Here is a 72,089-nt window from a genome sequence, read left to right as displayed (position 1 = left end):
TGCAATGGGCACACTGGCTCCTGGAAAGAGCCCCCGCTACATTGGCACATCAACTGCCTAGAGTTGCTGGCTGTATTTCTTGCCCTACAGAGGTTTCTCCCACTAACTCAGGGGAAGCACGTCTTTATCCATTCAGACAGCACCGTGACGGTAGCGTACATAAATCACCAAGGCGGCGTGCACTCCCATCACATGTCAAAACTCACTCGCCATCTCCTCCTTTGGAGCCAGCAGCTTTCTCAAGAAACCTCCCACTGCTCACTCTGGTACTCCCTAATGGGGGCGCCCCTCGGGACACACAGCTGGCCCTGGGGCTGCGCAAGTATGCATTTCCCCACTGAGCCTAATTGCACGGGTGCTGTGCAAGGTCAGGGAGGTCTAGGAACAAGTCATTCTGGTGGCCCCCTACTGACTTGGTTCTCAGATCTCATGCTCCTCATGACAGCCCCTCCCTGGGGAATTCCCCTGAGGAAGGAACTTCTTTCTCAGGGACGGGGAACCCTCTGGTATCCACACCCAGACCTCTAGAAACTCCACGTCTAGCCCCTGGACAAGACATGGAAGATCTGAGTGACCTACCACCTGCGGTCATAGACACAATCAACCAAGGCAGAGCTCCCTCTACCAGGCAACTTTACACCCTGAAGTGGCACATGTTCATGAATTGGTTTTCTTCCCGGTCCGAAGACCCGCAGTTCGGTCAGTGCTCTCATCCCTGCAAGAGAGGATGGAGGGGAGGCTGTCCCCCTCCACCTTGAAGGTGTATGTAGCCTCCATCGTAGCCCATCACGAAGCAGTGGCCGTCAAGTCCTTGGGTAAGCACGACTTGATTATCAGGATTCCTTAGAGGCCCTTGGAGGTTTGAATCCTCCCCTGGCCAAGCCTGTTCCCCTCTTGGGATCTCTCAGTGGACCCCTTGGGCCTTCAGAGACCCCCCTGTGCTTTTGCGTACTTATATGGACTGCACGCAGAGCTTTAAACGTTCTGAGCAGCTCTTTGTCTGCTTTGGTGGACATCAGAAAGGGAGCGCTGTCTCCAAACAGAGGCTTTCCCTCTGGGTTGTTGACACACCCAGGTCATGCCCGCCCCCTTGCGGGTTCGAGCACACTATGACAAGTGTGGCATCATCGTGGGCACTGGCCAATGGCACCTCCTTAGCAGAACATATGCAGACTGGACAACACCCAATACACTGTTATGAGATTTTACAATCTCAGAGTCGGTATCGTCCCGTGATTTCTCAGGTCCGAGCCGGTAGAACTCGGTAACACGGAACCACTGACCGTGTGTACCACTTGCACATAGTGCCTTTCCCCTCCACTGAGGCGATCATGTGCGCTCTTATCCCAGGAGATCCAATTAACTCGGCTCCCTGGATGACTCCTCCCTAGCCTTCTGGTCCGCAAATTCAGCGGAGGAATTTCCCGACCAGACCCACTACGAGTACTGAAACTACTCTGTACTGGAATAGGTGCTCCACAGGACGGGCCCCCGTGTGGATTAATCCCCCTGTGTGTATTTTCCGCGGTACAGTCCCCTTGCAAGTGTCTCTCAGCTCCCACCTTCCCCAATGCTTGTGATAGCGTTAAGATGGCCCAAGTCGCTTTGACTCTATGCAAGAAACATAGAGGGAGAAAAGGTGCGGCTTGCGCGGCCTGCTCCCATGCTTGGCACATCACCTTGTTTCCCCCCTTCGGGATGCCGGGAACCTATAAGGTTTATGACGATTTTATGGGTGTTGGGGAAGGGTATGTGCAGTCTGACGCAGCCTGTCGCTTTGGCATGCAACTGCCTACCCGCACCTGCATCAACAGCGCACATACACGGTTCAGCGCATGACGTGATTAAATATGCAACCCTAATGTCGCTTCTTCGACACAACGTCGAAGTGAGCGACAGACTGGGAACGTCTAGGTTACTATTGTCTAGGTTACTATTGCGTCCTCCTGGCCACAATGTTGAACTGAGCCACTGTTATGGCCGAACCTCATTCTCGGCTCCTCAGGGCAAAATCCTGAATGGACAGACGCATCTCCCTCCCTTTATACCCGTATGTCCGGGGGTGGGACATGCCAATTCTGTCTGCAAATTACTCATTGGCCTTTTCTCAAGTTCAGAGATGCACGAGGCTCTCAAGAGAGACCCTCTAGTGTCGCTTCTTCGACACAACGTCTCATTCCCTCCATCAGGGAACAGAGCTAACAATAGTAACCTAGACGTTTTGTGTATACATGTGCTCGTTGAACATCGAATATATTATGCATGGCCCGAGACCCTTGGTAATGGAGACAGAGGCTGAATTTGGGATGCAATCTCTCAATGTTCACTCCTGTGAAAGCTGCAGGGAGAAACTGAACCATATTCTGGTTTTCGGGCGTGTACAACGGCAAACTAATATGTCTAATATGGGCCATACTTAAGAGGTCACGTTAACAATCTTCCAAAATTGTTTTGATTTTAGCAGAAAATTGCACACTTTGGCTTGCAGTGTGAATGCAGCTAAACTGTATATAATACATAGGGTGAGTATGCATGGACAGTACCACTGCATTTATGACATAGCTTAAGTCTTTAGACACAGATTTCCCACTGACCCCAGCCAAGAGAGTAATAAGCCTCGGGTGTATGCATCCTAATAGTCACTGTGTCTCAAAAACCTTTGCGTGCCATGAATGGGACGCTTCCAACCAACCAGGTAATGGCTATAATTCACGCTAATGCTCTGACCCCATTTAACCTTCCTTACTTTAAATAAATAAGGCACATTTGGTTTTTAAGCTGCCTTGAACATTAGCTGACTGAATGAGGGTGAGGAAAGTGGAAATTGTAGAACAATCCACACCCTCAGTAGTGGCACGACCTTCTGCGGATAGTGAACTCTCAGTACTCAGAAACACCCTCCGCCTACTTGCTCTAATGAATCTGCTATAATTCACAGGCACACTGGCAGATGTTCCAAAGGTCTGGCAGTCTCTCATTTGTGCCGCCCACCACAAAGCTTGCATTTCTCATTTTACTTTCATAATCATCCTCAGATTGCTGAGTCCTCTCATCTTTTCTAAACCACTGCACATAACTAAAAAACTTCTCATGGAAAAAGATCCTACGTGTTACCTTTTGGTTAATTTGACTGTGCAAAGGCAAAACACATCGACTTCAAGTTTTGTAAAACTTGAGTTATGACCAAAATCAGTGCTCTTAGACTTAAATACTCAGATTTAAAGAAAACAATGTGTGAAAATTTGTTAATCCACTTGCTGGACAGTCCAAAAGCTTTAAAGCCATTTTTCTCAGTTTCAGTGTTGGCATAGTTAATGTGTATTACGTTTTTAAACTATGCATTGCCTTTATTGCTTTTAACTGCCAGTTTCAATGGCAGCAAGTACAGTTTAGTGTCTCTTCCACCATGTGAAATGTTCTCTGTGACTTTGTCTCCTGTAGTCCCACAGGCATTATTCAATCCTTTCTGAACCATGTGGAACTGCTTAAACACACACACACACACACACACACACACACACACACACACACAGAGTGAAGCCAATCTCTGACTGTCACAGGACATTTACCTTCATCCTCATGTGCAATATACAGCAATTGCTTTCACAGATGTGCACTGCACTAACAAAGCCTACAGCAACTCTGTGTTTAACTCAAATTCTCTCTTTCTCACATATCATCTTCCAGATTAAACCTGCATGCATTAGAAATGGTCAGACATGAAAGAAAACAACAAACTAAAAACTTAAAAATAGCATGAAATTGCTCAGTTACATCAACATCATAATAAATAAATAAAAGGATTTACCATTCCTGAAGGAAATACCAGTGCTTGCAAGGCAGCAATATTAATGCTTGAATAAATAAATAAAAGTTAAAGTTTATGTTTATGTTTTAGGGTTTGGCTCTATGAAACCCTGCATCAGAGATTACATGGAAGAAAAGACCAAATGTAAGTCAGTTTACAAATAAATGCAAGGAAGATCAATCTTGCAATTCAGTACCCAAATAGTCAAATACAATGTTCCCGACAGATTTTGAATGATGACCATTCTATCAATGTAAGTCAATGGGAGAATTTCAAAGTTTAATCTTAAAGGGGATCTATTATGCAAAATTAACTTTTACATGGTGTTTGAACATAAATGTGTTTGGTAGTGTGTGTACACAACCACCCTATAATGATAAAAATCCACCCAGTCCTTGTTTTTCTCGGAACAAGCCATTTGCAGATTCTGTACAAAGTGATGACACTTTGTACAAGCCCTGCCCATGAATGTTGACGGACACTGCCGCACCTGTACACCAATTAATAAGTGAACATTGCAACATGTTCAACATGTTTTTTGTGTGTGTTGTTTCGTTATAGCGAATATTGAACATTGTGAAGTATTTGTTTGTTTGTGCGCGTGTGTGTGTTTGTTGCTCATCCAACGTTGCAAAACTGATGAAAAAACTCTACAACAAATAAATAAATTTATCAAATAACCATTCGGAAACTTCCTTGTTCATTCTCAAAGTTATTACTTCTGATGGAGTCTCTCCCTCATCAGTGTCTGGCTCCAGTTCAAACATATTGGGCTGAACACCACTATTTTCGTTGTCAGACATATTGCTTATGATGTCTAGTTATCCAAAGCAGAGATGTCAAAACTTCGCCTTATTCTGGATACATGGTGGGCAGCACCAGCTCATTTGCATTTAAAGACACACACAAAAACAGTTTGTTTCTATTCCCACCCAAAAAAAATCATTTTCATAAAGGTATAAAAAATGATCTGTAGGGTATTTTGAGCTGAAACTTCACAGGCACATTCTGGGGACACCAAAGATTTAAATTACATCTTGTGAAAAGGGGTATAATAGGTGCCCTTTAAATGTTCTTAAAACCTAAAGTAAAATAATTAACAATAATAATAAAAAAAAAAACATAGCATACCCTATACTTAAATCATGTAAAAAAAATTATGTGGGGGAGAATAAATATAAAATGGTTGAGGAATATCAATGTAGTGTTGTAATACATACAAAGTATAAAAAAATATATTCAGTTCATAATACATTGCCCTCAGAATTCATAAAAGGAAAAAAGGGACAACAGAAAAATAGGATTTTAAGAGGAAAGTACAGTTGATGTCATAAGTTTGCAAAACCTTTTTGTCTTATAAGTTTACATGGTACTTGCAGAATTTATACAAATATAAGATATTATATAAGAATGTAACACACACACACATACATACATATACATACACAAACACAGATCAGCCACAACATTAAACCACCTGCCTAATATTGTGTAAGTCCCACTAATGCCACCAAAACAGTGCCAACCCGCATCTCAGAAAAGCATTCTGACATGATATTCGTTTCACCACAATTATACAGAGCGGTTATCTGAGTTACTGTAGACTTTGTCAGTTCTAACCGGTCTGGCCATTCTCTGTTGACCTCTCTCATCAACAAGGTGTTTTCATCTGCAGAACTGCCCCTCACTGGATGTTTTTTGTTATTGGCACCATTCTGAGTAAATTCTAGAGACTTTGTTTGTTGGTGCCAGACGGGCTGGTTTGAATATATCTGTAACTGCTGATCTCCTGGGATTTTCACATACAGCAGTCTCTAGAATTTTTCCCAAATGGAGCCAAAAACATAAAACATCCAGTGAGGGGCAGTTCTGTGGACGGAAATGCTTTGTTGATGAGAGAGGTCAACAGAGAATGGCCAGACTGTTTCGAACGGACAAAGTCTACAGTAACTCAGATAACCATGTTGTGGCTGATGGGTGTATATACAGTACTGTATATATTGGTTGTGAATGAGTCCCTCAAAGGTATTTTTGCATTTCATTTTTTATGATAAACACTCTTGTATATTCTGCAAGGGGGTGCAAAATTATGACCTGAGCTGTAATGTGTAAGGAAAAGGGTGCGAGTGAGGAGAGGCAATGGGGGAAATTATGAGAAGTTTATACTGGGCAGAACAAGGAAGCTTGGGTGTCTTGTGCTAGTCTGAACCATAACAAGATTTCTGATGAGAAAGACAGAGAGGAGATGGAAGAGAAGAGTGTGCTTATAGTACAGTACAGAAACATCTGTGTTACATTTGCATAGGCTGTGAAGAGAGCATTAGGTTCACTGTGCTCCTTATGTGCTGGAGAGCAAATCACAACTGCAATGCTATAATACTATTGTTGTTCTCTTTTCCTTTGTACTTCTTTATCTGTCCTTGCACACAGGCCTTGCAAGTATACAAACAAACATTTGTCTGGAAAATGCGATAAGTGCGAAATACTCACCAATGTGACATCATGAGATCTGCTCTGATAGATTTCAAAGTAGTGTTGGGTTCGAGTCCACCTTAGTCGAGTCTGTGTCAAGTCAGAGTCTTTAAACTATCGCGTCCGAGTCGAGTCTGAGTACAAAAGAGGCTGAGTCAGACTCAAGACCGAGTCATCACAGGCAGAGTCCGAGTGGACTCTGAATTAATCAGTTAAAGTTGTATCCATAAACTCAACATCAATATTTTAAGCTTAATTTAAACTTCACAACTAAGAAAACACAATTGTCAATATAAATGTAACAAAAACACCTCTATATTTTATGATTAGTTTCCTGCTGAACAAACTTCAAAGTGGTTTGAGAATGAAGGCATATGCTTTAGGTGTATGAAGACAAAACTTTCCTTCAATACAATTCTTATTGTGTTCTGTTGACATTTCAATAATTTGTTGCTTTTACCCTCCACTCAAACATAGACTAAAGAAAGTGAAAGCTGCATTCAATCGTTTCGAATTTTAATTTCGTTTTTATTTTTAATTTTATTTAGTTTCATTTAAAATAATCCATATCTAAAGAAATAATAGTCTATACTGAGATGTCTTTCTGAATCTTTACTCTCTCTGTTGACTGATTTGGGAAGATACTGCATACAAATTAGACAACACAGTAGTAATTAGCACTCGCTGAGAAGTTACGTCTCACGATTTGACCCCAAATGCCACATCCAAAAACACAGAAAAAGCCCACTGCTAATATTAGAGCCATGTCATCGCGGACATGATTTTCTAGTTAATTAGCAGGAAACCGCACCATGCAGGACATGCATTGGTCTGAAATCAGTCTGAAATCTTTAAATACCAACCAAATAAAATGTAATTGAGCTCTTCTTTAACTGTAAAAACATGGAGAATAATAATTTTGAGTCAAAAGTTTTACAGAATTGTCCTTCAAGTGTGTCAGTGATGTAGGCTAAAAAAGACGTGCATAAGTTACCCAGTTGTTTACAATAAAAATAAATATTTAAAATAAAAACATCATAACCATCTAAATTAATCTCGTAACATGAAGTTTAGCTTCATACCCAAACTCGAATAATACATTTATTTTATAGTCTTTAATTAAATTATAAACAAAAGCTTTCACTGCCAAACATATGCTAATATTTTATTGTGCATGGTTGAATGTTGTGAATGGTGGACAAATGCTGTAAAAGAATGTATTTTAAGCACCTCGTCAATGCTTTGAAAATAGTCAGTTATTAATAAATAGGTGCTGTTGCTTTAGCAATAACGATTTTAACCCCTCGACTATTTAAAAAGTTACAGTTAGTTCATCAAGCTATTACGGACCAGATCAAGCTGACAACAATGCATAGACCACAAGAGACTACAGAAGACTACATGTGTAGATACATTATGCCTAAAAATAATTAATATCCTATATTAATACTATTTTTGTGTTTTTATTTAAATATGCTGTTTTTAGTAAGCTGTGAGAGACATGATGTGGGTGACTTGACTCAATTAAGTTCTTGATTTTAAGTTTTTAACCACGTTGAAACTGCAATGCGAGCACTGTCTTGGCTGCATAAATGCCACACGCAATTTTACCAGTTGTCAGGTCCCGTGTCATGTGAAACTGCATTGTTTAGTATCTATTATACTGGAACATACCCGTCTTTATGTTTTCATCATGCCAACCACCTCAGTAGTCTACGTTATACAGTAGTCTCTCTAGTAACATTCAAGCATTTTGGTTGACTGATGAGTGTGCCTGTGCATGTGCGTATATGTGCGTGCGTGTTCGCTTAAACACGGCAAAACAACTCTGGCTACATCTATGACATCAGGGGGTACTACAGCTGCATGCAGACAGAGCTGTGTTCATTAATTTGTGTTTTGTTGTTATAATTTTTTTTTTCCATTGCATCACAAATGTCATGGACTCGGCTGGACTCCAAAGGCTCGAGTCCCAAGTCAAGTCTGAGAAAAAATGTATCCGAGTCTGTATACTAGAACATACATACATATACTAGTGTCTCCCAGTCATAAACAGACAGCTTGTCACATGAGTGTGGAAGAGGCGCTCTGAAGTGGTACGGCTGCTGGGCAGAGCCTGCGGAGCCATGCTGGAAGTCCTATTTCTTTGAGTGCCTGCCTGATCACTATGGTTTAGCACTGTCAGCAAATTCACACTCCGTTTCGGGACAGTAAAACTTCAAGCTTTCTTTTCAGCATGGAGAGAGAGAGAGGCAGGGAGAACGTAAATCAAAGCATACGCTGACAGAAAATCATTCTAATTTCAAAGGACTCTGCAAAGATCTTGACAAGGCCCTAAGACACTAAACCATTAAAAACATAAGGGGGTGCCAAAACAACTGCTGTGATTCTGGGAAGAAAATTAATGCTGCGAATGATGCCTGATGTCATGGCACGGTTGGAGTGCCTTTATTCTGTTGATGTGGAAAGAAACCTTGGAAATCTGAAATTAATTTCAGAAATAAAGAGCCTTGTGCAGAACAGATGCACAACACCACTAGAAACAGTGGGGGACAATGCAGTTAGTAGACATGGAAGTGTTTTCAGTTCATCTTGCTCCTTCGTGAAGTACGTCTCAAGAGCTTGAAGGTGTCTATTTACCTTTCTAGCAAGGAGACAGTGGTGGGCTCATGAGTTCAAGACAATAGATCTGCCAACACCAGCATTCACTCCTCCAGCACTACCTATGATTTATGGGTAGTAATTACTTCAGTGCCGGTGACATCATCTCACCACGCTTCCTGCACAAAAGTGACTAATTAGCTATGCTGTCTTATAATGCCTGCAATATCTTTTTCTAGTTTAGTTTTTTTTTTTGTGTGGATCTCAAGCATGTCAAAACAAGACATTTCAACATCCTAAGGCAACACTGCTATCTCTCTAGCAACCTTTTCTACGCAGGCATACATTAATACAACATCTCGGTCTCTTCCTCTCTCAGACACATAAACACAAACACTCCATGGTGTCTCAGAGAAGAACACTAAATCCCTGCAGACTGCTTTTAAACAGTTAGCTCTAGGAGTAAGTACGGTGTATGGTATGCAGAGGTTGCCCTCTTGAACTAATGATCGTGCAATTTTTCGGCTAAAACTCTGAACTAGGGATGCAACGATACCGTTTTTTCAAAACCGATCCGATCCGATACCAAAATTCTGAGTATCGGCCGATACCGATACCAATCCGATATCAGTGGTGTTTTTTTTTACCTTCAAAACTAAAGAATGTACACAATTCACTTGGTCATTAAGATTTATTTATATTAGGTAAAGAAATGTATACCAAATCTGACTGCACATTACTTGATGAAAAAGGGGACAAAATGTATGGCTGAAAATTTATTAAGAAAACTGAATGATGCAGTAGCAAAATTAACAGTAATTTCAACACTTACTAGTTGCATCTGCAGAATATGGAAAGCATTCCTAGCCGTTATTTTAGCATAAAAGTTTAATGACAGAGTTAATGACTAAAACTTTTAATTAATTAAACGAAACTGATAGAAACTTGAAAATGTTTTTTAATAATAGTTATAATAGCCTAATAATATGAATCTTATTTACAATAAATGAAGAACGTTGTCATCGTCAAAACTGTATAATGGAAAATATATTTTATCGTGCAAGTGACATTTTATGTGTGTGCATAGACTTTTAGCTTACCTGTCTTTGTATCGTGGGTCAAGTAAAGTGGCAACGGAGTAAAGTCGTTCATTCTCGATGTTACCAAATCGTGTGTTGACTGCTTGTAGTAGTGTACTTTTCATTGTTTTAATCCCTGTGTCTGTGTCTCTCTCCTGAGACAGCAAACGCTTCAGAACTGAAATTGTTGGAATGACATCCGCTGTGGTTGAACTGGATGAGCTTATGGTTCAGCGTCAGTTCTTCAAATGGTGACAGTACGATCATTGTTTTTTCCAGTAATGCCCAGTGGTTTACAGTCAGCACTGCAGGCAGCTCGTGGTCGGCAGCAAAGGCGCATAAGGTTCGCTTCTGTTCAAGGATGCTCTGAATCATATAATATGTACTGTTCCATCTAGTTTTAACGTCTTGCTGAAGACGTTTCAGGGGCATTTGAAATTCACGCTGAATGTCCCCCAATCGCGAGTATGCTAATGGAGAATGTTTGAAGTGCCCCACAATTTTTCTGGCACTTGCAATTGCGTCAATCAAGCTTCGCTGGGACAAAAGTCCCTCGTTAACAGCAAGCTGTAATGAGTGCGCGACACAGCCCAAACTAGGGACTCCCAAATCATCCATCGCTTTCTTCATATTGCTGGCATTGTCCCTCAAAATCACATGCACTTTGGATATAGGGATTTTCCACCCATCAAGCATTTCTTTGATTGAATCTGAAATCACCCTGCTGGTGTGTGACCCTCTCATTTCCTTTACTTGTAGCACAGCGCTGTGCAAATCATAACTATCATTCAACCAATGTGCCGTTAAACTAAGAAGGGACATGGGGCACACGTCGGAGCTCCAAATATCTGTAGTGAAGCTGAAGGCCTGCACATCTTTTAATTGGTCTGCAACGTGCGAGGAAACTCTGGAATACAGCTCAGGCAAAGCGGTCTCAGAAATGTATGTTCTAGATGGCAAACTATATTGTGGTTCCAGATGTTCCATGAGGCGACGGAAACCCGTGTTTTCGACAACAGAGAGGGGCTGATCATCTAGAACAATGAATTCAAGTACCTTTTCTGTTATTTTTACAGCTTTACGATTCTGATGTGGAAGTTTTTCTTGCCTCTGAAACGCATCTGTCAAGGTCAGCTGCTTTGACTCATTCTTTTTCCGTTTGATTTGCGCGAACTCCTCGTGTTCTTTTGCGTGATGCTTCTGAAGATGCTTGATTAAATTTGTCGTATTGTAATTCGAAACACTACTTCCACCTCTTGAAACGTTGACTTTGCAAATATTACAATTTGCAGCGCTACTCGTTGATGTATCAAGGGTAAAATAATTCCAAATCAGGGACATGTTTAACGCGCTGAGGTACTTTGAATGTAAAAGGTTCCGCCTCAACTTGCCTGTCACACTCACGCGCAAGCAGCACAACGTATTTTAAATGTATTTAATTTAAGGCAATGTTTAAAAATAAATAATTTAGTTCTTATAAGAATTATTATACAGTAGGCCATCGTTTATTGCCATTCATTCATCAATCACTGGTAACACGGTATCGAATTTGGATCGGTCTTGCATCACCGATATCCGATCCATTAAAAAAGCTTGGATCGGCGCCGATACCGATCCAGAGTATCGGATCGATGCATCTCTACTCTGAACCTAATTCAATACAAGCACTCATGCACACAATCTTAAATATATGCATGCGCACATGGAAATATGACAGCCACGCTTCACTTTATTGTCTGCCACAACATTAAAACCACCTGCCTAATATTGTGTAGGTCCCCCTAGTGCCGCCAAAACAGTGCCAACTCGCATCTCGGAATAACATTCTGAGATGATATTCTTCTCACCACAATTATACAGAGCGGTTATCTGAGTTACTGTAGACTTTGTCAGTTCAAACCAGTCTGTTCATTCTCTGTTGACCTCTCTCATCAACAAGGTGTTTCCATCTGCAGAACTGCCCCTCACTGGATGTTTTTTTGTTTTTGGCACCATTCGGAGTAAATTCTAGAGACTGTTGTGTGTGAAAATCCCAGGAGATCAGCAGTTACAGAAATACTCAAACCAGCCCGTCTGGCACCAACAATCATGTCACAGCCCAAATCACTGAGATCACATTTATTCCTCATTCTAATGGTTGATGTGAACATTAACTGAAGACCCATATCTGCATGATTTTATGCACTGCTGCCACATGACTGGCTGATTAGATAATTGCATGAATGATTGTTGGTGCCAGACTGGCTGGTTTGAGTATTTCTCCTCTATGTACTGGTATTGCAAAACCACGCGTTTTTTATTTTACTTGGTTTAACCATGGTAGCCAACAAACTTTGGTTATACAGAGGTTCCAGAAACCTCAATATCTCAGCTCAGGATGGTCCTTGCTCTTTGGAACAAAAATTGATCTCTGCAGCACATTACAAGGTACATTTTCAAATAAAAACATTTTGCACATTCTTGTTCCTTAGACATAGAACTCCTTAGAAGTCCTAATGTAATGGTCAAGATCGCAAAAGTTCCACTTTAATGGTTAATTTATAAAAGGGTTCGAGTCTCAATCCTAAAGTTTTTTAGGGGGTACTTAAGGATAGTGTGCATGCAGAATATTTCAGGTTTGAGACATTTTTATTTTTTTTACGAGGGCAAGAAAGCACAATTTCCCCTCTCTTTCAGGTTGATTATCTCTGGTGGGGGACCAGATGGGAACCTGAAATTTTCACAGATATTAGTCCTCTATGGTTGCATTCTGCTGTAAGACACAACTTGTTGCAAAACAAGGGTTAGTAGAAATATGAGGAAAAGCCTATTTTATTCATGCATTTTGAGAAATGAACTGATGTAATATAAGCATAAACAGTCCGGTGACAGTAGTCACTTCAGCTGGAGTCAGATTTCCTAGAACATTGTTCATGGGATCCCACGCTATACTCAGTACCCTCTAAACATTTAGGACGATTCAGTGGAATTAATTTTGTGAAAAAAGACTTCATAAGTACCACCTGTTTTCAGCAGGGTGCAGTAAGCGGAACTCCAGCTGTGTAAGTAGGTTCTGAAAATTAACCAAGGTGACTGGTAGATGAAAAAATGTACCAGCCAGTCAGATTTCTAACCTGCCATTTTGTATTTTATTTTAATTAAATTTTACAAGTGGATTTTACAGACAAATGAGACAAATAAACTCTGTATGCATGTTTAAATATTAAATGCATTTTTAAAGAATTGTATTGTTCTATTTTTTATGAAATATTTAATTGCCAGATTATTTTTCTTATTACAACAAAACTAAATTTGCATTTTAAAGTACATGTTGTCAATAAACGACCATAAGTAAATCTCATGAGCCTAAAGTCCAAAACAAAGTAGCAATTATTGGTTTACTTGGAGTGAGTCAATTAATTCAGCTCCAATGGATTCATAAGTCTTTTTGATTCACTAAAAAGAGCCGGCTCATAGGGTCGTACATTTGGGAAAAGGAGAACAGTTGTAGATACACTAAAAAGAACCAGTTCAAAAGAGTAATTTGTTTGTGAATCAGATTACAGTGACACTTGTTATGTCTCACGCTTTAGATTCAAAAGACGAATTTCTTTGGGAATCGTTCTACTGGCAGGGAATTTTTTCTCATCTCACGCTGTAAATTCAGTAGTGTTGCTGTGGCGCTTAATAGTAATACGGGAAACACTGTCTTAGTATTTTAGTCTGGTTTTTGGCGGAATAAAGCACGTTTAAGATCCGTTAACTAAGTATTTTGGTGCACAAGAAATCTGCTCAGACCCACTCACCAACAGAGAACTGCCGCTTCAGGCAGAGTTTGTAATATATAAAGCCTATGTGTATTTTCTACTATTAGCTTTCGGTTCACGAGCAATGATGTCAATTTTAATATGCACGATTACAGTTGGAAAAATGTCAACATTTCCATATGCTCAAAGTATACAAACAGTGTTGATTATTTGTTTGCTTACCCAGCATGCAATCACTGTTTGAAGTCTGGTTTAAAGCAAAGTATTTCTAACAAAAAAAAAAAAAAGTCTACTGTCAGCCATCTTTGGAACACTATCGTGAGATTATTTCCAGTCATGCCTGTGCAGCTCCAATCTACTTGAATGGAGAAAGACCAAAATCTCAAATACAGTTGGTCAAGATTATGATTAAAGAAAATATATCAAATCAGCAATCAAATCTGACAATACTGGTATCATAAATTTTGATTTTATATCTCATACTACGCTAAAAAAAATGCAATTTCCCTGCTTTTAGCAAATGCACATTCTACAGTTGATTGACAGGTGATGTCTGTATCTAAAAGGTGATTGGCTCTTTTACCTGTAGGTGGGACTGCCTTCCCTTCCTACATCCATTACCATAGGGTGCTTACAGGTTCTTGGTTGGACGTTCCAATTTTTCCCATTCATTTTAATTTCTGACCCTGTTTGTAAGCCACACGCAGCTTTACAGACAAGAAAACCAAACTCAGGCTTGCTTGACACCAGAACAAGATGAGGACGCATTGCGTTCAAACACAGATTTGACAGTGTTCAATTCCAAATGCAGGAATCTCAAGATGTTTTTGTTTTTTTTAAGTTTCAAACTACGTTTAAATTGACACAGCAATCTAAAATGCTGTGTTTATGACACAAGGCAACTAAAGCTAGATGCTCCAAAAGCATTAGTTTTTGCATGTGTACATTGAGGTGTCATTAGAAAAGGCCTTATAATATATCTGTTTTGGAGAGATTGACGAATTCAATTGTAAAATGGATTTCTGAGGACTGTATGCCAGTGATAGGATAAATAATATGCAAATAAATAACACACTTCTTTCTAAAGCCACTTTTTGTATTGTCTTACCAATGCTTTACTTGTCTGCCTCAATAATGTTATTTAATTATTTTAATTATATGTATATTATATTTAGAATTGTTTAAATAAAATTATTGAATCATTATACATATTGAATTATTATTTTTGGGAGGCAATATTTAAATATGTGTTTAATTGTAATTAATTAGATCGATTAAGCAGCATATTAATTAATTCTAATTTAAAAATATTATCAGCTCTATATTTAAAGTTTTATGAGAATAGTTTAAAATAATGCAAAAAAATAAATAAAAATGAAATAAAAAACAGCCTACAGCATATCTGACACATACATTCCTATCTGACATATTCTGAAACTTCTTGGAAAACTAAATTAATAATGATAAATTATTTATAACTATTTTAAACTATTGATTTCTAGTTTTTGGTGGGCATGGGCTTCTAATATTATATTGGACAATAAGGGGGCCTTGGAGTCGAAATCACAGCGTTTGTCCTTTCTCGTGCACATCTATTTCCAAAAAGGATGTTTGCATGTTGCATCTTTAGGCCTAAGTGCCATCACTCTATCAAAACAGCTTTCTATTGTATACTTTGAGGGAAACATCTCATGTCCTTCTGTGATATTGAACAAGCAGTGGACACTTTTGATGACTTTATTATGAAGGGCCAAGTACACATCTTTACCACATATACAACAGGTGACCTCAATATTACGAGGTAAACTGATTGTATGCCTCTGATATTTAAAAGAGCATCAGAGAGAGAGAGAGAGAGAGAGAATTATCACAATAATTAGAAAATACTCTCTCCTTGCTGAAAAGTCAGGGGACAAAACATCCTAAACTTTTCCTGGAAGCTGGACACATGAAATTAATATGAAAATTTTAATTAAACATCCAGTTCAATTTGCCCATTATATACTTTTTAATATCAGGGGATGATTTTAAAAATAAGTTGTCAGCTTTCTCCATTTAGAAAACATTAATTTATACCAAAATAATAACACCCCCTGAATAAATTATGAAAATATAAATTTCTACTTTCATTTATTAATTTGATCAAATCTGGTCATACAATATTTAACAGAATTGATAAATCATCCAACTGCTACAGAAGGAAATCTAATCAAACTACCTGTTGCTCAATCACGTAAAAAACGGTTCCTGTAGTCATTAATAATGTAAATAATCCATTTATTCATTTAAAAATCCATAAATTAATTGAATGCATTTAACACAGACAGATATGCCAGTTTATTCTGCGTTGATTAGGCTGATATATTCCTGTCATTGTGGTGCGTAATACAAATTCCCAAACTGTTAACATTTTACTACTTAACTACTACTTACAAACTACTTAAAAATAGGCTGTATAACATGTTTTCTGAAACTGTATAATAAAAATTAAAATAAATAAAAACAGTAAACAAAGTGCTGACATTCAATTCGGTTCTTTTGTTTTCATTCAGTGTCGCGAGGTTCAGTGAAGTGTCACCAGTCAAAGGAATACTCCGAGCTTTGTGCTCAACTTTGATATCAGACTCACCAAAGATTCCGATAAAATATTCCAAAATCACTTAAACTTTGTCATGAAGACATCCTTAAATAGCTGTGTCAGTAAAGTGTGAAAAGCCGTTGTAACTCCTGCCTGTGTTGTCATCATAATCCAGAGGCTCATAACTTTCAGCGTTCAGATGTTTGTTTGACTCTATTGTGATGATGATAGCGCATTGTCTGCACGTGCGTCGACAGCTCATTAACCACGCCCCTAGCAGCAGAGACTCCGCCCCTTTATATTGCTATGCACTTAACTACACCCAGACTACACCTACAGAAGTTTGTGAAGACAGATATTCATATTTGTCTGCAGTTGTATACAATGAAGAACAGAGAATGACATAAAAATATTTACATATCTAATAAAATATCTTTAACTGTGCATGTTTTATTCGAAGATGGAGCTCTGAAGATCATTTTTTATAAGATTAAGAGATTTAAGAAATATTGACTTAACAAGGCAAAAAAGAAAAAGGTATTTGAATGTACTGAGGGCTCAGTTTGAGTAAATGTGTTTGGGACACAGAACACTTTTAGGACAATTTACTCAATAAATTAATCTTTGCAAATAAATATAAAGGCAGCTTATTGAGCCGTATTGGTGATGTAGTGGCAACCATATAGTATGTGTAAAAGTGTAAATATTTGTAAGCATTTATGCACCAAATCAAACCATCTGTGTGCTGCCTTCTGTTATGTGCTAAAGACTTATTCAGTGTGTCGATCATTCCTTTTATTAACACTGATTAAATTAGGCTTAATTAACCAAATGTAGTCTGAGGCCACATTGAAAATCTGGGATTTATTTGAATTAAACCTGGATATAAATAAATAGTTTAAGGATTTTGATAATAATAATAACAAATGTTATGACAGAAATATGAGATTCTACCCCATTTCTTGATAACTAATCAAACAAAAAAAAATTCTAGTATGTTTTACTTAATATGTATTTCACAAGTTTATGCACAGTTTTTCTAAGTAAATCTTAATGATATAAAATCAAGTAAAATCTACTTAACTTCATGTCATAATATTGACTAAATTAAGTTAATTTAAGCATCCATGGTACTTAAATAAAAATAAATGAACATATTATTAGAACTTGTTGCAATTTAACCTTTCATCATTATGACTGAAATAAGATATATGTGCGTACGCAGCACAAAAAATCATGATGGTGACAATCAACAGATATTATTAATATTATTTTATCATAACCAGGATTTTTGCATAGAAAATAAAACTTCAGACTTCACAAAACAAGATGTAACCAAACGCAACAACATGAAATTGGTGTAAATAAACGTGCAAACAGTGAAACCATGCAAGCTAATTCATTATTCAAGCCCAGTGCATGCTGGGAACACCAGCTTCAAAAAGTTAGTTTGAATTATTTTTATTTAACCATGAAATTTACTCAAATTATCAAATATATATATATATATATATATATATATATATATATATATATATATATATATATATTGGGACTGATATATGATGACACATTGTAAAGATAAACAATAATAAATCATGTTTACTTATAAGCTACAGCATTAATTTTTACATGTTTGAATGTAGAATTTACTTAATATTTACAAGTTCAAGCTTAAACTAACATAATCAATGTAGAAAGCACTTAGTCTTTTCTAATATTTTGACATCACCACATTTATTTATTTGTATAAGAAAATGTGTAACACTGACCAGTGTCCGAAATTAATCAGGGCTTGGGGCAAAAATGCCACCAAAAGTGACTAAATAAAATATGTAATAATAATAATAATAATAAAATTCTCTAACATTTGATATACTGTTTGTGTATCTTTTTATTTTCTCATCATGGGTGTAGACACTGCAGTGACCAGTTTTTCATAAATGGACGACACTCTGTGTGTAATATATTAGTGGAAAAATGCTCTCATAAAGGTAAAAAGACCCCTGAAAATCATCACCCCTTTAAAAAAGTTCATTTCTGACACTGATATTGACTATAGTCAGAGACTATTTATTAGATACAGGACACTTTTATATTCCCATTATTATAATGTTGTCAGATAATATAATGTGTACACACACACACATCATAATGTATCATATTATCATAGTATGTATATATACTGTACATATTCTTATATTTATTTTCAAATTTCCACAGTTCTACTATGTCAAATGATGTCAGTACATTGCAAGTAATAAACATATTGCTATGTAATGACACTTGATATATGAGCCTGCGACCGGCACCCCAACACAAACCATCATTTACTGTAAGTCTGCTTGACAAACTGACACATTCATATCTCAAATTTGCACAACTATGGTATCCAAACAGCTTCCTGTCTCTTTTCTCATTTGGGGGATGTAAACAGATTAACACAAAACCTTTCGAGAGCCCCCTCTCTTTCCCCGACATAAACCAGTGCACCCAGTAGGAATTAATTGGTTTCAGCAGTCATCCCTGCTGAACAATCCACTTGAGCTCCCCAATGCAGCCTCCCGGCAGAGACATCTCATCTGTCTCACACTCCTCCCCCACAAAGCCAATGTCTAGACCCTCTTGCTGCATAGTGCATCCTTGCTCACACTTGACTAAGGCATTACGCTCACACCCTGTGCTATCAGTTGAGATGATGCTAAATAGTAACTTTTTTTTATTATTTGACTCGGACTGCCTTACTCAAGCACACGCTGGAACACAGTTCTTGAGACATGGCCAAACCATCTGAACTATTTCAATTTTTGTTTCCCCTCACGTAAACATGCAGCCGTATTGCATGCAAGTAATGCAAATATAATATGTTAATAATAGGAGTGTTTGTAATATCTGGATTGGGGATGGCTGGATGTTTACAACAGACTGCAGAATTGTCTCTTAATGTCTTACAGTCGGCCTGATCAGCCTCCACCCCCTGCGTGACAGCTCCCCATCCCTTCAGGTTGCAATAGGCTTGCCTGTCAATCTTTTAGCCACGCACCACTCCATATGTCTCACACGAAGTAACATGCAAAAGCACTATTAATGTAGGTGACTGTCTAGGTTGAGATGGCTACAATGGGACTGGATTACAGACAAATTACACAAGCATGCTCTGTTAAGTGGTCATAAGATTATCATATCAATAATTAGCTTATTCATTAATTCCCAGATCGTAATGTATTATAATTGGCTAATTTTTATACAAAATTCCTACAATTGACTTTGCTGAGTTTGCTCATGCTTCTGTTACATTAACAGACCAATATGGGTTTCTGTACTGTTCTCAAAATGGTGACTTCACAGTTTTCCCTAATGCCACATTAGTGGTGAAGAGTACTTACTTTTATTTAAGCTTTAAACGGATTATGCATTGTATTATGAAAAATTAAACTAAAGGGAACATGACAAGGCAAATGATGAAGAGAAAAGTCTTGCAAGTGAAGTTCAGTTCCAGCTGATTTTATTTCCTTCTTGGAAAAAGACAAATTTCTGTAGAGGTCTGACAGGCAGTGACTTCTCAAATGTTGAGATATGGTATGATGAGACAAAACAATATTGTACACAGCATATTGCACACAATTAAACAATAAAACATATCTATATATTCCAAAACTCATGAACAACACTCTTAAACATATAGGGATGTATAAAGATATAAGTCCTCATTCCTGTCATGATATATCATCGTCAGACATAAACACGCAATCTTTTACTTATTTTACAGTCAATGTACATAGAAATCTTCATGTGGATCCTCTGCCTTAAACACAACTGCTCTACATAAACCTGAATTGAGAAATACAAAATGCTATTCGCCATGCCATAATATACTAAAACAATTAGCTACATTTAGCCAACAAGTAGAAAAGTTTACATAGCCTTGTACAATTATGGAGTGAAGACATACTTCATTGTTCATGAACTTGTAGGCATTTCAACCATATCTGTAATTCCATCCAGTGGTTAAAACCGAAACGTGTCACTAGAAAAGCACAAAGAATTTTGTATTAAAAAATGTACAGCATCCCCAACAAGAACGTGATAAATTGCAGACGTTGCTGCAGCTACATACAACCTCATTCAGCGCGCATCGTAGGCTAATGATGATTGGTCGTTGAAATGCAGACACTGTCTCTTTAAGGAGCCTGTGGATTGACACTGTAAACATGTTTAGGGGCAGATTTTGTGACAACCCGACCCCCTGGTTTTAAAAATCGGAAATCCAAACAGCGATAATCACCGATTGACACCCCTCAGATAGATTTTGTACAAAAATACACTAAGAAAATGATGAAACATTTAATCTCCTTTCCATGTGAGAAGTCATCAGTTAAATAATACGAAACAAGTCTAGCCCTTTCGAGACAAGAGACGGACATGTGCATGAATAGGCTATAAACAAAACAGACTAACACAATTGAAAGGGGAAGGAGGAGCAATGTTTGGCCATTATAAATACATAGATAAAAAAAAATGCCAGCACTGAAAAGTTACTTGGGGGAGAAACAAAGGATGAAAAAGTAAGAGGGAGAGAGAGAGAGAGAGAGAGAGAGAGAGAGAGAGAGCTCCTCGGATGAATTTTGGTCCTTATTTGTAGTGTAAAAAGCTGATCATCTGAGTTGCGTTTGAATCATTATGTCATGTCGACAGAAAAGCTGGTGATTGTGTTTCTTTTTGCGTCTGTGGCGCTGCCATTCTGTTTCAATGACTAAACCCCTGCCTTTCGTAGTTCAATCACAAAGCATGCGATTCTGGTCTAACGAACAACTTCGTCTGTTCTCCATTCAGTACCTCCACCAAAACAAGCATTTGACTGTTTATTTAAAACGTCCCTTTTTAAGTTGAAGCGGGCGGACAACTTGAACTCGCCAACCGCGCGCGCAATGCCCACCTCAGCTTCCAAAGCGCGCGCCTGTAAGTCACTCCTTCCAGCACCAAAAGAGCAAGCTAAGCACTTTCATCTGTACTCTTGTCAGTGGATAATGACAACCCACAGTATCAGATGCATGATAAATAGAAGGAATCATGTTGTTGACTCATCTCGAGGAAGACTTTTTCATTCCTCCACCTTTACGACAGTCATAAAGATTACGTTTCAATATGTCTTTTCAATCAGCGCTCAATAAGTGAACACCAAGTTGGATATTGTCGATTCGAGCCAGTCCCCTGATATCATTTCGCTCACCTCTGGGGTGCAGTAGTCGGGGAATTCAAAGTGCGAGCCGGAGCCCGACTCAAAATTGAACTCTAAGTCTCTGTCCAGAGGCGCAGTGCCAAAGGTGCCGAAGCTGTCAAAACCGGGACTGGGGTCCGCCAGCTCGTCATCGAAGTCCTCATCTGACGAGGAGGACTGCGAGGAGGATGAGTGCGACGCGGAGGGCGTTGGAGACGTGGCGCGGGTGTATTTGAAGCGCGCGGCGCACTCGCCGTCCTCTTTTACGCTCGCGAGCCCGTCCTCATAGAAGCTCAGCGGGTCGCTGGACTCGGCCGAGCTGCTCAGAGTTGGACTGGCTGGCACAGCAACGGAGGGCGGGCTGCCATCAGAGCTGCATCCTCCGAAAACATGACCACGCTTTGCTGGTTTCTCGGGAACTTGCTTAGCAGCGGAGACCGACCTGGATTTGTAGAGCGCCTGGTGGTCTGCGGGGGTGGCGAGGGAAGACAGCTCGAGCGCTGTGGACTTTCTGTGCGTCCTACTGAGAGTTTTGGAGCTCTTTTTGAATGCAGACTTTGCACCGGGGCTGCCGCTAACTCGCTCGCCCTTCTCTCCGGTCTTGCCGCTGGACGATTTCACCTTCTTCCGCGGTCGATATTTGTAGTCTGGATAGTCTGCCATGTGCTTGAGGCGCAGACGCTCTGCCTCGCGGATGAAGGGGATCTTGTCGCTGTCTTTCAAAAGTTTCCAGCGTTTGCCCAGTCTCTTGGAGATCTCCGCGTTGTGCATGTCCGGCGACTGTTCCATAATCTTACGCCTCTCTATCTGCGACCAAACCATGAACGCGTTCATTGGTCTCTTGATGTGCCCGGATGGGGTTTTGCACCAGGCGATGTCCATTTTGTCCCCAGTTGAGTTTGGGGAACCGGGAGTCGGAGATGTGTCCATGTCCAGGTCCATTTCCCCCGAATCAATGGAGTCGCAGGGGTGCGCGTCGGTGTTCGTTACGCTCGTTTGTTCCACCATAGCCAAGTGCATGCACAACAACAATCAACTTTTAATTGGTCAGGAAAAACCTACACGTGCTGCACCTTGCGACGGTTTGACAGTGTTCGGAGTCTTTTAACACACTAGTCAGGGCAATTAGCGCGCGCGTGGATATAAAGTTTCTGCCGCTGTCTGTCTCTCCGCTGTCTATCTCTCGGTTCTGCACTCTGTCAGCGGTCCTTCCACAAAGCGCATTTCCCGGCAGGAGCTCTGTCAAGCCCCGGCAACGTCTTCGAAATCAACAATCTCTCGTTCAACTGCCGGTTCGACTGTAAACAAAGCCGGAGTGCGCTCTGGACGCAAAGTGCCTGAAGCCGTTTAATGGAAACGGACAAGTGTCTTCAGCATAGTTTGTCGTATGACCATGCGGTAAGTTTTGGCGACTGCACTTTTTCATGCTCTGAGCTTCCTATCACCCTTCACAACTTTCAATACTTCTGCTAAACCGCCTCGCAAGGATTTATCCTTTTCCGAAGGTATAAAGGAAAGAGAATCCAGCCAATCAGCTGCTGTCACTAGCCTGTCCTCAGCCAAAGACACGCCCTCTCGGCGTTCATTGGCTGAATATCGTATCTAATAATAATCGGCGCGTGCAATGAGAAGCTTTCTATCTGACCTCATTCCATCTACACTGCAAACTTGGTTTTAAAGGCACATTATGCGCTGCCCCCTTTCCTAGATCACATACTGAATTTGGCAAGGGTGGCTAAGTTAGGATAAGCAATTCTAATGATCGATTATGAATTATAACACGGGTTAAAACTCTTAAAATACTTAAAAGAAACCCATAGTGTTTACTTTGTCTCGTTATGATGTTGTTTACAACATACGGTGACTAAATTACTGTTTAATATGAACATTCTACGTGAATAGAGTTGTCTAATATTAGGCAAAATTATGCTATGTTCGTTTACTGGCATGCACTTAAACATGGTGTACACACAGAGCCGTTCATTTATTTATCTAAACACAAAGGGAGCGTACACATGCCACGCGCTTCTCCATTCTAAGGCAGCGTGTTCGTGTTTGTGTTGTAGCTCGCGCTCTGGTTGCCTGGCTGTCTCGCAGCGCTCTGTCTGAAAACAAGAAGAAGAAGAAACGTGTGCTGTGTTTATTTTGCTTAATAGAACTCGTTTTGATCCGCAAATGGCTTCCAAGTTGTGCATTTTTCTGTTTGTGTTTTTTTTTTTTTTTTTTTTTAACTAGAGCGACACTGATACCAGAATGCAATAACACTCCTGTCAATTGCGCGAGGAGCATGAAGAGACTCGTTCAGCGTCATGAATTTGATCAAAACTGCACTATGTTATGTCTCCAGATGGCGTAGTAGAGCCAATGAAGGGGTTGTTGTTCCACACACATTTGACTGCTCTAAGGTTAAGCTACATTAAATCAAAAGATCTGAATATGCATTACGTAATTGAGTAAAAAAACAAAAGGCAAACATTTTGAGTCTATTCTCATATTGAGACGTGAAGCCAAAGTGATGCACCTCCACTATCTGTGACAGGCAGATAGCGGCTTCCTGAACCACCCCGCCCGATCAATACAACTGAAATCAATAGTTCATTGACTTCATAGTTAAGTATTCTGATGATGAAATAATTGTTAGCAATTTACCATGCGAACAGTGTGCAGTGTGCACAAGATGGTCTAAGAAAATGTTGTGGGCATGTGAATTTGAATACAGTAATCAAACACCTTTGACTGTTTAAACAGGTGTGCTGGGCTAGAATGCACACTAACATAGCTTATTGTGTCTAATCACAGGGACAGATGGCCACCCTGCTACACTTATGATTATTTACAACTTTAGCAGTTACACCTCAACAGGAACACACCATCTAGGCCATAACCGCTCCTGTCTTTCAGGTAAGTCACACATGTGAGGTGGGATATACAGTCTGGCATGGCATTACATACTAGACTTGATTTAAAATCTGAAATTGTATCACCACATTAACATAGAATGCTGAGTTTCCATATGTCTGTAATCTGAACAACTATAACAGGTGCTCCATGTCAGTAGGTGTGCCATTTCACAAAACTGGAACATACAGGATAAAAAATAAACAGGGTTAATCATGTAACTGCCACAGAACATTAGCTTCAGCACAATGATCACAGATGGACAAATCCTCTCATAATATAAGTATTTGATCTCATAGGCTGTAATGAAAAGCTTGATAAATGGTTCAGCAGCACAGAGCACCAATGGCAACATTCTTAATTCACTCATTCACTCCTCACTACCACAGTGTTCAATCCAAACCCCACTCCTCAGGATTGGCTTAGTGTTGCCATGACAATCCCGACTGTTTGCTCTCAAAACATATTCAGACAAGAATAGTACATGATCTTGCCAGGCTTAGACAGCAGAGATGCTGTTCATCTGTTCATGAAAATGTCCTTATTGATCTGCCCTTTGCCCTCCAAACAGACACAGACCAACATTAAACTACATGCATAGATTTGCATAGATGACAAACTGATGGTTTGTGCGTTGCAGTTAAACAGACAAGCAGCCAATAGAAAAGGTTTGGGTTTTTGAAAATGAGGTCTTCCTGCAGTTGCAGGAAGATGAATTGGGGCAGGGAACAGTGCAGACAGTGTGTACACTGTGGTTGGAATGATAGTTGGAGCCATTATGACACGGTCTGGAGGAGCGTGCCTCAGAGTTATTCATTACATTCTTTCTGTCCCATCATTGCTACTCATTACCAAGCTAATTTCTTCAGGCTCTCTGTGCTGCTGCCATCAAACAATGGAGTCTTTGTACATGCAAGTGTGTGTGTATATATGTGAAATATATGGCTAAGTTCCATAAAAACTATTTAACTGAAATGTAAATGTGACCCCGTCAGGTATTCCCCTCTTCGAGTTCTCATGATTTTACTCAATAAACGATCAGCAAAAGGTCACCCAAATGTATGTCCTTTTCTTTAGCAGGATAAACTTAGTTGTGATGAGGTCACCCAGAAAACATTCTGGAAGGAGCCAAAACAGTTAAAGCCAGTTGTCCAGCTCAGCAGATTGTTTTCCCCAGAGCAGAACACTGAGGTAAGGACACAAGTTCAGGAGTGAATGGCTGATCGCTTATCTTTCACCCAGGTTTACTTCCCCATTGCAGCAATAAATCAGGAACGGTGCCCAAAGACATGCCTGCTTTTTCAGTTTTTCACATGTTTTTAACTTTCACCAGTGCAACTCGAGTGTACAGGGGCCCAAGATTGATTATCACACTTCATCACCATTACTAAATGTAGTTTCATATTAATTGTGGTCTGATGTTTTTGCTTGATAAAGAGACCATAGGAAACTGAAAAGTATGTGTTGAATAGATTCCCGTTGTGATATGCTCATGCCATTTGTTGAAGGTGTTACAGACAATTAGCCTATAAACTGAAGTGATGTTAATTAAAGACCAACCCACATACAGAAGTATCATTCATTCATTCATTAATTAATTAATTCATTCTAATCTTCATGTTGTTTAATAAAAAGGTGAATCTCATAAATGAAGGTTCTTTCTATCTATTTAATTTTTAATCAAATTAGTTACATGGTGTCCTGAATAATTAATCACGATTAATCACATTTACAAATATTTTCTGAGAAAGCCTCTCATATAACAATAATTCAATATATAATGATGAAATAATTATACATAGTTATCTTTAAATATTTTACAATTTATATATATAAGATATTCAGATAATTAAAATGCATTACATTCTTGTAGCAGAAGAGTTAATCATTGATAAAACAATACAAAAGCGGCTTTAGAATACAATGTATTGTTTACTACCATATTATTGGTCATAAGACAATCATTGGCAACAGTTCACAGCAATCCATTTCACAAGTGAATTTGTCAATCAGTTGGAGATTTATTATGAGGGCTTGTTTAAGGACCCGTCAATTTACATCTGCGTCAGACATGCTTGTGTAGCGTCTAGGGGTGCGTTGCGTCATAAACATACATTTTTAAGGTCAATTTGTCAAGTTAAATATAGTTTAATACTCAATCTTTAAACACATCTTGAGATCCCATAGTTCGTGTTTGTGCTCCTTCAAGTGTTTTTGAACGCAAGAACGTAACGCATGTTTGTGTTCTGTCTGCTGAAGTGTTGTTTTTTTCACTGTATAAACTGCGCGTTGCCACACAGCTGAAATTTCAGTTACTGTCCTCTGGAGTAAACAGGTGGTCCTACAAGCTTGCCTTTCTCAGGAGTCTACCTTATTACGGTCCGGGAGCATTGCGATTAATTGTGTTAATTTTTTTAACACGTTATTTTTAATAAAATTAATCGCACTGATTTATTGCGCTAAATCGACAGCCCTAATATATATATATATATATATACACACACACACACACTTATAAATATATACACTGGTGTGCAAAGTTTGGAATAATGTACAGATTTAGCTGTTTCAGAAGGAAATTGGTACTTTAATTCACCAAATTGGCATTCAACTGATCACAGAATATAGTCAGGACATTACTGATGTAAAAAACAGCACCATAATGTAATTTTTGATCAAATCTAGACAAGCCAATGCCTTATCCTTGATTAATCATTCTAAATTGCTAATTTGGAACTAGAAAATCACTTGCCATTAAATCAAACACTGCTGAAAGCTATTTGGTTCATTAAATGAAGCTTAACATTGTCTTTGTGTTTGTTGTTTTAAGGTCAATATTAGTTCTCTAGAAACTCATCAGTCAATCATTGTTTTGAGGAATGAAATCTATATAATGCTTGAAATTGCCAAAAAAAAAACTGAAGATTTCATACAAAGGTGTAGACTTAAGACAAAGGACAACTGGCTCTAACAAGGACAGAAAGAGATGTGCAAGAGGATAAGTACATCAGAGTCAATAGTTTGAGAAATCGACACCTCACATGTCCTCAGCTGACAGCTTCATTGAATTCTACCCGCTCAACACCAGTTTCATGTACAACAGTAAAGAGAGACTCAGGGGTGCAGGCCTTATGGGAAGAATTGCAAAGAAAACGCCACTTTTGAAACAGAAAAACTAAAATAAATGGTTAGAGTGTGCAATGAAACACAGACATTGGACAACAAATAATTGGAAAAGAGTGTTATGGATCTTAACCCCATTGAGCTTTTGTGGGATCAGCTAGACTGATACCTGCTGCACCGCGTCTAGCTGTTTCTTAGGTGTCTCATAGGACTGGCACAATTTTAGACAGCAGTGTCAAGTTAAAAAGAATTTCAGGTCTCAAAAACGCATGTCGAGACACCTGCGTTCTGTTTCGGTTGTTGCACTGCGTCTAGATTGTTTTTAGCGTGATAGCATGATAAACAGCAATGTTTTTTCCCTTGTGCTCTAGTGTACTGTGGGGTCGCCGTGCCTTGTATGTCTACTGTTACAATACTTTAACGAATGTTGCCTACGATGCTAACATAAAATACACTGCAGCATCAGAAATGAGCTCCAGCTGAAAGTAAATTAAATAAGACAGAAATATATTTCTATTAATTCAAATCCTTTAAGTAATAATACTAATACTGTATCAAATTATAATAACAAAAATGGAAAACAATACATAATTGTTGGATTATAGTAATAACAAATAAAAAAGAATACAAAAATGTTAGCAAATGTATTAGGTTTTACACACCCTGATCATAAAAATATTTGTATTAGTGTTTTGCAAAAATATATGTAGGTAAATGTTTTTTTGTATCACTGTATTGTGGAAAACTGGAAAACATGCATTAATTATCTTTAACTAGATGTTTATGTTTCAGTAAACATTTTGTACTGACTTCAGTAAACATTTGAATGTTCTTACAATGGCTTATATGAATTTAAAAGTATGATTTTATTTTTTAAGCAAACAAATTCAAAATGGGGCCCTGGGATGGTCGGATGCTTGGGGCCTCAGGTACCATAAACCCGTCCTTGACTGTAAGGTGCGTGAGAAGTGCCTGACAAGACAGCCACATCTTTGGCAAGTGCTACAGGAAGTGTGGGGTGAAATGTCACCTGAGTATCTGAACAAACTGACAGCTAGAATGCCAATGATCTGCAAAACTGTCATTGCTGCATGTGGAGGGTTTTTTGATGAGAACATTTTGAAGTAGTTTAAGAAGTTCTGAATTTTCTTTTTTTAAATTGTAATAGTAATATTTCACATTATTAATGTCCTGACTATACATTGTGATCCATTGAATGCCACTTTTGTGAATAAAAGTACCAGTTTCTTTCCATAAGAGCAAAATCTGTAAATGATTCCAAACTTTTGGCCACCAGTGTGTGTGTGTGTGTGTGTGTGTGTGTGTGTGTGTGTGTGTGTGTGTGTGTGTGTATATATATATATATATATATATATATATATATATATATATATATATTTTTTTAGGGTAAAATGTGACCTGAACATGTTTTTTCATCCTTTGCTGTATTGCAAGCACTACAGCACTACTGTTTTACCTTGTGAATTTCATTGTTTTGAAAATGTATTACTGATTTAAAATCAGATGACTGTAACACTCTCCAAAAACGTTAGACAGTAGAGTGTTTGCCACTCTGAAACATCACAATTTCTTCTAATAACACTTATGAAGCATATGAGGCACTGAAGCCACAAGTTTGTTAGGTTTAGAAAGGGACATTTTCCCCCATTCATCCATAATGTCAGTCTTCAGCTGCACACTTGAACAGAATATTGCGCTTCATATTCGTATTAATATAATGCGCAACACATTATCAGTTGGAGATGGTCAGGACTGCAGGCAGGCCAATCCAGCACCTGCACTTTCTGCTTTCACTGCCACACACTTGTAATCCAGGCAGTATGTGGTTTGAAGTTGTCCTGCTGAAAAATGCAGGGATCAATGTTTGAGGGATCAGAGATCATGCACATTCAGAGGTGGTTTTGTCTTGCCCTTTACGCTCAGAGATTTAAGCAGATTCCCTAAATCTTTTAACTATGTTGTGCACTGTAGAGGGTGAATTGCCCAAAATCCTTCCAATTTGTCTTTGGGAGACATTGTTCTCAAAGTGCTGGATTATTTGCTGAAGCATCAATTGGCAAATTGACAAGTCTCGAACGATCTTTGCTCTTGAAGGACTAGGCTGTTTTGGAGGCTCAATATATAATATGACATGATTGTCTCACCTGTTTAACATCTCCTGTTTCACATTGCCTTGTTATATTAACTTATCAAATTGTTATCAGTCTTAAATTGCCCCTGTCTCAACCTTTTTGGAGCGTGTTGCAATCATCTGATTTGAAATGACTGTACATAATAAAAAAAAACTAAAACGAAATTCACAAGGTAAAACTTCATATAATGTGTGGTTGTAGTGCTATCAATATAGTAAAGGGTGAATGTAATTTATAATTAATTTTGTTTTTATTAGCATTTTTCATACTGTCCCAACTTTTTGGAATTGCATATTGGGGTTGTATATACAGTACACACACACACACACACACACACACACACACACACACACACACACACACACACACACACACACACACAAATACATTCAGTATGTTATAGAGTCAGGAACTTATATGGAATTCAAAATAAACTTTTGGCACATACCCTGAGACTGCCACCAATGAAAACACAATCTTTATTGTTTTTGTACATCTGTCAGCCCAAAGAGAAAGTTAGATATCTTATTTAATTTATTTAACACTAGAGGTTTTACTCAAGGTTATGAAAAGAGCTTGTGTCTGTTTTTTGCCAGATCGGTAGGTATTGTGTTTCTTTTAATATTTTAGCACATATGGGACTGTAAACATAAGACTCAACATACCTTCTGAAAATAAGTTAGGTTTAAATTATAGAACAATAAGTATATTGTTCAAGTGTTAGTGAAACGTGTTTGTAGTTAATGTGATGAACTACACATGTGGTTCCTCTGCTAGGACATCTGTGTGAACATGAGGGGAACTGACCTTCTTACATCCACTAAAAATGACCTTAGAATGGCTCAGAAAAGTGAAGTTAGCTCTAGGAAATCTCTATCATCATTTGTTTGCTGGTTGCACTTGGTTTGATATTTTGTTATGTATGCAATGAAAAACAGTCATTTGTAAGTGTCGGTTAAGTGTCCAAAAGTGTCCAAATACATTTGAAACCACTTTACTGCATGCAAAAATAAAAGAGAAAGAGATGAAGAGAGATGGTTAGAGAGAAAGAGAGATATAGTGCAGAGCGTACAGTGGTAATGCTCTTGGACTCGGAACAGTAATTGTTTTCACAATAGCAGACAGCAGGACATCAGTGAAATGGAGTGTACAGATCACTTCAGCAGTCCATCATGTACTTATTTACTGGCTGCCATTCAAATTTTTTCCCTTAACGGTCTTGAGGAAAAATACACTGTACATTTATGATAATTGCAATGGCCATTTGCAAACAAAGGACTGCAAAGGCTAATCTTTATTGTCTGAGAGGTATAAAATGACCAGAAAATATGGGCATGTGAGCTTGATTGTCTCAGTTTTTTCCATCAGAGGAGAATGTGACATTTGAAGCACGAGAGTCCTTTTTCAGACCTTAAATTGGCACCGGAGAACACTCTGAAACAGGTTTGATTTTATTGATGTACTACATAGGGTAAATTGGCAAGAAGAGAGTTAGAAAGAGAGACACAGACTCATAAGAAAAGACAGGGAGAGAGTAAGTTTAGCACACTGTCAGTCAGTATGTATTTGTACCTCACCTGTTCCTGTTCCTACAAATTTGTTACATTTGATCTACTTATGAGGGTATTGTCCCAGTGACAAGCTGTTGTACTCCTTAATGTACAATTTAAAAATATATATATATAATAATTCTAACAGTGAGAGACAGCAAAAATGATTCGTCCCTCTCTCACACACTATCTTCCGCTTTCCTGTTTATTAATAAATAGTGTCGCTGTCACTCCGCAGCGGTGCAGACTCAAAGCAAGAGGGGGTTTTCAGGTGGCACACTGAAAACATCCCAGCATTCCTTCTGCCCAGCAAATGATGACACATCATTCTTCTGGAAAAAGTCAGCTGATTGCTGTGTCACAGCACTAGTTTTAGGCGAGTGGCAGTGCTCCGGCAACAGACGTAGTCTGTTTTTTTTTCTCCCAGACGCACTGCGGCACAGCCAGACGACTAGAGTGGAAGCACAGGAGCTCACAGCTGCAGTCTACTGGCTTGTTTTGGGGAGACAAAATTGCTGAGCCATTCCTCTCGAAATACCGTCGCTTCTCTCTGCCATTGAGGCATAGATTTCATCTGGTGGAGCAGCCGAGGAGTTGAGGTGCAAAAGGAAGAGTCTATTTATGCTTAGAGTCAAAAAACTTGGAATTATTCTTTGTCTCCATCTAGCAGGACATACTTTTCAAAGAGGCGAGTTTGGATAGAGATTCGCCGCATTCGCAGCGTATGTGTACACACAATTGTGTGCGCATACCAGACCATGGTTTCAGGCTGAGAAGTTGAACAGAATGGGTTGGATTCCAGTGCATTACCTCTCCGTCCAATCATGAACCCATTCCCCTCACCAAAGGTCCCAGTGCAGACGTCCAGTCAGATGGGCCCATCAGCATTGGCTGGCTTAGATTGTACTTTTGGTCAGAGATTATGTCCGCTGAGCTGGGACAAGGTGGTCGCTCCACTCCAGGCTTAAGGTGACTTCGTAGACTGAGTCTATGTCCATCGGGCAGGGCAGAGGCGAAGGGAAACGGCAATGCAGCAGCTGAGCTGAGCTCAGCCAGACAGACGCAGTGACCTCAATCAGCCCCAGTCATGTCTGGACACTGCCAGAGTGAGGCAGACAGAGAGAGAAAGACAGAGCGAGAGCAACGGAGAGAGGGGGAGAGCGAACACACATACTGTCTCGTACATATACTCACACTAGGGTAGGTTTAGACGACTGCAATTAGCCTGTAAACAAACAGCAGAACGAAATGTCAATTTGACCCCTCCTCTTTCGTTTGCTATACTTTACAGTTCTTAATGATGCTGTCCTCAGATGAGCTCGCTCAGTGGATTAGCTTGTCTGTGCTCTTATCTTTGTGCCATAGGGATGAAGAGAAGCGAAGGAGGCTGTAAGGGGAGGGGAAACTGAGTTGTCTCTCTCTCCTGCTCTTTCTCTCCACCATTTTATTTTGCTCTATTTGCTGGTGTTCACATTGACTGCACGTCTACATTGATCTCCAGAGCAAAATGCTATTTTCTCCCCCCTTTACCTCCCCTGATTTCACTTTATCATCCAGGTAAGAAATTCACTTCTTCATCTAGGTCAGCCATATATGCAAACCCCTTTAGTCTGAGAGCATGTGGGCAGCGGTTTGTGTTTGTTAGGTGTATTTGCTTTTGGTATATCGAATGTACACAATAAAACACAATATCTTGAACAAGGGCACATCTCCCTTCACATACGTGCAGATGCAAAGGGAATATTAAGAAATCATAGTAAGTAGGTTGCGCTGCCGGTGCATGTTTCTCTTGAACTGAAGGACAGCTAATAAACTTCTTATCTAAAAATTCTAAAAAGTAGCTTAAGTTCAGGATGGATGGAGTGCCAAACCCTTTCAAGTGAAAAAAAAGGTAAGAATGTCTTTTAAGACTGTTAGTTAGCTCAAGTAAGTAGTCTTTTAGAAAGTAAATAATTTATGCCTTTAATCCCACCATAATTTATTTATGCTTCTGGCAACAAATATTACATTATAATGCTATTGCCTCAACATTGTTCTTGGCACAAATTATCCCAAGCTCAGCAGGAACGCAATGTTGATCACAGTGGAAAAGGGTCTAGCCATAGGCGGGGGGCTGATTTCTAGCACATGCAGATTAGATTTCTTATTAGTCATTGCTTGGAAAAGTAGAAACTCACAGTTTAATTTTAATCCACCTGTAACTGAGAGTAAGAGCTCTCTCATGCTGCCATTGTTGATGAGAACTCAATGTCCTTGAGGCTCTCTGATAAATGGTACAGGTGTCTGATTACATTTGAATATGTTTGTATTCTGTGAGAGCTGTAATCTTGTGGCATGCTACAGAATATCAATGTTAAATACAGTTGAGTACCCAACCCCAGTGCTAGAACAACTTTGTCGAATGGATTGGTTTGGACCCACCCATGCTTTGTTTTAAATTACAAAACACTTTTTGTTAACATTTAGCAGTTTCACAAATGCAATTACAAGTCTATTTGCCAAACCAATTAGTATATCAAAATTAATAATTGTGTTACTATTGTTTACATCAATGACAAACATAGATCGTATAGCTGTGTCTGAATATGTAGGTATGGGAAAATCTGGCATCCAGGGCTTTATGTTAAATCTGACAGTTAAGTATCCACAGCAATAAATTAGTCCACAAATAAGTTTATGGCTTACTCTTTGCTAAGCCCCACCCCTGCATTTACTGTTGATAACTCTGTCAAGGTTTCCTGCTAGCACTTGATTTGCCACTGTTAAAACTAAGAGAGAAATTACTGGATCAAGTGAATTGTTTTGGGAATTATTATATAAAATTATCAGTGCAGTTATATTTAGTAATTATATCTAATTTTCGGAACGGTTTTCAGTATGTCGTTGAAGACTACGACTAAAACCTGAAATTGGGCAAAGAAGGAGGGGTTTGCTGTAGAATGGAGGCAAACACTGAAAAGGGAGAAGCTTCCCTAGTGATTACAATTGATTACAATAGTACAATTGTTTATAACTGTTCTTAAATTTACTTCATATTACTAATAATGGTATTGCGAACTCCTCCGTTGTTTATTTTCAACACATTACCTGAAGCAATATGTAAACCAATTAACAGTCATATTAAGTCATATTGCAATAATTTACAAGTTCAGGTACTCTTATTGACATTGCGTATGTACATTTGGGGATGACAGTTTAATCCACAGAATGCACTTCTCAAGATTTAGAAATTTAGAAAAGGAAAAAACAAAAAAAACAAAAACAAACACCATGCATACAATATACTCTATGTGTATAACTATTACAGTTACCTGGGCAACAACATTTTAATATATTCTTGGATAATTTTTGCACAATTCCACTAAACTAAGATAAACGTATGTGCATGTGTGAGCTCCAGTTTCCAGGTGAAATGTGTACAGAGTAACCAAAATTGTGTTGAAATGAGAGTTGTTTGTAGTTTTAAATGATGTAATACAGTCAACAGCAGTGCATGTTATATTAATCAAACACCCTTTCCTAAACCTCTCAGTAGAGTAAAAATATAATCCTAACAGTGCTCAAAGATTATGCAAACATACGTCCTGGTTTCCATGTGACCAGAGCACATGTCTCTGATCTCTTTATCAGCTCCACAGGAAAAGATAAAAACATTTGAATTGATGCAAATATGTCTGATGAGAGATAGCACCGGTCAGTAACTCAGTAGAATTGGGTCGATGTCAAGGTACCAGATCATCCGGTAACAACATCTTTCCGTTGAAACACACTGGACTTCCATAGGCTTACATTAGAAGACAGCAACAGTTGCTAAAATAGGATTGGCCAGTCTCAGTGACGGTTTTAAGACAGGGCTTAGCGAAGGGTCAACTGAACAAAATTATACCAATGATCACATTAGTAATGACGCTTTCTTGTAAACGGATCCTTGAACCACAGTAAACATCAGTTGTATTTCTATAGCTTCTTTTTTCAGATCTGTTTTGTATTACAGACTTACCAATTGGGGTATGGGTGAGGCATTGGGTCATTTTAGGATGTTTATTGCCCCCCTTGACACTCTCACTGCAGTACAGTTGGTGGTTGTATAATCAAACTAGACATCACTGTCAAATGATGTGGACTGAAAGCCATTGTTTGTGGATTAAGTGACAATTTTTTAATAGATGGGTTAGACCTTGAAAAACGTTGAGTGAGTAAACTCCACACTCTATTAGGAGTACAGCAGGACACAGCAAAACAACCTGCCCTTTACTTACAGACAGTGAACCCACATCATTGCTGTTTTGCTGAAATTTATTCAAGCCATTTGTTGTGGATGACTGTCCTGAGTTTAGTACACTTTTTACCTGCAATGAATATGCGTAATAGATTTTAGAACTAAGTTTATGTGGTTTCTTTCTGTGCAATCTTTCACACTAGATGCAGTGGCATTGTTTCAATTATACTGACATTGAAATGTCATGAACAGTGCCAAGAAACCTGAACTTCAACGCTGAGTGTGTTTACATACACGTACTTACACTGTAGGCTTATTAACCTGACAATGTGGCAGGCCATGCAAATGCCTTCAACAGTGTTGTTGCATTTTAAATGGTTAAAAAAAACCCTGATTAGCAATAATCAGGGCCGTTTACTCTGTTTGCGTGTGTAACTTATTCAATGCTTTCAATCACATGTTTGCAATCAGAGAAAATATTCTCATTTTTATTCCTCTCTCTCTTTTTTTTTTTGCTCTGTCTGGTTTTGTAATTAGCTGTTTTTTTTATAGTTATCAGCGTCAATGTCTTGATACTATTGCACGTTAGATGTATGTAAGGGCTTTCAACACAGTCGTGATTTTTATGATGACTGCTTTATGTCATAGCAGGTTTATGTCCATTGTCTGTTGCTTTTCGTTGTTTTTCATAACAGAAAGTGGGTCACTCATCTCATCTCAGCTCGTGCTAAACTCCACTCTTCCCCATATGTTCCCTCAATGCACACAGGGCTTTAATTTGCCAGCACTTCCATTCCCATACAACAGTTATAATGTTGCTTTTTGCTTAATACAGTGCATTTCGAAAATCAGCTTTGATGGTTGGTTATTTTCTGAAGCCTTCTTTGTTCCAAACTGTCTTCAATGATTCTTAAATGACTTCAAAAGTGGTAGCTGAGTAAACCCCCAACTCCTCCACATGCACACCATGCCACAGTAAAACAGCACACATCTGAACGTACTTGCAATCGGGTACTTGAGGCATACAAAGTGTATATAGCTTTACCGCCCTTATTCTTACTGTAGTTTTCCAAAATGATTACTTATGTTGTGGATTACTTTAAAACCAACAAAGAAAAGTAAAAGAAATGAACCCCAGTGCTTTTAGAACATATCTGATAGACGTTATTGAGTTCCTTTTGTGCGTTTTCACACCAAAATAAAATGACTTGAGGGTGATTTATTCAGAATGTAATTTTTAGGGAAACTATACCTACCTATATAGATTCATCTGATCCTCTTCTTAATGGAAAGCATATGGAATCCAGTCAATTTCTTGATTCCATCTTTATTTTGTGGCATTAACCACACAGCATTAACATGTTACTGATGCTGTTTTTTAACTGACAGCAGATTTCTCTACCCCATTTGTAGGTCAGTGACATATGAACTGCGAAATCATGGAGGACACACTCTGCTGAATAACCACCCCGAAGATCAAATATAATCATACGCTACCATCAAAACCAGGGACGAGCACGTTCAGATTCAATGTAGCGCAAAAACACATTTGCAAAAATAGTTTAAAGCAGACAATTTCAGCACGCAAGTGAAATACTGATTTGCATTTTCATATCTAAAAGCACAGTGCATCATTTATATTAAAGCCTGTTTTTGTCCTGGTTCTGGTGTTCCTAACAGTTTAGTGTATAAATAAGCAGCCGTATTGCACTGACTAGAATTGTTATTGTCTTCATTACACGCTGTCAGTAAGCAAATGTGCGGAATGCACTTCAGGGCTCTTTTAGTGGCTTCATTATGGCTGTGTAATATCCAGCCGAGCTCATGCCCATTTTTAAAGCTGGCATGGGGAGCACTGCGTTTCTGTGTTTTATTGTGGTCACTGGGTTTGTTATTTCCTCTGGGCTTTGTCTTTTATAGCCACCCGAAGGTAACTCACTACAATATCACCTTCTCTGGATCAAAATTGAATTACATACATACACACACTGTTTTTATTAAAAACCACAACTTGTAACACTGTTGGAAATCCATTTCAGACATGAAACAGAATATTTACAGCACTAATATTACTGAATATTACCAGTCATTAAAGACCCCAAACACAGTTTTCTGTCCTTTGTTGACATATTTCCTTTTGATACAAGAAGTTGGGGCAGGACATATCAGAGGGCTTGTCCTTTCTGTTCTCTTCTTCTTCAAAAAAGCCAATAGCCACCAGTGTACAGAATGTCACAGCCATGGACGATGATTTGCCACTTGCTATTGCTAGTCAGAAAAGGGTTGTATAGACCATTTCAAGGATGTGAACAAATATAAAAAAATGCAATGCTACTGGCCTGGGAGCCCTTCTGATATCATTAGCAGATTCTTTAAAAAAGGGCTCTGAGTCAACATATTTCCTCAAAGAACATCAAACATTTACCAGAAGTGACTTATCCAGACGTGTTGTTGATACTGAGCATCTACAATAGAGAAGCAACAGTAGTGTAGATGCTCCGTGAAGAGATCAGAAATATTGGATTGCCCCTGTTATTTCAATGAAGCCATTTAATGAATCTGTCTGCGTGACCTGTGGACAAGGCAAGGATTTCTGTTTTAGTGTTCTTTATTTGTAAGTCGTTTAGATAAAAGCATCTGCTAAATGTGATAGTAAATTACTTGCGCAGCTTTATTCAGTATAATGGGAGCAATCTATAGTCACTTTTAGAGCTCTACCTCTAAATAAGTTTTTAGTACTGCATGTATCCAGCTGTTTCGCATCACTGCTGCATTCCTGCGTCTATTTGTGGTTGCTTTCGGCACTTTAATTTCCATTAGTTCCAGGTATCTAAGGAGCAGCAATCCACCAAACTACATGGTTCACATTTTAATAATGACATTTAAACAATCGTGTTAAAATCACTATGAATGAAGAGCCTCCCGCTGTTGTTTTGAATGATTTTGACAACAAGTAGGAAACGTTGAAGGAACAAAGATGTCCCTTCCTTAAACCAATTGATAGTACTTGAAATGGTCTATAGTGTACAGCAGTCTGGTTCCAGAAGTAAAAACGCCATTCATTTTCTCCATGGGTGAAATAATTTTTACTTATAACATATAAACCTTTAAAGACAGGCCTACCGTCAGAGGTGGGTAGAGTAGCCAAAAACTGTACTCAAATTAACGTAAAATTAGTACATTATAACAAAGTTTCAAAACATTATTAGTTAAGTAGAAGTAAAAATATTACCATAAATAATAACTTGAGTAAGAAAGAATCCAATTAAATTAGTATACAAGAAGTAACTCGTTACTTCAAAAAATTACACAGTGGATGTTATCTACCCTATATTCCATTACATAATATACATTTAACTAGAGCTGTCAATTTAATGTGTTAATTCGGTGCGATTCATTTTACAAAAAATAACGCTTTAAAAAAAATAACGCAATTAATCGCAATGCCCCGGACCTTAATAAGGAAGATTCCTGAGAAATGCAAGCTTGTAGTACCACCTGTTTACTCCAGAGGGCAGTAATTGAAAATTCAGCTGTATGAGCAACGCGCCGTTTATAAATTGAAAAAAACAACCATGCACAACAACACAAACATGCGTTACGTTCTTGCGTTCAAAACACTTGAAGGAGCGCAAATGCGAACTAAGGGATCTCAAGATGTGTTTAAAGATTGAGTATTAAACTATATTTAACTTGACACAGTGACCTAAACATTTTATGTTTATGACGCAACGCACTCGAAACGCTACACAAGCATGTCTGACGCAGATGTAAATTGACGGGTCCTTAAACAAGCCTTCATAATAAATCTCCAACTGATTGACAAATTCACTTGTGAAATGGATTGCTGTGAACTGTTGCCAATGATTGACTTATGACCAACAATATGGTAGTAAACAATACATTGTATTCTAAAGCCGCTTTTGTATTGTTTTATCAATGATTAACTCTTCTGCTACAAGAATGTAATGCATTTTAATTATCTGAATATCTTATAAATATAATTTTTAAATATTTAAAGATAACTATGTATAATTATTTCATCATTATATATTGAATTATTGTTATATGAGGGGCTTTCTCTGCAAATATTTGTATATGCGATTAAATGCGATTAATCGCGATTAATTAATCGAGACACCATGTAATTAATTTGATTAAACATTTTTATCGATAGATAGCCCTACATTTAACATGTATTACAGAATTATTATTATTATATTATTATTATTATTAATGGAAATTCTTTCACCATTCACCATTATATATTTGATGTACACTCAACGATGGTTTATTGCCCATAATCCACTGCAGGGAAGACGTACGAGCTGGGAGATTACTGCTTCCTTCACTCCTGCAATGTTTTATTTCATACTGAATTATTAAATAATTTTTTTGCATTACTTTATTACTAGATTAAAATAACATAAGAACATATAGAGAGGCAAAACATACAGATACATTTTTAAATGTACTCTTTATTTTATACAGACTTTTGCCATTACTAAATAATTCACTAAGGTGATATTATTTGAACTCAGAAGACTGCACACAGTGAATGATAATTGAATGATAATTCTGTGAATGATTTAAATATTCTGTTATAACATGTAGGGTATGATAACTTTGGTGCTGTTTATGGTCAGATGAAGGCAATATGCACTCAGAAACGCTACCCAGCATGTTTTGGAGTTTAAATATACTAAAATATAACAAATAAATACAATAATATGCATTTGATCATACGTGTTTACTCTTTATATTAAAATATATATTAAAAATGACAAATGGCATGAAGGTTTAATGTATTAATACATTATTTAATAAGAATAACAAATAAGGCCCTAGTATTTTAAAAGGTCATATGTGACTTTGTTTCTGCGACAGTCCCAGAGCTCCGATGCTCTTTGTAACATCAGCATCTGAATTCACTTACTCATTTCCATCACTCTCTGCTGAGATATAGTGCAGTAACTGCCATTCACTATATAGGGAATAATGAATGAGTGAACAATTTCGGACACAGCTGCGATAGTTGCCAATACCCTTGTGAGGGCAAGAGGTAAATGCTGCTGGATTCTGGATTCGAACTTGCGAACTCCAGGGGTGGTTGTCAACGTCTTTACTCGCTGAGCTACCCAGGCCCCCTTTTTCTTTAATTTTTTATTTGATTACATCATTTACAATGCTTGTTTCTCAGTACTTTCTTGGAGTACCATTAACACTACACATTTTGGATGTCTCCTTCATATAACAAACCTGATTCTACTTATTAACAAATTGAGTGTGTCAAATAAAGGAGACATCCAAAATGTGTAGTGTTAGTGGTACTCCAGAAAAACAGTTATTTAGAAAGTCTTGTATCTTTGTCATTTTGTCCAATTTTCAAATACTTTTATTTATATATATTTTTAAAATAAGTTTGTAATGTTGCGAATCACCTTGGAGCTTGTTGGTTTGGCTTATGGCATAGAACTCCAAGAAGGATTTTATAAAATCCTTATGGAAAGATTTATGGGAATCTTTAAAGATGCACATATGCAGAAAAGAAAAGAAAACAATGACTTTATTGGAACAAACTGTCAGTAAATCCCCTTCACAGTTGACTCCCATAAATGTTGTTTATATAAATAGATATGTTTAAACAGCTTATTGCAACATGCTTCCATAAACATGATTCTGTTTTTTTCCTGAAAAGCTCTCTGTAGAGTCTGCCTGGTGTTCCTTCCCCGCACGCTTTTATCATCAAGAAAGAGGCATCAGGGCCTGAGAGCTGAGCAGTGTTTCCTGTGAGAATCCTTTGGCTGTGCTGTGCAATCTGCAGCTCACCACTGACAGCAGTCCATCCCCGCACTAGCATCATTACCCATTCCCACTGAAGCCACTCTGCTCTGTTTTTGTTTGTGTGTTTACAGTAAATGGCAGGATAAAAGGCGAGCTGAAGTGAGTCGGTCAGAGAGACCTTGCCAAACCCACAGGCTGTTCTGCTGCTCTGCTACCGCTGCCGTGTTTTGATGTGCACCACTTTGCAGATGCAGTTTTTGGGCCATTACCAATACGCTTCCATGCAGGAGGCATCTGCATTTGGACTGATAGTCTGGTAAAGTAACGGACATCTTTCAAGGTTAGTGTCAAATCCCAAGGGTGCCACGATGCAGCTGTTCCTTCAGCACAATGTCAGTTTGTCGGACCATGTTACATCTGCCACTGTTTGCGAAGCCAAGTGCAGTTGTGAAATTTCAAGTGAGGATGTGCCTATGCCAGCTTATTCCCTTTATTTGCAACTAAGGACAGTTAACTCCTTCCCATAAGGAATGTTCCAGGTAAAATTCATAATTAGCTCAATCAATATAATTGTCAGTTCATCATAATCAATGTCAGATTCAACAGAAAATCATTTAGACTTATCTCTTATTATTCAAGTTATAGTTACAGTAAGATGCTTACAGTGAAAGTGAAGGGGGCCAGGCAATAATGTCAAAATAAACACTGTTTATAGCATCAATAGTTAAATATTGTATGAGTTAACATGAGACTAGTGTTACTTGACTGTGTTACAGTCTGTCATATCCTCTACAGTATATCTGGAAAAATGTATAACTTTCAGTTGTCATGATGAAATAAACCTGGTAACTTTCACAAGATGTCCTTGCAAGGATACAAACAGGGAGGTGATTTGGCTCCCTTGTTTACATGGAGCTGAGCAGGTATTTTGCCAGACCATTGTCTTGAACCAGCAGAAGAATATAAACTTGTCTCTTTCCTGTCTGCATGAATTTTTACTGTCCACTGACAAAAAACAAACAAAAAACTACCAGAAACAATCATCTGCTTCCTCTCTACTTGACATAATGTGCCTGACAACATGCCTCACACAGATGCAACACACTTAGTCTAATAGTTTTTTCACCTAGAACAGTAGTCATACAGCACAAATTATAATATTGGCAATTCTACAGCTCAAATATTACATGTTGTGTAATACATCCCAATAGAGTGCCACAGTCTGGTTCCACAAGAAAAATTCTTCCATCGATAAATAGATTTTCAACGCTAACATATAAACCTTTAAAAACAGACTTGCGTACCTAGAGCTCTGAGGTTGCTTATCGATGGTATATGCTTCCGTGGAAGGCATCCGTCTGCGTTATTTCAACTTCATTGTTTAAAAATCGTCTTTAATAGTGGAATTCCTGTTGAACAACTACCCATGGTCCAGCAGAGAAAGCTTCACCAATCAGAGAACCACAGTAAACAAAGCCCATGATATATACCACTCCCATGACGCACTCTGAATGACTCAAATGAGTCACTTTCAAGCACTTTCAAACTACTTAAACATAAATTATAATGTTTCTATACTTATAATCAACAACCTAAAATCAATGGTTTTATATATTTTCTTAGTTCTATATTCAATTAAGTCATTCGCAATGCTACTTTTACCTTTGACATTTTGTCGATTTTCAGATACTTTTTTGTCTAAAAAAGTCCCTGCTTTGTCCCTGGAAAAGACAGCATCTGGATGGCAGCATATGTTGCTCATATTTGTACATATCTTTGCATTAATGGTGCTCTCACAGATGTGCAAGTTACGTATGCCATGGGCACTGACACACCCCCATACCATGACTGACACTTGCTTTTGGACCTGATGCTGATAACCGCTTGGATGGTCTTTTTCCTCTTTGGCCCAGAGACCACAACAGCTGTTTTGTTTCCAAAAATGATTTGAAATGTGGACTCGTTGGAACACATAACACAATCCCTCTGATTTACTTTCCATCTAAGATGAGGCCGAGCCCAGAGAAGTCGGCGGCGCTTCAAGGCAGTGTTGATGTTGGGCTTCTGTTTTGCATAGTAAAGTCTGAACCTGCATCTGTGGATGTAGCAGTGAATAGTGTTGACTAACAAAGGTTTACTGAAGTAATCTCAAGTCCATGTTCATGATATCCATTACAGATGAATTATGTTTTTTAAGACAGTGACTGTTTGAGGGATCAGAGATCACGCACATTCAGAGGTGGTTTTGTCTTGCCCTTTACACTCAGAGATTTAACCAGATTCCCTAAATCTTTTAACTATGTTGTGCACTGTAGAGGGTGAATTGCCAAAAATCCTTCCAATTTGTCTTTGGCAAACATTGTTCTCAAAGTGCTGGATTATTTGCTGAGGCACATGTTGGCAAATTGGCGAGCCTCAACCCATCCTTGCTCTTGTAGGACTAGGCTTTTTTGGAGGCTCCTTGTGTATTATAACACGATTGCCACACCTGTTTAACATATCCTGTTTCACATCACTTTATTTCAACTTTTGAAAATTTGAAGATTGTTATTAGTCCAAAATTACCCCCATCTCAACTTTTTGGGGGTGTGTTGCAATCATCTGATTTGAAATGAGTGTGTATTCACAAGGTAAAACATCATATAATGTGTTGATATAGTGCTTTCAATATAGCACAGGTTGAACAAAATGGACAAATCACTTGTTTTAGTTAGCATGTTCATACTGTCCCAACATTTTTGTTATTAGGGTTGTAGAAGAAATTATGTAAGCGATTTAACAAACAATATGACCTTTATATATAGGCATTTAAACCCTATGGACACTGGCAATTTTTACTTCCAACATAAGTGCCTGAAAACTAAAGGACAAGTCAAAATAATTTTCTGAGTAATCCAAATTATGCAACAAGTGCTGTCAATTGAGTTTAACTTGCATTACTTTGAGGAAACAAGGTAGTACATGACTTGCCTTGTTTTTGTCTACATTAGCTCTTTTGCACCAGCACTCTCATTGTCTGTTAAAGTGCGTAGATATTCTGTGTCGGGTCAGTTGAATGGCCACACTCTCGGATGATAGCACATGACTAAGCACTCGAACAACCTTACACTGTGTCGTTTGGGTTACACAACATGTGCATAATGAGGCGAAGGTATTAGTCAGTTGTCTAGCTGAACAGATACAGGCTGCTCCCACGCGAGGATGCGGCGCATGTTATTGTTTTCTGGCTGTGGCTTGCAGCGCACGAATAAACACTATACCAGACTGGTGGAAAGACTCCAGCCCCATCACGAACAACATGTACAAACAGGAACAGAAAGTCAATACATTTGGGAGCTTCAAAGCTTCTTGAGATGGGTAAATAAAAGGCATAGCTGTGAAAGTTTGGCACCTGTTCGCTTTGAAAAGGACTCTTTGCTTTCACACTTCACGGTATGACATTTTCACAGGCAGATAATTCTTACAGGACTTGCAGTACACTCAAACAGGAGGCGGGGACAGTTACCTAACCAGGAGGGGGAGGAGCAGGGTCAAATATTAACCAGGGCTTGGGTTAGAAATGCCAGGTGAGAAAGTAACAATAATTGCCCTAGATACTTAAAATGTGGGGATGAAAAACTCCCTGTAATTAATTCCTCTCTTTTTTCTTTTTTTTTTTTTTTACTGTTATCTAACATTTAAAGGAATAGTCCAGTTTAAATACAAGTTGGATTGACAGCATTTTGACAAAAAAAATATTTCAACTCATCCCTCCTTTTCTTAAAAATAAATTTAGAAATCTGGGTTCCAGTGAGGCACTTACAATGGAAGTGACTGGGACCAGTCCGTAAACATTAAAATATTAACCGTTTTACAAGTAAAGCCACGAGGCAAAGACAGTATGTATATGATTTTAGTGTGATGAAATTGCTTACTAAGCTTTTCTGTGTAAATTCATATTCAATTTTACTACTTTGTTGGCATGACGACATTACCCTGTAAACCAAATCAACCCTAAAAAAGGATTTTATCAACTTTTTGCCTGACTACTTTTTCCATTTGACCAAAAAAATAATAAAATAATAATAATTCTAGCAGAGCTTTTATAGTGTTATATCTTGTGCATCTGATATTGATTTTATTTTTATAGCTAACTTCAAATATTTCAATGTAATTGATTGAAGTATTTCACATAAATTAGACAAGCTGGGTATTTTTACATTGCCAGAAACAAAAATGCACTCTTAAAGGTAAATTTTGTTTTATAAAAAAAGTCCCTTTAAAAAAATGAAATACAGGGGGGCAAACATTGCCCCTTAATAAAGTCATTTCTGACATGGGTAAGGTGGGAGAAAGCAAAAAGGTAATGCTCTAATGTAAGTGATCTGTGGCCAGCAGAGGCTACGAGAGGGCGTAAATATCTCACTGTTTGTTGTTTATGTGTTGAACTGCCCGGAGGTGGTCTGCGATCACACTGAATTCAAAAGCACTCCCTTCTGCTTGATCTCACCACACAGTACATGAAGCCCAGCACTACTGGAGCAGAATGAACTGTGCTGCAGGGGTACACTGCCTCCCTGCTCTCCATCAACAGGGTGAAGGACAACACAGAAAAAAAAAAGGTTTTGCTTGCGCAAGCGATGCATAAGTCACCCGTAATGACTCTGCATATAAACACATACCGACACCCACAGAAATGCAACCCATGTTGTTAACTTACATTTAGACACTAATGTGATGCATTGCATGTCCAATTATTCTGCCAAATGCATAAATGTAAATGTAATTGTGTAATGTTTGCAATATACCATATTTTTGACGTTTGTTTATTGTTGTTTAAAAACTGTACCAAAGCCTGAAGCATGCAGGGTGACAGGCTGTTATGTATATTTTTCACACTGAAGTATTTTTCTTCTTTATTTCAGCAAGAAAGTCCTGGACCAGGGTGCAGCTGGTCATGCGGAAAAATTGACCTTGGTAATGAGAAAGGAGCTAGAAACATTTCTATCCAGGGATAAGTATATACATTCATAACGTCTCTTCAAAGTACTCCCAAAAATGAAAATTCTGTCATTATTTACTCACCTTCATGTCGTACCAAACAAAGGGTACAAAGGGGCACCCCTTAAGGACATTCAGCTTTTTTCTGGTCACAAAATCTATCAAAGTTAATATATGTGTGTGTGTGTGTGTGTATATGTGTGTGTGTGTGTGTGTGTGTGTGTGTGTGTGTGTGTGTGAGCGTGTATTTATCACTTTGTGGGGACCAAATGTCCCCATAAGGATAGTAAAACCCGAAATTTTTGACCTTGTGGGGACATTTTGTCGGTCCCCATGAGGAAAACAGCTTATAAATCATACTAAATTATGTTTTTTGAAAATGTAAAAATGCAGAAAGTTTTCTGTGAGGGTTAGGTTTAGGGGTAGGGTTAGGTTTAGGGGATAGAATATAAAGTTTGTACAGTCAGCTAATTTCCATTTAATTCTTGAAAAAATGTCCTATTGTCACTGTGGAGTACCACGGTAAGCATACCAGAGAGTTACCGTAGTTTGCCTTTGCCATTTCTCCTGAACATTCCCTATGCTGGTGCATTTTGTCTCAACACAGATTCTCTCTTACACGTATACCCTGTGTGACACTTACTTACAGAGTGTACACAAATTTCTGTCATGTTCTGCTGGTCCTAAAGAAGCTCTATAACTCTAGTACTACAGAGGCCACTGAATCAGCATTTCAAAGTGAATTTCTTTCTACAAAGTCCTTTGAATTGAAATAGAAAATATTCTCTTTCCCAGTCATATCGGCTCAACTCTGATTGACCCCTCTCTTTCTGTGTCTCTCTGTTGTAAAGAATAGACATAAAATAAGGCAGAGTTAATAGAGTTTAGGACTAAGAGCCAAACCGCCTCGAGAAACTAGAAGTACTAAAGGAATTGAGAAAAGTGGGCGAGAGAGATTGAGTAATTGGAGGAGAGAGAGATCCCTAAGGGAGGAGATGGGGTCTAGGCTGCCTGAGGAGATGCTTAGCTGTAATTGGCTGAATGCCTTTACTCTGTTCCCACAATGCCTTGTTGGAGTGTCTTTCTGTAGTGTTTCAGTGGACTCCTCAAGGTTACCGTCACTCTTCAGTGTTATCGCTGTACTCTAAGCCACTGTAGCAAATCTGCTTTCAGCATAGAGAAGGACTTCTGAGAATAGCTGGGAGAATATTCGGAATTGGAATTAGCTGGGTGCTCAGCTACATCATACCCACTTACACATTAACTTTAGTGCTCATTTACACTGGCAAAATACTGTAATTAGATAAATCACAAACAGGCCAAGGTGATCTCATTCTTAATCGTAGGTATTTGTTCTATATTTGGACAGTCACTTACAGAGAATGTACAACATGAATGTACTGGCAACATCTGAAACAAAACTTGTGCAAAACCTTGTGAAAGACTGTTTTCTTTCAAGCGTGAGTTCAATATTCAGACACAAACCCATAGAGGAACTCAGTTGAACACAGTCCATGTTATAGTGCAATTAACTGATTTGTGTCTAAATGTTCAATTAGCTTAAGACGTTAACTGTGTCAAATAAATGTCACAGCATTAAACATATTTAATGAATCTCATTTATTATAAAGAACATAAACATATTCATTCCATGAAATCAATATTCCATGAACTGCGAAGGATTCACAGTTGATGCTAATACTTAAGTGTTTACATAGTTGCTGTCAATTTCTTTAAATTCACTATGTTTATGTGTTTATCTAAAAGTACGATAATGTATGTGTGCAAGAACCACATTAACAGGAATTCTTACCAATTCTAACAAGTTTATTATTGTATAGACTCAATGATGAGTTGTGCTTTGACAAAGATTACAGTAAAATTTTGATCTTGAAGAATAATTATATTTCCTCATATATTAATATATGTTGTCTATGCCAATCCGACTGAATTTTCTCCACACTAATCTTGTCACCTTCCTCGCAAACAGATTGCTGTATGTATGAAATAAAGAGGTTGAAAAGCATTCCCTTGAATCCTAGAGCTGCTGAGGTGTTTCCATGGAGAGAACTGTTTTTCTTTGCTTTTCAGCACAGCTACAACTAACCAAATACCCTCTCATGTGTATAAACCTGGAATCAAATAAAGAAGTGATCACTACTTTCATTTTGCTGGTGTCATTTCTTCTCTAAGCCTCCGGTATTAACCGAGTGAAGTATTTCACGATATTAAAATGGTAGCTGAAAAACAATATATTTTTTTCTCAATCATACCCACAATTGCATTTCTGTTGTAGCATAATATTTGGTACCGTGTTTTGCATATGTAATCCACAACAGATTGAGAAGAAGTTTAGGTGTGCATGAACTAATAAATCAACCCCCCTTTTACCCAAATATATGCTGTGATCCTGTGTTGATTGTGGGGGGGTTTAAAGAGGTTCATTTCTTAAATCCCTTCTCATATATGGAAATTCAGACAGCCGCCTGATAATGAAACATGGATATTTCGAGGATGTACCATGTTTGACAGGAGTGATGTTATTTAAACATTTATGAATGCTTACAGAATGCATACAAAAGCACCTAAACCACTTTGGCAACATTCTCTCTGTGTTAGCAGTTTCCATAACAATATTTAGCCAGGAGCGATCTTGCTTTTTCAAGTGAACCTATGGTCAGCATTATTATCAATTATGCAGCAGAATTCACCTTCTGTTAGAAATTCATTAGGAGATCAATAGAAATCACTTATGTCCAGCAGCAAAATCATTATGCACGTGCCAGAAATCCTTAAGCAGCTTAAGAAGGAAAAAAAATAACATTTTCAAACTATTATTGATTGAAAAACTACCTTGGATTCCAACCAACAGTGTCGTATTTGAGAGTTACATCATTGTGAGATTATATACTATACTGTAGCATTCTGTTGTGTACATTGAAATGGTCTTGTCAGTATTTTTGTTGTAAATACAAGCAATTAACACATGAGAGAATATCAGAAAATCCCATACAAAACCATTTTTAAAAATAAAGATTACCACTGATGTGGTCGAGACCAGCTCATCTGAGTGCAAGTTCCCTGGGACCAGATTAGTCTGAGCCAAAGACAAAACCAAGATCAGAGATGGTCGAGGCCGAGACCAGCAAAAGCGGAGTCTAAGACAAGACTTACAGGTCTAATGCAATCTTAATGAATGTGTTAAATGTAGTGTAAATAATAAAAGTGACAAATTGAGCACATATTATCAAATATACCTCATATAATAGATACTTAGACATATGTTGGATTAACCAATATTATCAGGTGAGAATAAAAATAAAATTAATGTCACATTATTTGTTAAGTGAACATAATTGTATTACAGTAATGACGTCATTGTAAACAATGTGTCAAAAAAAACTCAAGTAAGTCAAGTAAACATTAACTTACATAACACAGTATTAATATGCAATATGTAAATGAAATAAAATACAACAATAATAGTGTTTTAAATATGACATATTGTAAACACAATAAGTGAACCGCAATTTATATTTCATTCATTGTAAGCTAAATACGCATGCTATCTAAAACATACTGTAGTAGTTCTGTACTATAAATTCTTGACAGCTACAGAAGGATATAATTATTTGCTTTGAAAGAAAAAGAAAATGGGGGAGGAGACCATCCTGTTGTTCCCAGACATACACCAGACTCCAGATAACCTACTGATCTGACAGCAGTCTCATCGGCAAAAGAAAATCATTAAAAATGTGTCAAATTGGATCTGTTGGATCACATCATAAAACAAAGGAAGATGTTACTAATACTACACTTTTTTTAAGAGACTTGACCAGTCTCAGGACAAAGTCAAATTTCACACAGTTTGAGTCCAAATGCATACTCCGAAGTCTAGGACAAACCAAGACCATAAAAATCTGATTTACTCAGATCAGATTAGACAATAATATGTACCGTATTTTCACTTGTCAAAGCTGATGTGAAAAAAAGGGAACTAACAGACCTTATTCATAATATATGAACAGAACAATTGAATGCAATTTCCTTCTGTAAATTGTTGCATGTGCTGTATTTCAATTTCACAATTTAGATAATAATGGTTTTACTTGCTATTTGCAAAAAAATGTATTCTACTTGTGTTTCATGAATGAGGATCAATGACTGCTTCCAAATAGGTTTTACACACACTTACTTACAGTATCTGCCTTTATTCAGTCAAACAGGTTCCCCCATGCTCACACTGCTGGTTGAGCCAATGTTGCCATTCCAGACTATTCCAACAAACAGAGCAATGTTGTGTGCTTCTGTAGTGCACTTTTTTGTGGAAATCTAATTTATGAATGGCTTCCTAATAGTCTCTGCACATTAAACTGAGGAGAACGTATTACCTTTAAAAAATTAAAACATAAGACATGGAAAAAAATACACACACTTATAGAAGAACAGTAAAAAGAAACATAAATCTCCCAGAGAATGAAAGGGACAAAGAATCTTTGCAGTTGCAATAATGAATTACATATACTATTTTCTTTCAGATGTATGATTAATCTGACTGAATTGTCTTGAATATTTTACCTTGAAAAATGGAAAGTTGTTAATAATGCTTCCAATAACAGCATACTTCAAGACACCAAGCTTAGGTCTGAGGTCCCTTCTGAATGGCCAACTCGAGAAATATTTCAGTGAAACCTTTTTCTTTCACAATTATAAATTATGATTTATTAATGCCCACGTGAAAGAACCTTATTGGATCCACAACTTACTACACACTGAGGCCCTCTGCCCCCTCTGCTCAGAGGGCTTAAATATTTCAAATTGACAATCATTGTTACTAACAACTAAGCTAAATAATAACCGGTATACAGATATCGGCAAATCTAAATAGCTTAAACACCATCCACCATCATCTCAAGAGGTTGCCAATGAATATACTGACATTAGGAAATCCCATACGTTCATTGGGTATATTATTTAGCCTGGATGTTTACATAATCTATATTACGCAAACTTCAAACATGAAGCATGCTTTGACATTTTCAGAATATGAAATAATGTTTATGCTGTGGACCGATACACTCAAAAATTCTGGGTTAAAATATACCCAAATATGTTTAGCTTATAGCAGGCTTAAGATAGGCCTATATTCTATCCCATATCCGTAACCCTACCCCTAAACCTAACCCTAATAGAAACCTGTGCACTTCATTAGATTTAAAGATAAACATAATTTAGGTGATTTATGAGCCTATTTTACTAGTGAGGACAAGCTAAAATGTCTCTAGCAAATTTACTATACCTGTAAGGACAATGTGGCACTTACAAGTATAGCAACCCCCCCAACACACACACACACTTTATCTTTCTCTCTCTCTCTGTCTCTCTCTCACACACACACACACTCTTTATCTCTCTCTCTCTCTCTCTCTCTCTCTCTCTCTCTCACACACACACATACACACACACGTTGGTGCAGCTATCATTATGAGGACTCTCCATAGACATCATTATTTTTATACTGTAGAAACTATATATTCTATCCACTAACCCTAAACCTCACAAAAAACTTCACTTTTACATTTTCAATAAAACATAATTTAGTAACATTTTTTAATCACTATGAATTATGGGGACACAAGAAATGTCCTCATAAACCACATTTATAGCATAATACCCTTGAAATTACCAGATTGTAACTAAAACATTGTCCACATTCCATTGTCCACCCCACCCATGCAAATAGACAGACAACAATTATGGTCAAAAAGTAAAAATGTATTTATCTGTTTCAATAAACAAGTTACCAGTCTGTCGAAATTCACACACTAGGGAACACTTTTTAGGATAATTAATATTTAAGAGGTAGAAAGCTTTGAAGTAAATGTCCACTGTGCCCCATAGTGTAATTTGCTGAAGCGTTTCTCTCAGAATAACAACAAAAGCTTGAAAGCACTGATTGTTTTCTAGAAATCTGATGTCATCTTTTGCATGGTGCAGGTAATCAGCTACTGGTATGAACCTGGGAAAACAGAAATGACTGTGCATCAATGCATGAAGAAGACTAAGTTTAAAACCTTTAAGTACACATCTTTAGGGGCAGTAAAATCATTATGTGTCTGACACTGTACTCATGACTAATTAGTGCTTCTTCTAAAGTATTTGTTATTTTCAGTAACACTTTTCAATCTTATTGAAAAAAATGCTAACTAATGATTTTAAAAACATTAGTTAGCATTAGTTAATGCATTATGAATTAACAAAGAATTAACTAATGCTAACTAATGTTTTTAAAATCATTCACCCAAAACATTTTAATTTTCTTATAATTTACAGCATATGTACTTTACATGAGTAGATCATGTACAGCACTCTGCGCATGTAAATTTCTCATAATGTTTTCATTGTAAGTTTAAAAAAAACACTTTTAAGCACAAAAAAGAACATGAATGCTGCATAAAATGAATCCATATAACTTGTGGTTTAATCCATGTCTTCTGAAGCAATATGATTGCTTTGGGTGAGAAACATACCAAAATGTAAGTACTTATTTTTGACATCTGGAGTCTCCTTTGGGGCATTTAGGAAAGAAGCCTGTTCACACACTTCCCTGCACTTGATGTGCTGAGTGCTGTACAAAAACCAGAAAGAGTATTGCCAGGTTTTCACAGTATACATACACATTTGGGCTATTTTGAAAATGCGAGATCAAATTATAGTCACGGTTCAGATTTTTGGGATAGCCTACATTAAAAATGTACCGTGGTTGCCAAAAGGTTCATGAAAAACTCTAGAAAGTGACATTGCAATGTATTATTGATGTAAAATGACACCGGTATTGAGTACTTGGCAACCGTGTGCATCTTCAAAGAGTCACTGTCTTAAAGCCTGCACTGTGTTCCAGTTGGGCAAGATGTCAAGATTTAAAGTGATCAAGCACTTCAGTCTTGGTCTGTTTCACACCCAAAGAGATTGTATCGCTTCAAAAGATGTGGATTAAACCACTTGAGTCATGTGGATTGCTTTAATGCTGCATTTATGTACTTTTTGAGCTTGAAAGCTTTGGACCTCCTTGGCATACAGAATTAGGGGTTTCAGTGTATTGTATGACTTCAGAAAACGAGGAATATAGTGTTAATATTTTGATACCTTTATGTATGCCTTTGCATTATTTTTTTTTTAAAGTTTTTCTATAAACTCCTTTTATTGTAATTTCATGCAAAAATGGTGACCAGTACAATTATTCAAAATTCATATGAAGTCATACAAATAAAACATGACTAAATGAAGACAGATATTTCATTTCTGAAAAAATAATCAATTTTGCTAAATAATGTTTTCATGAACATTTGTGTCTTTAATATTTGTAATATTATTTAGTAACTGGCCATGCTTTATTGTGAATATAGTCATGACTGAAGTGATTATAGCTACTATATTCACAATGTAGCACAGCCTCTCGTACCTTACTGTTTAAAAATACCCAAACATATTCTAATACCACATTCATCACTTCTGCTACCCACATTACATATTGTATCTCATGTTCAACCTATGAAACACATTATCACCCAAATACTGTAATAGCAATGAGGCATCTCACTAGCAGGTGTGTGATGGGGAAAAGTCAGTGTGTAGGAAAACAGCGACATGTTTTAGGGTGAGTAAAGCCCAGCCTTCCGCATACAGCCAGAAACAAACAGCTCCAATTAGTCCTAACTGCCTCAGACACCAGAGGGGGAGGGAACGTGTCCCTGGAGGTGCAAGACTCTCTGCCTGTGATTCCCCATGACACCTGTCCCTAACACTCCAAATGAAGCCAAGCTCGAGAGTCCACCTGAAACCTGTTGCCGTGGTAATGGCCCAGTGAGGAGATGTAATTAGATAATAAAGCTGGCTGCAAACTATGCCATGTATTTGATGTCATGTGTCTCCTCCTTGTTAGCAGCCTGACATTTCTGATGTTTTTGCTGCGATGATAGGAATTGTGAGAGTCTACAAAGAAAAACGTTATATGGTTTGCTGCTTAATTACTTGGTAGGGTTTGGTAATTGGCATAGGCGGAAATCGCGGAGGGGTCGGGGGGGTCAGGACCCCACCTATCTGAGGGTTGTCCCCCCCTAAAATATCATTAAAATATGTGTATTGTAAATAATATAATGATATATTCTTAAAATAATTGTTTAAGAAATAAAATAATACAAATGCAAATGGGGCAACAACAAAAAAACCCTTTGTGTCCCCTTCAAAAATTGCTCTTGAGAATTGTTATGTTTATTGTCCCCCCAACATTTTGATGAAATTTTCGCCTCTGGTAATTGGGTAGGGTTTTGTAAATGGTTCCCCCAGTAGGAATGTACATACATATTAATATCAACCTTATGTCCATATATTCTCTTGTTCTTTTAACTTCACTTATTATGTCAACATGATACCAACATTTACCAATTGTTTTTTTTTATATAGTAACTTTAGTCTATCTTGCTATGATACATTGCCATCATATATATATATATATGTCTATATCTAGCAGAACAGGTGTTAAGAACATCGTAGCTGTTACTATATTGTATAGCATGGCTGTAATGGCATATAGACCAATTAGTAACCAGAATGGAAACTATCTGCTTAATAATAACACATTTGAGTGTCCGAGTGCATTTATAAAGACTATGTTTCAATAGTAAGTCCAATCAGTATTGTAATTAGGATTCAACCAATGAGCCATTAAAGTTCACCTCTTACCACTGCCAGGTTTGTTTCAAAGGCCCTCCTGTAGACAACATTATCTTTGATTAATTTCTGTTCATCAGCGGGGATGAGGTTGTTAAAGACAGTGAAGATCTCCTGTGCAGTCTGAGATTAAAGGGTGCAAGTGTGTGTCTGGAATAAGTGAGTAAAGCCCCACAGACATGAATGGAGCACACAAGCTCATCTCTATTTCCTGAACACAGATACAGATCAAACCAGCTCTATCACACCCCCCTTTGATGTTCATTATAAGCCCTTAGTCTAATCATACCACCTAGCTGGATGCAAGCTTCATCCACAGCAAGGAAGAATCCAGAGACACACACAATGAAACCAGACATGCATGTATAAGCATGGAGACTTAGGCACACACAATCTTCCTTGCTCAAACATGCTAGAAATCAATACTAGGCTAAATATTGGACGAGCCACCTGAAAGAACTCTTGAATTTGCACGCACACACTCTTATGCATTACTCACTCAAAAAAGGACACCCTTTTGTTCGAATTGCTCTGCCATGTTTCTCATAGATTTGAGTGGGATCCTGCTTTATGTGTAATAGCACTTGAAAAGGTCAAAGCTGATAGTCCAGCAACCTAATTCTGCCTTTGCCATGCCCGGCTTTAACACAATGCTGCCAGACACATTTGCTACCTGACTCAAGCAGACAAGCACAAACACAGACACATGAGCAGGCCTCATGCAGAGCATCCAAACAAACCCAAATAAACACAGCCATCCACACATGCAAGCTCGGGTTCAACAAGAGACTTAATAATGGACGATAAGAGTATAAGATATTTTGTGAGAACAACCTCCCTTGCAAAAAACAGTTTATTTGTGGCAAACTTGCGGTTGCAGAATTTTGCAGCTCCTCACCAGTCGTAGTGAACCTGCAGCAAACCTTCTGTTAATATCTGCCACTACTGGCAAACAGTTATTGCAACATCTTGTGAAAGTGTTCAATGAAAGAAAACCTGTCCTTTTGGACAAAATGAGTTACCACAGTTAATGTCACAAATCTGTTTATTTGATTACTGATCATGAAATTGTGTGGAATCTTAAATATTTCTTAAATAATGTCATAGCTTTTTCTAAATCACACAGAGGGGTTATCACAAGCAAGCAGCAGCGAGAGAGGAGCATGTTATTTTTATTTATATGAGGTATTTGGCACCTGCATTCCAATCTAAATCTTGATGTAATCCTTCCTCATGATCACACAGTGTGTTTTCATCTGCTGAATGGGAGGATAAACACTATTAAAGTGTGACGAGACTTGCACTGTGTTGCAAACCATCCGCGCATCACGAGCCGATACACTAGTTAGTCCTTTTCAGAAAACCACACCTGTAAAATCTTTAAACTTTATTACCAGGTTTAATTTCTATTTAGAATAGACTAAATTATCCATGTGGGTTAATGTTTTCTCTTTTAGTCGTTTAGTATAATTTTGAGTGTGACTACTTTTTAAGGAGGGTGTACCTGTATGCTGGTTTGGAAATCTCAAGGATTAATAGTGATGTTTTCTTTACTGCTTAACTTGTTGTTCTGAAAGCAAAAAGAAACAAATGAAACAAGGAATGTAAGCTGTCATCCACGCAGCCTAACCGAAGCAAAGCGGGTGCATTATTCGCGCAATTAACCAAAAGCGAAACGCTACCAGCTCGTGAATGCACAAATCTGTTGTGTATACTCATCACATTTGAACTTTTTGTTTATCCTCCCATTCAGCTCATGAAAACACAATGCATGATCGAGAGAAGAATTACATCCAGATGTAGATTGGAATGCAGGTGGGAATCTATATAAATAAAATAGTCTACTTCTCTCTCGCCGTTGCAGGCGTGCCAGTGATTACACCTGCTATAGAGTATCAGCCCATGAATGAGCCTATATTCTGAGCAGTTTTTTTATCTAACAATGCACAACTAATCATTCACATCTGTCAACATTTTCATTTAAGTGAAATGTGTTTATACATTATAGTTAGTTCCGGTCCTCTGATATTGATTTTGCTTCTCAAGGTTGCTGATATTTGGCTGTCAGTATTTGCATTGCTTTGAACACGCGACAAAACAAAACAGTTGATTTAGCCTTGGCTGCTTTCAGAATGGTATTTGTTGTCAGAACAACATTTATCAAAATACCTAAAAAAATCTGAATAACAGAACTGTTTTATAAAAGAGAACTGTTATATAAAAGAAATATTACACTTGCAATTGAGGTAATTAATATCAGCATGGCTGTGATTACAACAGCACTTTTGCTGATGTGATATTTCTTAAATTCTGTGAATTTAGTGAAGCACATTTAGCTTAAGGGATGAAGTTTGTGTGTATAACTGCAGGAGAGGGCGGCAGATGGCATATGGCTCCCCTGGCACACGGTCACATGATGAGGATGCCTGTTCACACTGATGTGAGGGGACAAGCCAATCACACCTGCTGGCACCACGCCTACCCCACACATAGAGCTACAAAAACACAAGGGACGGGCATTGTTGTTTCTCTGTCAGCCTGTGAAACAGACACAATTTACAGCAAAGATACCTTTTACCTCTTGTGGTAGCGGGCCAAAGTTAATGGTAATGATAGCACGTTGACCTGATTAGTGCATTAGTACAGTTGCCTGAGAAGAATCAATAATGTAACCATTGTTCCAACTTTTTGTAGTCCACAGTATATATACATTGTTTGTGTGAAAGTGGGATCCAGAATTATAAGCAGTGAAAGGTGAAAGTTCAATCTGATAAAAGATGGTTTTGTGTTGGCTCACAAAACAAAAAACAAACAAACAAAGAAACAAAATGAAACAAAACAAAAACAATAATAAAACAAAAACCTGTGTTGCAGCAGAAAATCAACCACAAAAGTAGCATAGTAAAATTTCAATATATATAAAATAAGCAATATAGTTCACAGTAAGACATTATACAATGAAATACAGAATATAATGTGCAGATGGGTTCAATACATTACAGAAAAAGTACTACATAATAACATAGATCTGACATCGACATGTTCTAGAATCAGATTAGATACTTTTTTAAAGAATTTCTCTGCTTTTGAATGCATATACTCTGTCAAAACTATCATCTGATTTTTAAACTCACAATCAACTTATAGCTACTGTATATTCCTAACAACTGAACTGCCTCAAGAGATCTCTCAAACTACACATAACACTCAATCTACCACTGAATAATACTTCAGGATTAGAAATGCAGTAAAACAATGTTACAGGACAAAACATAAGAGAAAATTGCTTGCTAACAATCGGTATGCAAGTAAGTTAAAAATAATCAAGCAAGCTTTTCTAGATTAAATAATACTCCATTTTCAGTTACACTAACATCATACTCCGAAACAATTAGCATTATTTACAGCCATATGGTTTATTATCTCCTGGGTCAGCATATGGAGAGCATAATGGGGGAAGCTTCAACACAAATTTAAACAAAAACAGCTCGTCTTTCCCTCACTGTCTGTCTGCCAAACCCAAGCTGCTAGAGGGGATAACGCTTCTGTGCTACACATGACGCAATTATCAACATCACTATTGAAAATTTTGAATCATTTCATATCTTGTTCTAGGATTAAATCCATACAACTTACATGTAATTATATATAATCTACATGAATTTAATACACTGTTTTATATATACAGTATACTGTGTACATTCTACATACAGTAAGGTATATTGTATCAAAGTCTTTCTAGCAAGTCAGTCCACTCTTAGCCATCTTTGGAACGCTCTCAGGAAAATATTTCCAGTCATGCCAGTGCAGCTCCTATCAACTTGAATGGAGAAAGACCAAAATCTCAAATACGGTTGGTCGAGATTACAATCAAAGAAATAAATATCAAATCAGCAGTAAAATCGGACAATACTGGTATCATAAATCTGACAAAAATGGTATCATAAATTGCGATCCTTTACCTCATATTACACTAAAAAACGCAATTTTCCCAGTTTGTATAGCTAATGAGCATGTGTGTTCTAGAGTTGATTGAGAGGTGATGGCTGTATCTAAAAGGTGATTGGCTCTTTTAACTGCCTTTCTACATCTGTTGATTGTTGGGCACTCAGAGCTGCTTGGTTGAGTGTTCCAATTTCTCCCATTAATTTTAATAGAAGTGGCCCGTATCTGCAAAATAATCTCTGATTGTATATATTTATAAACACCGATCAGCCACAACATTAAAACCACCTGCTTAATATCATGTAGGTCCCCCTCATACACATTATCCTGCTGAAATAGGCCACTGCCATCAGGGAATACTGTTGCCATGAAGGGGCGTATGTGGTCTGCAACAATCTTTAGGTACAGTAGGTGGTACGTAGCAAAGTAACATCCACATGAATGCCAGGACCCAATGTTTCCCAGCAAAACATTGCCCAGAGCATCACACTGCCTCCGCTGGCCTGCCTTCTTCCCATTGTGTATCCTGCTGCCATCTCTTCCCCAGATAAATGAGGCACACGCAGCCAGCCATCCATATGATCTAAAATAAAACATGATTCATCAAACCAGGCCATCTTCTTCCATTGCTCCATGGTCCAGTTCTGATGCTCACGTGCCAATTGTAGGCACTTTCGGCGGTGGACGGGGGTCAGCATGGGCACTCTGACCGGTCTGCAGCTACGCAGCCCCATATGCATTAAGCTGCAATGCACTGTGTGTTCTGACACCTTTCTATCATGGCCAGCATTAAGATTCTCAGCAGTTTGTGCTACAGTAGCTCTTCTGTAGGGTTTGGACCAGACAGGCAAGCCTTTGCTCCCCACGTGCATAAATGAGCCTTGGACACACATGACCCTGTCACCGGTTCACCGATTGACCTTCCTTGGACCACTTTTGGTAAGTACTAACCACTGCATAATGGGAACACCCCACAAGACCTGCCGTTTTGGAGGTGCCCTGACCCAGTCGTCTATCCATTATAATTTGGCCCTTGTTAAAGTCACCCAGATCCTTATGCTTGCCCATTTCTCCTGCTTCCAACACATGAAATTTAAGAACTGACTGTTCACTTGTCACCTAATATATCCCACCCCTTGACAGGTGCCATTGTAACAAGATAATCAATTTTATTCACTTCACCCATCAGTGGTTTTAATGTTGTGGCTGATAAGTAGTGAGTCTTTCCCTCACTGTCTGCCTGCCAAACCCAAGCTGCTAGAGGGGATAACGCTTCTGTGCTACACATGACGCAATTATATACATCACTATTGAAAATTTTGAATCATTTCATATCTTGTTCTAGGAATAAATCCATATAAATGATATATAATTATATACCATCTACATGGATTTAATACACTGTTTTATATATACAGTATACCATGTACATACTACATACAGTACTGTATTATGTATCAATGTCTTTCTAGCAAGTCAGTCCACTGTCAGCCATCTTTGGAACGCTCTCGGGAAACTATTTCCAGTCATGCCAGTGCAGCTCCTATCTATTAGAATAGATATATTGTATTCTGAATATTCATCAGAATATTCGTTATGACAGTTGTATATACTGTACAAAAAACAGTTACGTTTCAGATGCTGTCAATACATTGACATTATGTCTATGGAAATGTCCACAAATATCTGTGTTCACAAGCCACTTATCTTTCCTGAATTTTGAACAAATGAGGATGTAAACAGATAGCATTGAGCATTTAATGATATAGCTAAACTGACATTAATCTTATACTGTCACCCTGACAGACAGAAGTAACAATTTTCCACAATTCATTACACCACACGAGAGCCCATATATGTCAACACAATGAGCGGTTGCATCTCAGGGAAACATACACAGGCTGAACTATGTAAAGAAAGAGGGAGGGGGGTCTGAAGTATATACTGTATGTAGTCATCATATATGGAGGTAAATTAACTGCATAACTGTCAGGCTGCCATACAGCACAGCACCATGGGGAGAGCAAGGCACAGTAATGGTAGAAAAATTACCCCTCGGACATGGAGGCATTGTTTTGAAGCATGGTCTAGCGAGATGAGAAATAATACAGGTGGACAGAAATAATGGAATGAAAAAGCTAGAGACAGGTTTAAAGCACAAGAAAGGCAAAAGTGATGAAAATGCTTCATGAACGGGTAGCAGCGCAAGAGATCAGATCAAGATGTAGTTTCATGTCGTCCAGTCTCTTCTAATCACTGTCCAGGATACAGTACATACTGTCATTTACTCACCCTCATGTCTTTTGAAACCTTCCTTTCTTCTATGAAACAAAGAGTATGTTTATAGCAGAATGCCCTGCTGTTTTATATATATATATATATATATATATATATATATATATATATATATATATATTAGGCATGTAACAATGCACAAATTTCATGATACGATTCAATACGATTCATAGCCTCACGATACGATGCAATATGATACAAGCACCCACAAATGTTTCGCTCAAACTTATTCAATGATTTGACATAAATGTCTTTTAAATCATAAATGCCACAAAAGTGACTGACATTGGCAACAAAATGCAGAGTATAAGTAACTTAACAACAGCACTCCATTTTATTTGATTGTGGAGAAAAACTAATATGAACTATTATAGCACTTTTGTATAGCACTTTTCACAATATAACATGTGCACAAGTGTTGTTCTCAAAGCTGTTTACGTTTCGAAGTCAAAAGAAGATAATTATAAGTCTCATGTAATCATGTTTTCTTATTTATATATTAATTTCATGGTGCTATTTATCTTTTGTTAGAGCTGGAAAACTAGGGATGATGATTGATTTAAAAGACATTTATGTCAAATCCTTGAATAAGTTTGAGCGAAACATTTGTGGGTGCTTGTATCGTGAGGCTATGAATCGTATTGAACCGTATCATGAAATTTGTGCATCGTTACATGCCTAATATATATATATATATATATATATATATATATATATATATATATATATATGTGAATCGAAACATAAACAAATAGACATATAAACATAATAGAATGTCACAGATCACACATCTTTCGATGACAAAACATTAGATCATTTAACCTCAAAACCTCACAAATGTTTATATTCAGATGAAATATCAAGATTAAGAGGAGCACACACTTTCAATAAAGGTGTTTAAATGAGATTTAGTGCCATCTGTGATCAAGACAAAAGTTTATTTTTTTCTGGGGGGGGGGGTCATTTTACCCCAGTGGGTGTCATCCCTATCTTACCCTACTTTTGAGAAAGAAATATTTGAAAATAAGAAATACTGGATTAACTGCACTCAGCACCTTGTTACCAAACAATTAAAATTTATTTGAACAGATTCTTGTAAAAGGTTTTTTTTTAATTAGGAGATTTTATTTTTTACAACAAAACTCTTAACTATTAAGAGTTAAAAAAAGCGTCTTGAGCCGCTGCGGACTCCAAAGAAGAAGACGACGGTCGAGTTGTGACATTCGACGAGAGTGTAGATCACCTTGGCGGCTGATGTATGCAACCGTCACTGTGTTTTCCGTCCGGATCAACACATGCTTGCCCCGGATCAACTGCAATAGCCTCCTCAGGGCAAGTAGTACTGCCAGCAACTCAAGGCAGTTGACGTGCCAACGCAATCGCGGGCAGGTCCAAGGGGCGATGACTGAGTGCCCATTGCACGTGGTGCTCCAGCCACGCTGGGAGGCATCTGTCATAATCCTGATGTGCCTGGGGACCTGGCCTAGGGGAGCTCCTGCCCGTAGGAAAGCTAGGTCTGACCAGGGGTTAAATAGAGGGTGACAAGCCTGCATGACGAGGACGCTGTGTGTGCCAATGGCGCCATGCTCGTCTCTCGACTCGGGCCTGTAGCCAGTGTTGAAATGGTCTCATATGCATCAACCCAAGAGGCGTAACCGTCTCTAAGTATGCCATAAGCCCAGAAGCCTCTGAAAGGATTTCAGTGGGACCAACGTGTTCTTTCTGAACATATTCAGACAGTCCAGCACTGACTGCGCTTGCTCGTTGGTGAGGCGCGCCGTCATTGAGACCAAGTCTACTTCATACCAAGAAAAGAGATGCTCTGAACCGGGGCGACCTTGCTCTTTTCCCAGTTGACCCGAAGCCCCAAGTGGCTGAGGTGCCTGAGCACCAGCTCCCTGTGCACACACAACATGTCCCGAAAGTGAGCTAGGATTAGCAGGGCAAGGGCTGCCTCTGCGACTTTCGTAAAGGAGCGAGGGGTCAAGGACAGGCCGAAGGGAGGGACTTTGTATTGATATGCCTGACCCTCGAAGGCAAACCGGCGAAAGGGTCTGTGTCGAGGAAGAATCAAGACATCAAGTCAAGTCAAGTGGTTTTTATTGTCGTTTCAACCATATACAGTTAGTACAGTACACAGCAAAACGAGACAACGTTCCTTCAGGACCATGGTGCTACATAAAAACAACAAAGGACCAACATAGGACCACATGAGACTACACAACGAAATAAAATACCTATATAAACTACCTATATATACCTATATAAAGTGCACGTGCAAACATGTGCAAAAAGTACAGGACAGTACAACAAATTACTGACAATGAACAGGACAATAGACAGTGCAGCGCCGACCAGTACTCAGTAGTGCAAAAAGATGACAGTTTCTAAAAATGTAAACATAACATACTATGAGATAATGTTCTATGCACATAGCAGTTATTGAGGTAGCAGACAGTTATAAAGTGACAGTAATTAAAGTGCAACTCAGGACACGTGTGTGTCAAACCAGTCTCTGAGTATTGAGGAGTCTGATGGCTTGGGGAAGAAGCTGTTACACAGTCTGGCCGTGAGGGCCCGAATGCTTCGGTACCTCTTGCCAGACGGGAGGAGGGTAAAGAGTTTGTGTGAGGGGTGTGTGGGGTCGTCCACAATGCTGGTTGCTTTGCGGATACAGTGTTTTTTGTAAATGTCTTTGATGGAGGGAAGAGAGACCCCAATGATCTTCTCAGCTGTCCTCACTATCCTCTGCAGGGCTTTGCGGTCCGAAACGGTGCAAGTCCCAAACCAGGCAGTGATGCAGCTGCTCAGGATGCTCTCAATAGTCCCTCTATAGAATGCAGTGAGGATGGGGGTTGGGAGATGTGCTTTCCTCAGCCTTCGAAGAAAGTAGAGACGCTGCTGGGCTTTCTTGGTGAGTCACCGGAGTGAACAGCAGTGGACTGAGCACACAGCCCTGGGGGGCCCCAGTGCTCAGTGTGGTGGTGGTGGAGATGCTGTTCCCGATCCGGACTGACTGAGGTCTCCCAGTCAGGAAGTCCAGGATCCAGTTGCAGAGGGAGGTGTCCAGGCCCAGCAGGTTCAGCTTTCCAATTAGGTGCTGGGGAATGATTGTGTTGAATGCTGAGCTGAAATCTATGAACAGCATTCGAACGTATGAGTCCTTATTGTCTAGGTGGGTGAGGGCCAGATGGAGGGTTGTGGTGATGGCATCGTCCGTTGAACGGTTTGAACGATACGCAAACTGCAGTGGGTCTAGTGAGGGGGGCAGCTGGGTCTTAATCTGCCTCATGACGAGCCTCTCGAAGCACTTCATGATGATGGGTGTAAGTGCGACGGGACGGTAGTTGTTGAGGCAGGACACTGAAGACTTCTTTGGCATGGGGATGATGGTGGTGGCCTTGAAGCACGTTGGAACAATGGCGCTGCTCAGAGAGATGTTGAAGATGGAAGTACGCGTCCATCAGGTTTACAGCCGCGAACCAATCCTGATGCCAGACGCTCGCTAAAATGCGTTTCTGCGTGAGAATCTCAGTGGGAGTCTGTGCAGAGCCCGGTTCAGGTCTAGGATTGGCCGCAACCTGCCGCCTTTTTTTAAAAAATTTTAGGTACGATGAAGTAGAGGTTGTAAAACCCCTTTTTCACCTTGGCTGGAGGGACAGGCTCCATCGCGTCCTTTCGTAGAAGGGGGGCGATCTCCGCACACAAGGCAGCGCCGTTCTCGCCTCTCACCGCAGTGGAGCGGATGCCGTGGAACCTGGGCGGGGGCCTGGCGAACTTAATCACGTAGCCGAGTCGGACGGTCCTGATTAACCAACGCGAAGGTTTGGGGAGCGCGAGCCACACCCTCAAGCTCCGTGCGAGAGAGACCAAGGGAACTACAGCATCGGACGTACCAGCGGGCAGGGCCTCGCGATGGGGCGAAGCCCGAGGTGCTGAGTCTAGGGACATCCAAGCACATACCTGGCTCCTTGTGACCGCTCCCGGAACAGCCTAGGACGGGGGAGGAATGTGTTGAATGGTCCCCATCTGCCTTTTAACCACTGAGGATTGCTGGCATAAATTAATAATACAAACAATTTATGGTCTGTAATCATAGTCCCATTTGATCTTACAATATGTACAGTATGTCAGGATTAGACAGTTTCTTGCTGGCATGATGTACAGTATACAACTAAAACTTGATGTTAAATATATATTTAAATTAATAGGTTTGATTAACTGTTCTTTTAATTAGTAAAATGGGTAACATTTCACACACACTCTATTAAATAAACGAATACATACCTAACCTTATACATAATACACTGTAAAGCATTGTATAGCTAAGTTGTGTAGTAATGTTCACATTATTATTTTATACTACAATATGCATAAGAATCAATGGTTATTTGTTTTTATTTGTGTACTATAATGTACTTTACTGTGTATAGTGAAATAGTTTTCCTATTAAGAACTATAAATTTAGATGATTCGATATCACGAGTGAAAAAAATCACCACTTACAATAAAACGGAGGAAGAAAAATGGCATTTCATACAATTATGGGACAACTTATGCTCCATCTACAAAGACAACTTATGCTCCATCTACAAAGAGCATAAAAAACTAGCACGTGTGCAGTGACACAAAGATCAACAGCAAAAGTAGATTTAAAATAAATGACTCATGAGAGTCATTTGTTTGGAAATCAGACTAAACTGGTTGCACTGTATGTTTTGCACTGTAGATTCAAGAGCCATTTGTTCACTATCTCTTTAACATTCAAATATGCAAGCAAGTGCATGAGTTGCTAAGATATTTGCTAAGATATACTAAGATATATTATGTATCTAAGATACTTTATCTTGCCCAGGCAGAAAATAGCAGTCAGAGCACGGGTGGACTGAATTTCTGCTCTAGTGGATGACTTTATCAACTCAGCATCTCAAAGGACGGATCTGGTTAATACACATAAGAAAGATGGAGATATCACAGTCACATTTCATCTTGCATCCGTTATTCTAATGCTTTGCTAAAGCCAGTGGGCCTTGCTGACCCCAGGCAACATCACAAAATCAAACACAGACACACATAATGCATGGCATCTCCCCTTTTATTTGGCCACAACATTGCATTCAGAGAAGCCAATTCAGCCCCATCCACTGTCATTTAGCTTGGTTCCATAAACAGAAATGAGCATTTCCTCTCTCCTACACTACAGAGAATGAATGTAGACATGAAGTGATAGATTCATTTATCCACCTAATGGAGAGAGACACTGTTGTGTAGTGTTATTGCCTCTACGCTTTTTGTACTAACGAACTGGACTTCCACACACATGGTAGCACACTAAAGATGCCCAACAATGTCAAATGTTTCACAAGAAAGAAAACGATAACATAAAACTCTTGAGTCATTGGTTTTTACTGCTTCACAAGAAGAAAAGAGACAAAGGTGAACTTTGGAGTCTTGGTTTGTAGCAGGTTGTTATTTAAGTTTAAATAGCCATGGAGTGTGGAAGCAAAACAACTGCTGCAACAAATACAAAAGGGGTAGTGAGAAAAATACAATTTCCTTTTCAAGGTGTGCAAAGAATATAGCTAGTATTTTAAGCTTCTCAGTGGTCTCCAAACATATATTAACCTGACATTTTGACACAGGATCCCAGGGCTTCTTGTCTAAATGGACATCCATTTGATCAAATGCCAGAAAGGAGATGCCTGAAATAGTAATGTGCCGATTAGACTTCGCCTTTGCCCTGAACACTGATAAAGGTCAATGACTGTGGTGCATTTGTGTTCAAGTCAGTCACTGATTTTCAAATATATAAACATTGAGCACTTAAACAGATGATAGCGATTTGTCCAGGCATCTCGCAGCAGTCATTATGTGTACAATGCAGACACCACAATATATATTGCTGTGCTCATGTACTGTGGTATTTGATTTTGATAAATAAAGCACATATGGCACACTATTGGTATTAACCAGCCAATTTGTAGGTATAGTATTTAACAGCCCAAAACTTTTAAATACTATACCTACAAATTGGCTAAAATACACACAAATAAATTACTCAAAAACAAATCTGACAAAGCAAGAAATCTGTGTTTACGAGATTTTAAATAACCATGCTATTCTCTGCTCTTGACACAACCATGCAGAGGCATGCACACATTGGATAAGCCATTTAGAACGCTGGTTAAAGGGTTAGTTCACCCAAAAGGAAAATTCTCTCATCAATAACTCACCCTCATTCCATTTAAGATGTGTTTGCCTTTTAGAACAACAACAAAAAGTTATATTTTGGTCTGTTCTCACCCAAAACAAGCTGTATGTGGTTTTACTTTACAAAACTTTACTGTACAACAATCCCCCACACACACACACTTTTATTATACTCTAAGCTAAAATAATCAGATCCCTCCAAAACTTAAAGCACACATTTCATCAACAAGCTATATGATTTCATGTCTTTAGCAAAACAGTGTGGAATGTGTTAAACAAAATAACTTACAAAAACTAAGGGTACAAAATTTTGTTCAGGTCCCTAACCCTATGTATGAACCAGGCACTGTTCTACACGGGTGCTTAAATGAACAACGTTGATGCTTTATTGTGACTTCACTTTAACTTCTTGAGCACCCCCACTAAATTCAGAAGCACCCTCAGAAATTTTGATACCGAACTGTGCCTGTTAGGAACATAGCAAATTCTTGCCTCAGCAATTACCACTAATTATAAAAACACACAAACATTGAGACAGAACTAGTCATGTTCTAGTCCATTATGAAGTTGCTTTTAACTTCAAGGTCACATGGTCTCCTTTTACATCATTGTTCTTGTGCTGTTTGACCTTGTGGAGTGGTGTCTGTGGTGGGATGGGGTGAGAGAAGCCAGTAGTGCTCCCTGGTGTGCTCTTTAATTAAAGGCCACCATTAACAGGATTATTCACTGTAGGTGCTCAGCATCACTCTCTTACACCGTATGGACCTTATTTGGTTCAGCTGCAAAGGTCTACCTGAACACAGCATCTTCAGCCATGCGTAGACATGGAATGTGATCTGCTAAGAGAACGAGAGAGGGAGGGAGAGAGAGAGAGAGAGAGAGAGAGAGAGAGAGAGAGAGTGTGAACTTTGGACAATAAAGCAGATGGAAAGATGCAGAGAAAAAAGAGCTGGAGTGATGGCCTATGACGGAAAAAGCAAGAGACAGGAGGATGAGTGAAACAAGAGGAGAATGAGAAGGTCAGTAGAGAGGAGAGGAGAGAGACAGAGAGGAGGGAGGCAGTGAGTGATGGAGCAGGCGAGCGAGCAGTGGAGCAGGGCCAGATTGCATCCTATTGCATCAGTCCAGAGTAACGAGGTAGGAAGATGCTGGGCTTAGGTGCACAAATAGATTTCTGCACTGGCCTTGTGTAGGGGAGGAGGAAGCGGATGAAGATGCATCTTTTTTCCTGTGACGTCAAGAGATTCCTGTGACGTCTTAATGTTTCAACTCCACAACAACCCCCAGCATTCGTTCACTCATTAGGTTTTACCCATCAGCAGGTCTCAGACGCAAGACAAATTAATTGATAAATAGAGAGAGGAAAAAGACACTCAAAGAAAAGCAAATAATTTCTGCCTCCCTGCACTTTGTAAATAGGACCATCATACCTGTCAAAGACAAGTACAGATATGTTGTTGGAAAAAATAGACATAGGAGCCAAAGTTTAAAGCATCAGGGAGGGGCAGTGGAATTGTTTTGCAGTGAGGTTGAGCTTAATGCATGTTTGTTGGTGCTAAAAGGAATAGTTTACCAAAACATTAGTAATAAGTCATTATTTAATCCTCTGAAGACATGCACACGTTTCATTTTTGAAAGAAATGTGTTTCTATTCACCAAGTGTAGGATTGAAAATGAAAAATGAAGATATTCATTCCTGTATTACAACACTTATTCCTTTGAGAAAACAAACCACCTCTTGCATTCCAAGACATACAAAAAGTGATATATCAGCCTGTTGGCTGAGGTGTATGTGTATTGTACGATGGCCATGAAGTGCAAAACAAATCTAAAAACAGAATGGCAAATCCAAAGACAAAATAACAATTCAGAAACACATCAACAAATCATAAAACTCAACGGCAAATCAGAAAACAAAAGAGTATATCAGAAAACACAACAGCAATTCAGAAAACACAATGGCAAGACAGAAAACACAACAGCAATTCAGTCGAAATGGAAAAGGTAGGTAACATAGCTTCTCACATGATTGGCTATTCGAATGAGACCTAGACCTTTCTTCAGGATTGGTTCACTGATCATATCAATATCCATGACAAAAGGTCACTGACTGAAAAACGTCTCTGGTTACACATGTAACCTTGGTTCCCTGAGATGAAGGGAATGAGACTTTACTGTAAGCACTATGGGGAAGTGTCCTTACATGGCCTTGTTGAAACCCTTATACAATCATTCCAATCTTCTGATTGGCAATGGAGTCTGAGCTCTGCCCTTTTAGGTGCGCATTAGGCCTATACTAGCGGCCGCTCAGTCACCATTTCTTCAGAATTTTCTGACTGATGGACAAGAGTGAATCACTTATATTATAAAACTCTGAAGTAGTAGTGCAACCAGCTTTCATGATGTCTTGTTCCCTTCATCTCGGGGAACCGAGGATACATGTGTAACCAGAGATGTTCCCTTTCAATTCAGTTCACTCGACATTGCTGTAAGCACTACGGGGAACAATATCTCATCATGCCGCACTATGTGACATTACACTCCCAGAGTTATAACACTAAATAAATATATTCAGAGTCACAGGCCACAGACCGATGACTTATAAGTCATATTAAAGTGAATATGAAAGTCAAACATTGCAGATGTCAGATGGAAACTAATGAAGTCTGGAATCTATATAAACCAAATAAATATACATAGTATGGATTATTAACCCTCTCACAACAAGGTTTTATTTCTTATGGGAGTGCTTATGACATAAAAAGAAGCAGTTCAGCAGCATATAATTAGGTGGCTGTGTTGATTATAGTCGGTAGCCCACCCATAATAAGGGCTTGGGCTCATCTGCTTTTTTCGTGACAAAAATGATCCAAGATGGCGGCGCGGTAGCACGCAGTGGCCACTCCGGATCCAATATGGTGCTATTTTTGGCACTTAGCCCGACTTTTACGGCACATGAACATCGGAGCAACCTGTCTACCATCGCCAGACACTGTTAAAATATAAGATTCATGCAACAACCAAGCTGTATGATGATCTTTAGGAGTTGCTACACGTACTTGGCTTGCTGCGGAGACCAGGCCTCCAGTCCTAGGCGTCACCTGATGCCAGTGCATAGGGGAGGGGACGTCGTAAGCGGTGAGCGAGGAAGCGAATGCGCAGTAAGAAGGCGGGGGTTTATGCTAGGCTAAAAACGAACCCTGGCCGGCTCTCCCGTCTATCCTGCTCTCAAATGTTTGCTCCCTGGACAATAGACTGGACAACATCCGACTCCAGCAGACTACGCAGCATGAGTTTAGAGACTGCTGCGTCTTTGTTTTCACAGAGACGTGGCTCAGCGACAGAGTCCCGGATGCCGCCATTCAGCTAGTTGGAGGCTTGTGTGTTTACATCAACACGGAATGGTGCAATAACTCTATGCTAGTCTCTAGTTACCGCTCATCACTGCTGGAGCTTGTGACTGTTAGATGCAGACCTTTTTATTTGCCATGGGAATTCATTCCCCCCAGCGCTAACGCCAAGGAAGCGTTCTGTGAACTGTATGGGGCTATGAGCGAACTGCAGAACACTCACCCTGATGGACTGTTTATTGTCCCATTTAAGACAGTGCTCCCTAAATTCCATCAGTATGGGGACTTTGCAACAAGAGGGGTGAACACGCTTGATCTTGTTTACACAAATGGCTCCTCTGTGGAGATCGTCAAAAGCACCAAATTCCTTGGTGAACCAGGAGAACCTCACCTGGTCCCTCAACACCAGCTCTATTACCAAGAAAGCCCAGCAGCATCTTTACTTTCTTCGAAGGCTGAGGAAAGCACATCTCCCACCTCCCATCCTCACTACATTCTATAGAGGGACTATTGAGAGCATCCTGAGCAGCTGCATCACTGCCTGGTTTGGGACTTGCACCGTTTTGGAACGCAAAGCCCTGCAGAGGATAGTGAGGACAGCTGAGAAGGTCATTGGGGTCTCTCTTCCCTCCATCAAAGACATTTACAAAAAACACTGCATACGCAAAGCAACCAGCATTGTGGATGACCCCACACACCCCTCACACAAACTCTTCACCCTCCTGCCATCTGGCAAGAGGTACCGAAGCATTCGGGCCCTCGCAGCCAGACTGTGTAACAGCTTCTTCCCCAAATCCATCAGACTCCTCAATATTCACAGACTGGTCTGACACACACACACACATGTCCTGAGTTGCACTTTAATTTTTTTTTCACTTTACAACTGGCTGCTACCTCAATACCTGCTATGTGCATAGAACACTATCTCATAGTATGTTATGTTTACATTTTGTATTTTTAGAAACTGTCATCTTTTTGCACTCTGGTCGGCACTGCACTGTCTCTCACTGTGCCTATTGTGATGGAAAGGAGGAGGCGAGAACCGGCTTAACAATCTAAATAATAGTTTTAATGATAAACTTAACAGACAAAAACACATGACGGACATGTCTCCCACACAATCCTCCACAGTCTGCCTTTATCCCTCTCGGAGGCTTGATTAGCCTGATAAGGGACCGGGTGTGCATGATCACGACCCGGCCCCGCCCTCCGCCCTGCCACAGAAGGCTTGCAAACGAACCACTTGAGCCCTGAAAGGCATTGATAAAACCTTAGACACATACCCTTTTCTAGGTTTAATGGGGGCTTTTGGCAGATCTGGACTGAACTCCAGGCATGATCTGTCAGTCA

At 38.7% G+C, this 72,089-nt stretch overlaps 1 protein-coding gene and 1 long non-coding RNA gene across 3 annotated transcripts; one reads left to right on the top strand and one right to left on the bottom strand.

Annotated features, from left to right (window-relative positions):
* Nucleotides 1–18,364: 18,364 nt before the first annotated feature.
* LOC127651044 (transcription factor SOX-4-like) lies at nt 18,365–22,963 on the bottom strand. Its single transcript, XM_052136748.1, has one exon. It carries the CDS (start codon nt 22,520–22,522, stop codon nt 21,449–21,451), a length of 1,074 nt encoding a protein of 357 aa, XP_051992708.1. The 5' UTR covers nt 22,523–22,963; the 3' UTR covers nt 18,365–21,448.
* A 7,780-nt stretch (nt 22,964–30,743) lies between these two features.
* Nucleotides 30,744–48,433, top strand: LOC127651050 (uncharacterized). Of its 2 annotated transcripts, none has more exons than XR_007971497.1 (4): nt 30,744–32,426; nt 32,592–32,783; nt 41,361–41,545; nt 45,726–48,433. It is a non-coding gene; the product is annotated as an uncharacterized LOC127651050 (long non-coding RNA). The 2 variants fall into 2 exon arrangements; XR_007971496.1 differs by having other exon boundaries at nt 41,361–41,569.
* Nucleotides 48,434–72,089: the final 23,656 nt, after the last annotated feature.

Source organism: Xyrauchen texanus, chromosome 10 (assembly GCF_025860055.1).
Source record: "Xyrauchen texanus isolate HMW12.3.18 chromosome 10, RBS_HiC_50CHRs, whole genome shotgun sequence".
Classification (NCBI taxonomy): domain Eukaryota; kingdom Metazoa; phylum Chordata; class Actinopteri; order Cypriniformes; family Catostomidae; genus Xyrauchen; species Xyrauchen texanus.
The sequence above is the reverse complement of the archived record's forward strand: the minus strand, read 5'-3'. Positions and strand labels throughout refer to the sequence as shown.

Excerpts from the sequence above, each read along its gene's own strand:
- LOC127651044 (XM_052136748.1), bottom strand. The coding sequence starts at position 22,522 with ATGCACTTGGCTATGGTGGAACAAACGAGCGTAACGAACACCGACGCG.